A 62,522-nucleotide genomic window follows, 5' to 3' on the forward strand; every position below is an offset into this window, starting at 1 on the left:
CCAAAATAAACGGAGGGCCAAATTAGTTAAAATTTTCAAATTCGATGACTTAATTGGGCAAGAAAAATTGTCGAAGACCAAATTGGTAATTTCGCAATAGTCAAGTGACCATTTCAGTAATAAACTCTTGATCTTATTTAAGTATTATATTTTTAAGTCTAACCTTTTTTTTTTAGAATAAAAACTTAATTCATTATATCATGATCCAAACAGTTTACAATAATTTAATCTATGCTGATAAAAAAAATTAGGATTAAATTTTAATATTTCAATTTATTCATATTTTTAATTTTTTAACAATTAAAATTTTAAATTTTGCAAATGACCTTGTGATTTAGTGGCATCCGGTTGCACCCCATATGGAAGGGGTAGGTTCGAGCCTCAGTAGAGGCGATACTGACTTTTTGTGCTTCAGTAAGTTGAGAAATCCAGATACTACATTGTAACAGAGTCAGTGCTCAAAATTTTTCTTTTTAAATTTTATATTAAAATACATGACACCTTTTTTTGAGTACAAAATACATGTGACTTAATTTATTAAAATAAAATAAATTAACATTTACAATATATTTGTGGTTTCCGCCATTGTTTCTGGCAAAAACCTTTAATGGTTTCCGCCGGAAGGTAGAGTGCGTTGTTTTTTTTGTTTTTGTTTTGTTTTTTTTTGGGTTTTGTTGTTTTAATTAAATAAATAATATTATTTTAATATTATTATAATTTTGTTATATTTTAAATAAAATTATTAAAATATTTTTTTTTATACAATTTTATTCATTTTTTGACACACAAAGACAGTTTTTCAAAATACATTTAAACACAGAAAATAAAGTTATTTTCTGGAAAATGACCCCAGAAAATATTTTTCATAAGTTATTTTTCGGGGGTTTCCAAACACATCCTTAGAGTATATTTAATTGGGATAAGGGTCAAATAGGCTCTTAAACTATAAGGTAAAGTGCAAATGTGCAATTAACGCTTAAACTAAGAAAAGCTCCAATTAACGTACCCCTTTATCTCTTCACTTTCATGCAATTTAACCCATAACTTATTAAAATTGTACAATTAACTTATTTTGTAGGTAAACTCCATGTAATAACAGGTAAAATTACAATTTCAAAATAAACTTTAAATAAATAAATATTTTTTGAAAGGAAAAATAAAAATTAATTAATTAATTAAAAAACAAAAAGAATATTGCCGGCTTCTCCTCAAAGGAGAAGCCGGCAATCTGGCCGCCTCTCCGGATGGAGAAGCCTGCCCAGACTTCTCCGTCTGTCTTCTCCGATCTGTCCAACTGTACGGAGAGTTCTGCCAGGCTTCTCCGTCGGAGAAGCTATGGCAGGCTTCTGGAGTTGGTTTTTTTTTTTTTTTTTTAAATTTGTTTATTTGAAATAAATTATGGTTTTTAATTTTTTTTTTAAAAAATTACCGGTTACCTAGAGGCAACCTGTTAATTAACTTAATTGCATAAAAATAGAACTTAAAGGGGCTAATTGGAGCTTTTCTTAGTCTAGGGAGGTTAATTGCACTTTGGCTTATAGTTTAAGGGCCTATTTGACCTTTATCCCTATTTAATTTGAGAGAGCGATTAGAGTACATAGTTCAAGTAATCCATCATTAATTTCAATCGCTCCCTCAGCAATTGTTAAGAAATATTTCAAATTTTCAATTGGGGTGCTTCACCGCTTCACCGCTTCACCGTAACAATTCATTTAGAAATTACAACTAGATGCTTAATTAAAAGGTTAATAATTTTTTTTTTTTGATAATAAAGGGTTAATTATTTTATGAAATTACATAAAGCACCTACATGCTACAGTTTCAAGAAATTTTAGGAATTGAAGTTACCTGACAAGTTTATCCCTACAAGATAAAGCTCTTGAAGAGATGATATGTTGCAGATTTGAGTAGGGAATCTTCCGGTGAGTTGATTCCTAGACAAGGCAAGTATTTCAAGTCTCCCGCACCTAGATAGAGATTGAGGGATCTCTCCATGAATATGGTTTAGGGCAATATCCAGATACTCCAATTCCGGAAGGAGATAACAGAGGTCATTTGGAAGAATTCCAGAGATTTCATTCCTCTCAATGTCGAGTACTACTAAAGATGACATATTGAAAATTGTCCAAGGCAAATCTCCTGTGCGTATTGAAAGGCAATAGTATAACGACACCATATAATAAGTAGTAGCATTTGAATTTAATTTATTGATCCAAGATAGATATATAGTCAAATCATGAAAGGCATTATTCGTATGCTACTATCAAAATTTGTATCCATGTATATATGCCACTAAATTTAGACCAAAAACAACAGAATGATTGAAAATCTAACCTGTCAAATTGTTACCATATAGCAGTAACCGCTCAAGTTTCGAAAAGTTGCCAATTTCAGTTGGTATGCTTCCATGAAATTCATTCTCTTCTAAATTCAAAACTCTTAGTTCCATACATTTGTGTAGACTTGATGGAATCTCACCACTCAATCGATTTGATCTAAGAAACAAGCCTTGTAGCTGCCTGTAGTTATCACAAATGCCCGCCGGAAGCATCCCTGAGAGACTATTGTAGTTCATGACTACAAATCGCAAGGAAGAAATGTTGTATATAGTTGCGGGGATGTTTCCAGTGAGATGATTGTAGGACAGATCCAAAGTCTGGAGTTTGGACAAGAATCCAATGCTTTCTGGGATATGGCCATGGAAGTTATTAGTGCTGATGTTGAAAGTTGAAAGGAATGAGAGGCCACCAATCTCCTGAGGAATGGTGCCGTTGAGACCCATATTGAAGAGATTCAATTGGGTCACTCTTTGGTGCCTACGGCTACAAGTGACACCAATCCAATCACAATATGGAGTGTGATGAGACCAGTTGTTGGACAAGATGCCAAAGGGATCAGGCGTAATTGCTGCTTTCAATGCCAATAGAGCAGCCTCATCGGCTGAGATATTTGATGCCCCCGAGGCCACACCCATGCAAAGGGCAATGACCAAAACCAAACACCGACTCATTGATACCAAGTCCTCTTTGAAGAAGCTCATAGTATATGCAAACTAAGGAATTTCTTTTTTTAGTGAATTACTGGGGAGTTGCAAGATTCACTCATGTCTGAAGACCCAAAGTTATGATATGCCTACATTTATGAAGTGGAAATACTTGACTTTTGGAGAGCTATGCGTTGATTTTTTTTTTTTTTCTTTTTTTTGCGGTCTTAATGGTTTAGAAAATAGCAAGGTGGCTGAGGACAAATTATTGCATGGACCATGGTCCACATAGCTGTGTGGACCAAAAATAAAAGGTACATTTTTATTATACTAAAAGTATATTATTTTTGTATTGAAGGTACATTATTTGATAGTATATATAAAATAATGTAACTTCAGTATTTAAATAATGTACTCTAAAATAATATAGTTTATGTATAAAAATAATATACTTTCAGTATATTAAAAATATACATTTTATTTATGATATTCCACACAGCTGTGTGAACTATGTTCCATGCAATAATACATGTAGAAATATTCTTGTTGTTTGCTTGTGGGTTAGGGGTTGAAGTCTTCTCCCAACCTACCTTTCTTCCTTTTCTCAAGTACAATTGCATTTTCTTAATTAGCTCCTTGTGGACCTACATTCTCCCTTCTCCGAAGCTTAATTGCGGCAAATTATGCTATGGACGTGTAAGGTGGACTCAAGTTCTATATTCATAATTTTAGAACTTTATATATTCACAATTTTAGAATTCTATATTCACAATTTTAAATCTTAATATACAAAATTACATTACTCAATATATATTCACAATTCTTAAACTCTATATTTACAATTTTATTTTATTATATATACAGAGTATTATATAGATTAGAAAATTGTGTTATACTATTGAATATAAAGTTCTGAAATTGTGAACATAGAGTTTTGTAATTATTAACATAGAGTTCAAAAATTATGAATATAGAGTTCAAAATTTGTAAAAATAGAATTCAAAAATAGTGAACATAAAATTCTAGAATTGTGAACATGGACTTGGGTTCACCTTGCAAGGTGGACCCGGGTTCATAACATAACAACCACTTAATTGCATTCCCTCTTTTTTTTGTTTTTTCTCTTCTAACTTTAGGCCCTTAGCCCAATTGTCTTTTGTCTTAGGTCTCATAGCTCCATAATTTCATTTTCTTAAAAACATATATAGGATGACCAAATAAAAATCAATCTTACTTGCTTACCCTCACATGAGAGAGGTGAGTTCGAGCCTTAGTAGAGACGATATTGGCTCTTTGTGCTTCATTTGATTGAGAAAGTAGCTATGAATAGGTACTATATTGTAACAGAGTCATTAATGTGATGGAAGCATTCAATTGTTTTTTCCAAGCTCTCAACCACCTCTTATTTTCTAAACCATTAAGACCGCAAAATAATAATAATAATAATAATAATAATAATAATAATAATAATAATCAACGCATACCTCTCCAAAAGTCATTGGTATTTCCATTTCATTAATGTAGGCATCCAAAGCCACCATAACATTGGACCCCTTTAACATCTTGTCTAGCAACTGGTCTCATTAAACTCCATATTGAGACTGGATTGGTGTTACTTGCAATGAAACGTTTTTTCAAAATGGTTTCTGGACTATTGTCATTCTTAATTTTACATTTTGACTTTCAATTGCATCAAATATGGTCTATCGACTTTCAAAAATTCACCCAATTCAATCCTTCGTTAGGTATTCCGTTTACTCAGTGTTATAATGGATGACATTTTGATCTATTCACCTATTTTGTGCCTATTACACTCAGTACTAGTCGAGGGACCATTTTCAAAAAAAAATTATTTTATTTATTTCATTTTTATTTTTGGACCACTTATATTTGTTTTATATTTCAATAGCACCAAATAGAGTATGTTAAAATTTATACTATTCAATAATAGTAGTGGATTTTGGTCTAACCCAACCCAAAAAAGGATAGTGATTTTTTTCCTTTTGAATTTCCATGTAAAATGTCTTCGTTTCATTTTTCCTTTCTCTACTATTCATATCGTTTCATTTTTCCTTTCTCTACTATTCATTCTTGTTACATAAGTTGACCCGGTCAATTAACACTATCAGTTGGAATGAGTTGGTGTAGCTACATTATTGTTATAAGAAAAATACTACTTGAACTCTAAAACCTACTCTCAACTTTTACTCTTATTAAGTGTTTAAATTTTATTGGAGAAAAAAAAATAATGAACAAAAATTATGATCTACACTCTTATATTAAGAAAACAGAGCATGCCACATTATAAAGAGTAGAAAATGGGAGTAGAGATCGGAGGTAATTAAATGTAGGAGTATTCTTGTTATTTGCTTGTGAGTTAGGGTTCAAGTCTTCTCCCAAGTCTTGTGGGCCTACCTTTCTTCCTTTTCTCAAGTCCAATCGCGTTCCCTTAACTCCTTGTGGACCTACATTCTCCCTTCTCCCAAGACTAATTACATTCCCTCCTTTTGTTTTTCCTCCTCTAACTTTAGGCCCTTAGCCCAATTGTCTTTTGTCTTAGCTATCATAGGATTCATAGCTCCATAATTTCATTTTCTTAAAAGCATATATATAAGATGACCAAAGAAAAATCGGTTGAAATTATTACAATTGGCCAATAATGTGGTGGAAGCTGTCAATTGTTTTTTCCAAGCTCTCAGCCACCAATCGTTATGGATCATGGTTCATACAGCTGTGTGGATCATAAATAAAATGTACATTTTTAATATATTGAAAGTACATTATTTTTGTACATAAACTACATTATTTTAGAGTACATTATTTAAGTACTGAAGTTACATTATTTTATATATACTATCACATAATGTACCTTCAATACAAAAATAATGTACTTTTAGTATAATAAAAATGTACCTTTTATTTTTGGTCCGCACAGCTATGCGGACCATGGTCCATGCAATAATTTGCCAGTCTACATAGTTGTGTGGACCAAAAATAAAAGGTACATTTTTATTATACTAAAAGTAGATTATTTTTGTATTGAAGGTACATTATTTGATAATATATATAAAATAATGTAACTTCAGTACTTAAATAATGTAGTTTATGTACAAAATAATGTACTTTCAGTATATTCAAAATGTACTTTTTATTTATGGTCCACATAGCCGTATGAACCATGGTCCATGCAATAATGATTGGTGTGGACCATGGTCCATGCAATAATTTGTCAATGTAAACTGATTGGGTCAACTTATGTAACAAGAATGAATAGTAGAGAAAGGAAAAACAAATATTGAATTGGGCTACACCACGAAGACATTTTACGTGGAAATTCAAAAAGAAAATAAAAATCACAATCGTTTTTTGAGTTGGGCTAGACCAAAATTCATTATTATTATTGAATAGTATAAATTCTGGCATACTCTACTTGGTGCTATTGAAATATAAAACAAATATAAGTGGTTCAAAAACAAAAATGAAATAAATAAAATAGTTTTTTTTTTTCAAAATAATCCCTTGACTATTAGTGAGTGTATTAGGCACAAAATATGTGAATACACGAAAATTAAACGGAATACCTAACAAATGACTGAATTAGGTGAGTTTTTGAAAGTCGAGGAACCACATTGGTGCAATTAAAAGTCGAAATGCAAAATTGAGAATGGGATCGAGAGACGATTTTGGAAAAAAGCTCCATTGCAGGTATAACACCAATCTAGTCACAATATGGAGTTTAATGAGACCAAGTTGCTAGACAAGATATCAAAGGGGTCCAATGTTATGGTGGCTTTGGATGCGAATGGAGCAGCCTCATCAGCCCCACCCTGAATTCCACAACCAAAACCACATACCTTTCCATTGAAACCAAGTGTTCTGTTAACAAGTTTATCATATATACATGCAAGCTAAAGGAAATGTTTTTTTTTTTTTTTAATGAATTAGTTGGAGTTGCAAGATTGACTCATATCTGAGGACACCAAATGAGCTCTTTGAGTGATCTGAGCTCACACTTAGGAGCTTGTCAAGATGCAGAATGCATGTATGGGCATTCTTAGCCAGAGGAGAATTACTATGATAGATGCACCAACAATAACAATTTGGAGTTTGGGTTGACCCTTTAATTTACACTTGATAAAAAACATGGCCTGAATGGTTAAACGCATTGGAATTCGCCGAGTACTGCTCAAAATCACATAGAGCAAGAGAGAATTTGAAGCAGCACAGACAATGCAAGAAGGAATAAGGAAAGCTTCTGCATCAATATCAATGCCTCTCTATAGCCATCTCAACTACACTAGAGCTCATCTTTAATATATTCCATTTTAGTGGTTTTATGAAGTAGTCACTTCACTTGATCATGAGATTACAAAAAACAAAAATAGCACCACATACTGTCCTTCATTAACAGTGAAAACATGAGCAACATTATTTCAAATTCAAAGAATGCAAACTAGTTTATTACTACTAAACTTATAGAGACATTTTGGTTGAACTTTTGTTGTGTATGCTTGAGTCTTACTATCACATCTTCCATGCTGATTCTCTCCTCTGGAAAATCAGCTGTGCATTCCAAAGCTAATCCCATCACCATCAAGAAGCACTCCTCTATTTCTTGCCAGCTTTGTTCTTCTGTCAGTAAATTGGAATCAACAATTTGCATTATTGCATCAGGCAATAAATCAGACACCCATCTCCTCATGGTGAAGTCTCCTTGGAACATCTCATCTGTGGGTTTCTTTCTCGTGAACACTTCCATTAGTAAAATCCCATAACTATATACATCTCCCATGGTAGATATAATTCCTGCAGAACCATACTCTGCAATTGTGACAAAAAATATGAACATACAATTAATTACTTTCATATATCTTAAACTTTTAACTACAAATTAAATTAGAGAGTGATCTGTGTTCACCTGGAGCCATGTATCCAACTGTGCCCATGGTTTTTGTCTGTTTAGTGGCCTTATCTTTTTCCAGTAGCTTAGCTATACCAAAGTCACCAACATGTGCAACCATGTTTTCATCTAAAAGAATGTTGCCAGGCTTCAAATCACAATGAACCACTGGGAAAGAATGGCCACGATGCAAGTATTCGAGCGCATTCGCAACGTCCATCATTATTCCTAGCCTCTGATAGATATCTAGGAAATAATTATGTGAATAGAGCCATTTGTCTAGGCTCCCATTGGGCATATACTCTAAAATCAAAGCTCTGAAGTCGAGGTTGGAACAACTGGTTATTACTTTGACAAGATTTCTATGGCGAATATCCTTTAGCACTTGACACTCTACATCAAAGCTCCTGACTGAATCTTGCACATCCAAATTGAAGACTTTTACAGCAGCAATCACCCCATCAGCAAAAGTGCCCTTGAACACTGAGCTAAAACTCCCCCTCCCAATCAAGTTGCTCTCATCAAAGTCTTCTGTAGCACCAAGAATTTCATAGTATGAAATCCTCTTGAGGGTAACATCAAGTACACTTTCAGCCTGAGGTTCTCTTCGATTATTCCTCTTCCAAAACGTAAGCAACAAAACCAGTAGAACAACAACAACAACCACAGATACAAGAGATGGCAGAACATACTTGTGAAATATGGCAGTGTTTCTCGGTCTTTCTTTACCTTCTTTGCATTCCATGACATGGAACCGGGAAGCTCCACATAATTCCTTGTTACCCTTGAATGATTCCATGCTGAATTTTGCAAAAGGTCCATCATTTGGAATTCTACCACTGAGATCATTGAAAGACAGATTTATGTACACAAGATATTTGAGTTTCTGCAATGACATTGGAATACCACCAGAGAGGGTGTTGTTAGACAAATCTAGTTGTTGCAAGTTTATCAAACTATCAAATGATTGAGGGATAGAACCACCAAGCCTATTTGATGATAGATCGAGATTCAACAAATTCTGAAGTTGCCCAATAATGTCAGGAATTTCTCCAGAAAATTGGTTACCTGACAAATATAACTGTACCATGTTGTGCATACTTCCAATTTCAGAAGACAGAGAACCACTAAGAGAATTGTAGGACAAGTCTAGCTCCAATACATCCTTGTTGTTCCACAAGTCATGTGGTATAGTAGATGTAAGTAAATTGGAACCCAAATATAGTTTTCTCAAAGAAGTTATTTTGCCAAAACAACTTGGTATTTTTCCCATGAGCTTATTGTCTCCAAGATCCAATTCAGACAAGTCCTTCAAATAACACAAGGTTTTTGGTATTGATCCCTCAATTTCATTATTATGTAGGTATAAACCCTGTAACCTCAGCAAATGCCCCAATGTTTCAGGAAACGAGCCCGAGAGCTTGTCGTCGTTTAACTCCAAGGAAACCAAGTTGCTAAAGTTGCTAATTCCACTTGGAATGCTGCCTTTTAAGTGACACTCACTTGCATATAAGTATTCCAAAGGCAAAGATTTATTGCCTAGATCTAAAAAGCTGGGAAGAAATGTGTTGAATGGATTGCCATTCAAAACAATCTGTTTTAAATTTTTGCATTTGGACAATGATGTGAGTAGGCTTAGTTCATGGGCAGAGGGATCATTTGTGATTTGGTTGTATTCTATAGAAAAATATTCAAGTTGGTGTAAATTTGCAACCACTAAAGGTATATGGCCACTAAACATGTTAAGTCCAAGATCAAGTTCTATGAGTTGGGTGGCATTTGATATTGTGCTAGGAATGGTTCCACTGAATTGGTTTGCTCCAAGATAAAGCTTTGAAAGGCTTGGGGACATCCAATGTCTTAGCCCTGGTTGAAGATTGCCAGAAAGGTTATTTAATGACATCGCAATCAATTGTAATCCAGAGTTGTTGAAAATTGTGGATGGTATTTCGCCACTGAAATTATTTGATCCAAGTGCCAATCCTTTAAGACTTGATAGTTTTCCTAGCTCTGGAGGAATATTACCATCCATATTGTTGTCATGGACATCAAAATTCTCCAAAGTTGATATATTACCAATTGAAGGGGGTATTGTACCGGTCAAGTGGTTTTTAAAAACTCCGAAATCTTGAAGGATTGACAACTTCCCAATTTCATTTGGTAGATTTCCTGTAATTATGTAAAAATTTATGAGCCAACCTACACATATGTCAACCTGTTAAAATACTTATTTTCAAATATAGCATTAGCCTGTAATAAAGTTGCATAAAATCTTTCTTTCTATTAATCCATTATGTTTATAAGGAAAATTCAAATAGACCAAAAACTTTAACCAAATAATTTACTCTATGACTTATCTATAAATATAGTTAACTCATGGTAGGATAAGTAAAATTTATGATAGACAATGGATATAGAACAATTATCATACTAGATGCCATTTGAAAGAACAGAATCGCAGAGATATTTTTGAAGTTACCTGTCAAGTTCATTCTTGCAAGATAAAGCTCCTGAAGAGATGATATGTTGCAGATTTGAGTAGGGAATCTTCCGGAGAGTTGATTGTGAGACATGGAAAGTACTTCAAGTCTCCTGCAACTGGATAGAGCTTGAGGGATTTCTCCATGAATTTTGTTTATGGCAATATCCAGATACTCCAATTCCGGAAGGAGATAACAGAGGTCATTTGGAAGAGTTCCAGAGATTTCATTAGCATGAAGGTCAAGTACTGCTAAAGATGAAGTATTGAAGATTGTCCAAGGCAAATCTCCTGTTAATACGAAAATTATATTGGCATTCATATTCATATATGCCACTAAATTTAGATAAGAAAAACAATAATCTCACCTGTCAAATTGTTACCATATAGCAGTAACCACTCAAGTTTCGAAGAGTTGCCAATTTCAGGTGGTATGCTTCCTTGAAATTCATTATCTCCTAAGAGCAAAAATCTAAGCTCCATACATTTGTGTAGACCTGATGGAATGTGACCACTGAATCGATTTGCTGAAAGAGACAGGCCTTGTAGCTGCCTGAAGTGATCACAAACGCCCTCGGGGAGCGTCCCCGAGAGAAGATTGTTTCTCAAGTCTACAAAACGCAAGGAAGAAACGTTGTACATAGTTGCAGGAATATTTCCAGAGAGATGGTTGTAGGACATATCCAAAGTCTGGAGTTTGGTCAAGAATCCAATGCTTTCTGGGATATGGCCATGGAAATTATTAGCGCTGATGTTGAAAGTTGCAAGGAATGAGAGGCCACCAATCTCCTGAGGAATGGTGCCGTTGAGACCCATATTGAAGAGATTCAATTGGGTCACTCTTTGGTGCTTGGCGTTGCAGGTAACACCAATCCAATCACAATATGGAGTTTGATGAGACCAGTTTTTGGACAAGATGTCAAAGGGATCGGAAGTTATGGTGGCTTTGAATGCCAATAAAGCAGCCTTATCAGCCCCAGCCTGAGTTACCCTGCAAAGGGCTAGCATTAGATTTAGAACAACCAAAACCACACACCTTTCCATTGAAACCAAGTGCTCTGTGAATAAGTTCATCATACATGCAAACTAGCTAAAGGGAATGTTTTTCTTTTTGAATGAATTAGTTGGAGTTGCAAGATTGACTCATATCTGAAGACCCAAGGATATGCTGCATTAATAAAGTGGAAATGTCTCATATAGCTTAGCTCAATGACTCAAGATTTACCTTGAAAGTCTTGCTCTAACAGTTGGGTGGGGTTGTTGGGAGACCCAAAGCATAAATAAATAAATAAATCAAGTGATAAAGGCTTTTTGTGTATAAAGTGTATAGACAAAGGACTTACTAAACAACTCGCTATATATCTCCTCTAACATTTTTGGGCAAGAATTTTAAAGAGTTATGATTAGTTTATCCTAAGTTGAAAATATAATGTATCAAAAAAAAGTAAAATAGTGGAAATACCAATGACTTATGCGTTGACTTTCTTTACCATCTTAAATGGTTAAGAAAATGAGACTTTAAAATGTAAAAATATGTCCGCCATGTTGCGGTCTTTCACTCTTTCCACCCCATTGTAATAATTTTCAACCGCTTAATAATTAACATTGACTATTCCACTAATCTTAATTATATGCTTTAAAATATGAAAGCTTTCACCTTGTTGCCACCACCACGCACTGACGCACGAGCATTACCAATAGAGTTTTTTCTTGGCAACGACCAACTGTTTTTTATATATATATATTTCTTTAAGAAAAGGTAAATGTTATTTTAACGTAATTAAATGTTTTTTCATTTCTTTAACGTAATATATCATTTTAACAACATGATTTTAATAGCGTCAATAGTACTAAAAATACATATTATTTTAATTAAAATTTTATAATTATCAATTAAATGATATTTTGACCGACTTAATTTAATTATAAATATAATATATAAATAAAATATAATTGATATACATTGGTGGGTTCATAAAAATTTTTGAAGAAACCTAAAACTATTGAAGAAAAAAAAAGAATTTTTAAGATTGGGTGAGATAATGAACATTGAGGCCCACAAAAACCTGGAGTAGAACTCCTGCCAATTGTTATACAATATTGCCATGGACCAGGGGCTAACTTGGTCCTAAATTGTATATTTTTAATATTGGAATTGTGAAATTCTAGAGTAAAAATTGTTTTCGAATTTTAACGTTTTAGAGCAATAAGCTGTTACAAAAAGCTAATTAATTAAATATTCATATTGCTGGTTATTTAACTTAATAGTGGTCAAACAAACCAAAATTGGTTGACATGCTAACTATGCTACCAAACATGATCATTATTGATGGCAAATTATTGTGTTGACATGACCCATATAGCCGTGTGGACTATGAATGCAATATATATTTTTAATATATTAAAAATACATTATTTGTGTACTAAATGTACATTATTTCATAATATATAAAAAAACATGTATTTTTAAATAATGTACTTTACGTATACAAATAACCTATATTAAGTATATTAAAAATGTATTTTTTTATTTTTATTATTTTTATTTTTATTTTTTTTTGCGAAGAAGTTAACATTATGCATTAATCAAACGGGGGGCAGAAAAACCCCTAAAGTCATACATGAAGGCTTCTTGCACTGGAGTCGGCAAGGAGAAAAAATCACGATACAACAAAGGGGAAGGGCGGTTTAAGCCAAAAGAAGCTAAAGCGTCGGCCACTTTGTTCGCCTCTCGGTAAGTATGAGACAAAGAAGGTGACCAAGTAGCAAGCATGTTCCGAATATTATGAATCGCATTGCGTAGTTTCCACGGAACTTGGTGTAAATTAGAGGAAACAAAGCTAATCAAAGAAGAGGAATCAACCTCAATAGCTTTAGGGAAAATGGCAGGCGATTCACACCAAATGAGTGCGGATTCAAGGGCAAGAACTTCAGCTTCCTGAGCGGATGATGCCTTTAGCGGGAACGAGAGCGCAGCCACAAGGTTACCAGTTGAATCTCTAAGACAGGCACCACCTGCGGTTCCAGAGCTTGTGAAAGATGCATCCGTGTTTAGCTTAAGCCTTCCCGAATGAGGCTTAGTCCATTTGATCCAAAGTGTTTTGCGCCTTTTCGGGGGAGTAAAAGATGCTGCAAAGCCTTCCCGGATGAGGATCATATCGGAGGTTCCATTTGAGCGCAATGGTGATGCTATAGAGAGCATCAGAAAATCACGTTTCACCATATTAATTATTGAACAGGTGGAGAAAGTAGTTCCGTTATAGATTGCTGCATTGTATGAAATCCATAGATTCCAAAGAATTGTTGAAGGCATAAGAAGAATTACTATGCCAGCAGCAGATGTTGGTGATGCTGCCAACCACCAAGAGTGGCAGGCTGCACGAATGGAAGAAGCATTTGAGAAGTTGATGTTGAAAGTTGCTGCAAAGTAGGACCAGACTGAGGTAACCCCAGACTGAGGTAACCCTGCTACATCCAAACAGGCAATGCTCCATGGTTGCTTCTTCCTTCCAACAAAATGTATTTTTTTATTTATGGTTCATTGTGTGGACTTAGACAAAATCAGACTGGGACAATGAGGAGCAAAATCAGAAAAACACGTAGCCGTTCAGACTTAGACCTCTAACCCACAAGCAAACAACAATAGTATAGCTGCACATCATTCCAACTTATAATGTAAATCGACAAAAATGAAAGAAGACTAATTGCAGTACTAAACGAAGAACAAATGCCTGGCTATTCCGAAATATCGATACATAGAGAAGTGGTTATCGATCAATAGGGAAGTGGGTGTATTAGGCAATAACTACTAAGGTATATATATATATATTTTTATCCTAAACAGATGGAACATTATAGCAGACAAAAACTCTGTGTGGTAAACATTTCATTTACATAGAAATTCGTTGGAAAAAAAAAAAACAAAGAAAAGAAAAGCAAACGTAGTAGAGTATAACTACATTTAGTCATCCCGGCGCACTATGATAATAATTATATATACATATCACAACCACAATAGGATAAAATAGGCCAATATTTAAACCTTAGAAATCCATAAAAGCAACCCTTTTACATCCCGGCACACAAGTCCTTTTATTGTACGATATCCAAGTAACAATTCAAAGCGTGCATACTATTTTATTTCTAAATCTATAGAGACATTTTGGTTGAACTTGTGCAATGCATGCTTGAGTCTTACTATGGCATCTTTCATGGTGATCCTCTCCTCTGGGAAATCAGCCGTGCATTCCAGAGCTAATCCCATGACCATTAGGAAGCACTGCTCTATTTCTTCCTCACTTTCTTCTGTTGTTAATAAGTTGGGATCAACAATTTGCATTATTGCATCAGGTAATGAATCAGACACCCATCTCCTCATGGTGAAGTCTCCTTGGAACATCTCATCCGTGGGCTTCTTTCTCGTCAACACTTCCATTAGTATAATACCATAACTGTACACATCTCCCATGGTAGATACTATTCCTGTAGAACCATACTCTGCAATTGTGACAAAAGTATAATTAAACAATTATTTCCATCTTAAATTACAAATTACAAATATAGTTAGAGAGTGACTTCACCTGGAGCCATGTATCCAACTGTGCCCATGGTTTTTGTCTGTTTAGTGGCCTTATCTTTGTCTAGTAGCTTAGATATACCAAAGTCACCAACATGCGCAACCATGCTTTGATCTAAAAGAATGTTGCCTGGCTTCAAATCACAATGAACCACTGGAAAAGAATGATCACAATGCAAGTATTGGAGGGCATTCGCAACATCCATCATTATTCCTAGCCTTTGATAGATATCTAGGAAATAATTGTGCGAATAGAGCCATTTGTCTAGGCTCCCATTGGGCATATACTCTAAAATCAGAGCTTTGAAGTCGAGGTTGGAGCAACTGGTTATTACTTTGACAAGATTTCTGTGTCGAATACTCCTTAGCACTTGACACTCTACTTCAAAGCTTCTCATTGAATCTTGCACGCCCAAATTGACGACCTTTATAGCAACAACCAGCCCAGCAGCAAAAGTCCCCTTGAACACTGAGCTAAAACTCCCCCTGCCTATCAAGTTGCTCTCATCAAAGTCTTCTGTAGCACGAAGAATTTCATAGTATGAAATCCTCTTGAGTGCAACATCATGTGAATCTTCAGCCCGAGGTTCCCTTTGTTTGTTTCTCTTCCAGAACGTAAGCAACCAAACCAATAGAATAGCAACAACAACCACAGACACAAGAGATGGCAAAACATACTTGAGAAATATTGCAATGTTTCTCGGCTTTCCTTTTCCTTCTTTGCATTCCATGACATGGAATCGAGAAGCTCCACATAGTTCCTTGTTACCCATGAATGATTCCATGCTAAATTTTGCAAAAGGCCCACCACCATTTGGAATTTTACCACTCAGATCATTGAAAGACAGGTTCAGATACACTAGATCTTTGAGCTTCTCCATTGACTTTGGAATCACACCTGAGAGGCTGTTATTAGATAAATCTAATTCTTGCAAGCTTATCAAACTATCAAATGACTGAGGAATAGGACCATGAAGCCTATTTGACGATAGAGAGAGAATAAGCAAATTCTGAAGTTGCCCAATGGTGTTAGGAATTTCTCCAGAAAATATGTTACCTGACAGATATAACTTTACCATGCTGTGCATACTTCCAATTTCAGGAGACAAGGAATCACCAAGAAAATTGGATGACAAGTCCAACTCCAAGACATCCTTGTTATTCCAGAAGCCAATCGGTACAGTAGATGTAAATAAATTGGAGCCTAAATATATTTTTCTCAAAGAAGATATATTCCCAAAACAACTTGGTATGCTCCCTGAGAGCTTATTGTCTCTGAGATAGAATTCAGATAAGTCCTTCAGATAACATAAGGTGTTTGGTATTGATCCCTCAATTTTATTATTATGTAGGAATAAACCCTGTAACCTCAGCAAATGTCCCAATGTTCCAGGAAGCGAACCTGAGAGGTTGTTTTGGGCCAACTCCAAAGAAATCATGTTGCTAAAGTTGCTGATTCCACTAGGTATGCTGCCTTTAAAGTGACAATCAGCTGCATACAAGGTTTTCAACGACGATGACATATTGCCAACATCTAATAAGTTAGGAAGAATTGTGTTGAATGGATTGCCTTCCAAAATAACCATTTTCAAATTCTTACATTTCGACAATGAAGTGAGTAGGCTCAGTTCATTGGCTGATGGGTCATTTGTGATATGGTTGTACTGTAAGAATAAAACTGAAGTATATGAAATATATAGGATCTAACCTCCAGCCATAGTTGTTTGTTTGATTGCCTGACTGAACTGTGAACTGTGCTGCTTGCTGCCTTTGCTTGAGCTTCCTAATTATTTTTCTCTCACTTGACTCAACTCTCTCAGATGGTGTATAAGACTGTATGTCAAGCAGTGAGGGGGATTTTGATGGCCTTTATATAGTTGCATTCCATCAATGCACTAAACATGAAAATTTTCCTATTCTTAATTATTTGCACCACTTTCTGAATAAGAACAAAACATAAATTAGTGGATCCCTAATTTAGGTGTTAGTGTATCCCTGATTTAAGGTCATAGTGGAGTTAGTGGACTCATACTTTTGACCTTTTATTATTTGTTCTTACATTCTCCCACTTGGTGCAAATATCAAACTCAAAGTACAAGATAACACTAATCCATAATGATATGTCCTCATTAGTGCGAGTAATATCTATTATGATTAAATGTAAACTGCCTTTAAGTACTTAATTAGGAAACAAGAAAAACTTAATGAAAATAAACCTTATGTTTATTTCAAATCCGACTGAAATATTTTCTCAATGAATTTAGAGTGTACACACTTTATGAGAAAATTTCTGAATGCGAAAGAATTTCATTCATTAAANGTGCAACATCATGTGAATCTTCAGCCCGAGGTTCCCTTTGTTTGTTTCTCTTCCAGAACGTAAGCAACCAAACCAATAGAATAGCAACAACAACCACAGACACAAGAGATGGCAAAACATACTTGAGAAATATTGCAATGTTTCTCGGCTTTCCTTTTCCTTCTTTGCATTCCATGACATGGAATCGAGAAGCTCCACATAGTTCCTTGTTACCCATGAATGATTCCATGCTAAATTTTGCAAAAGGCCCACCACCATTTGGAATTTTACCACTCAGATCATTGAAAGACAGGTTCAGATACACTAGATCTTTGAGCTTCTCCATTGACTTTGGAATCACACCTGAGAGGCTGTTATTAGATAAATCTAATTCTTGCAAGCTTATCAAACTATCAAATGACTGAGGAATAGGACCATGAAGCCTATTTGACGATAGAGAGAGAATAAGCAAATTCTGAAGTTGCCCAATGGTGTTAGGAATTTCTCCAGAAAATATGTTACCTGACAGATATAACTTTACCATGCTGTGCATACTTCCAATTTCAGGAGACAAGGAATCACCAAGAAAATTGGATGACAAGTCCAACTCCAAGACATCCTTGTTATTCCAGAAGCCAATCGGTACAGTAGATGTAAATAAATTGGAGCCTAAATATATTTTTCTCAAAGAAGATATATTCCCAAAACAACTTGGTATGCTCCCTGAGAGCTTATTGTCTCTGAGATAGAATTCAGATAAGTCCTTCAGATAACATAAGGTGTTTGGTATTGATCCCTCAATTTTATTATTATGTAGGAATAAACCCTGTAACCTCAGCAAATGTCCCAATGTTCCAGGAAGCGAACCTGAGAGGTTGTTTTGGGCCAACTCCAAAGAAATCATGTTGCTAAAGTTGCTGATTCCACTAGGTATGCTGCCTTTAAAGTGACAATCAGCTGCATACAAGGTTTTCAACGACGATGACATATTGCCAACATCTAATAAGTTAGGAAGAATTGTGTTGAATGGATTGCCTTCCAAAATAACCATTTTCAAATTCTTACATTTCGACAATGAAGTGAGTAGGCTCAGTTCATTGGCTGATGGGTCATTTGTGATATGGTTGTACTGTAAGAATAAAACTGAAGTATATGAAATATATAGGATCTAACCTCCAGCCATAGTTGTTTGTTTGATTGCCTGACTGAACTGTGAACTGTGCTGCTTGCTGCCTTTGCTTGAGCTTCCTAATTATTTTTCTCTCACTTGACTCAACTCTCTCAGATGGTGTATAAGACTGTATGTCAAGCAGTGAGGGGGATTTTGATGGCCTTTATATAGTTGCATTCCATCAATGCACTAAACATGAAAATTTTCCTATTCTTAATTATTTGCACCACTTTCTGAATAAGAACAAAACATAAATTAGTGGATCCCTAATTTAGGTGTTAGTGTATCCCTGATTTAAGGTCATAGTGGAGTTAGTGGACTCATACTTTTGACCTTTTATTATTTGTTCTTACATTCTCCCACTTGGTGCAAATATCAAACTCAAAGTACAAGATAACACTAATCCATAATGATATGTCCTCATTAGTGCGAGTAATATCTATTATGATTAAATGTAAACTGCCTTTAAGTACTTAATTAGGAAACAAGAAAAACTTAATGAAAATAAACCTTATGTTTATTTCAAATCCGACTGAAATATTTTCTCAATGAATTTAAAGTGTACATACTAGAATGAGAAAATTTCTGAATGCAAAAGAATTTCATTAAAACTGAATGTATATATACAAATTACAAATTGGGTGAAAGTCCCATCTTTTCAGCAAGATCCTTGAATTTAAATGGAGGCATGCCTTTAGTCAAGGGATCTGCTATCATCAACTCAGTACTAATGTGCTCAATGACCACAATTTCTCTTTTAACACGCTTCCTTATAGCTAAGAACTTTATGTCGATGTGCTTAATTCGACTCTCACTTTTGTCGTTCTTAGTTAGGAAAACTGTAGTTGAGTTGTCGCAGTAGATTCTTAATGGCTTAGATACAAAATCCAAAAATTCTAAGCCTAGAGAAGAAATTCTTAAGCCATACACCTTATGAAGTGGCCTCGAACTTGGCTTTCATGGTAGAAGTAGTTATTAAAGACTGCTTAACACTTTGTTTAACACTTTTCCATGATATAGCCTTACCAGCCATAATAAATATGTACCCTGAAGTTGATTTTTGAGAATCAATATAGCCAGCAAAGTTCGCATGATAATATCCAATGACATCTAAGATATTTTCTTAAACCCAAGCTTATAGTTTTTAGTATCTTTGAGATACGTTAAAACTCTTTTACAGCTTTCTAGTGGTCTTTGCCTGGATTATGCAGGTATCGTCATAGCATTCCAAAAACAATGTTTGGTCTTGTACATACTTAAATGTATCCAAGACACCCAACTGCTTCAGCATATGGAATGTCCTTCATGGACTTCTCCAGGTCAATTTTAGAACATTTATTCAAACTTAATTTATCTTCTTTTGTTATGGGAGCTAGAGTTGGTGAACAATTCTAAATCTGAATCTTTCCCAAACTTTGTCTATATGGGTTTCTTGCGATAGATCAGTATGTCCCGGGATCTATCCTTATGAATTTTCATGCAAATGACATAAAATGCATTACCCATATCATTCATATCAAAGTTCTTAGAAAGAAATTGTTTCACGTCATGAAGTATTCCCTATCTCCAGTAGTAGGTAAGATATTATCCACGTATAAAACAAGGAACCAAATTTTACTCCCACTGACCTTTTGGTATATATAATGATTAAAGGGATCTTCAACAAAACCAAATGAAGAAATAGCCCTATTAAACTCAACAATGTACCATTGGCGGGAGGTTTGTTTTAAGCCATATATGGATTTCTTAAGCTTACATACTAAATTCTCACTACCCCTATAAGAGAAACCTATAGGTTGTTTCATAAAACTTCCTCTTCTAGATATAATTTTCACATCTATTTGTTGCAACTCAAAATGTGCAACTAAAGCCAAAATAATTCGAAGAGAATCTTTCTTTGATAAAGGAGAAAAAGTCTCCTTGTAATCGATACCTTCATTATGTGTGAATCCCTTAGCAACAAGCTTGGTCTTGTATCTCTTAATTTAGCTAATGAATAGCCTTAGCCCCATTAGGTAACTTAACAAGATCCCAAACTTCGTTACTCTTTATGGAATTCATTTCATCTTTCATGGCTTCTTATCACAAATTGGATTATGAATCACAAATTGGATTATGAATAAAACATGATTGGTGAAAATATTTCAGGATCATTTTCGGCTCTAATGTCAAATTATTGTAGATACGATACATAGTAACTAGGTAATGTTGAAAGTCATACCCGATTAGATTATTTTTAATGTTGAACCACTGAAACCTTGAAAAAGTTCGCGGGGCAACTACCTCTTCAGGAACTGAGGACAGTTCTTGAATTGGTTAAATCTACATCGGTTCAGGAACTTACTATAAATCCTGAATTGATTGAGTTTCAACAACTTGTGGAATATCAATAGTGAGTTTTATGACCGCAGGAGATAATGAAGGAATACTGCGCATAAGTACAACTCTATTGGATGGCATAAAGGGTGAGAGGCGAAATGATCGAAAGTAGGGACTAAGTTCTTAAATTGATCTCTCCCACTAATTAAGTCATCTTCAAGAAACTTAAGCACTTCTTAATTGATTCCACAATTCTAGTAGTATGTGATGGACAATAAAACTTATAACCCTTAGAAGATTGTGCTTATCCAAAAAGAAAGCACTAATTGTCTTTGGGTTAAGTTTCTTTTCATGTGTATCTACCATAATATTTACATCCCTCATCAGATCTAACTATTTGTATTTGCTTCTCGCATTGGTTTTCAATTTAAGCTTTAAACAATTTAAAGACATCCAATGCTTCATACTTATTATGAAGTAAATACACATAAGTAATTCTTGAAAAGTTTATCAATAAAGTAGATGAAATATTTCTGACTATGAATATCCATATCATAACAATATATGTCAGTATGTATAATTTCCAACAATGTTGAACTTCTATTGGCACATTTCTTTGACTTGTTTGTCTGCTTACGCTTAATGTAGTCAATACAAGTCTCAAAATTAGTATAGTCTAGAGTAGAAAGTACTCCATCCTTTACTAATCTTTTAATAAGCTCAAGGGAGATATATCATAATCTCCGATGCCATAACATTGAGGAATTTTTGTTAATACTACAACGTTTGGTACTAGTTTCAACATTTAAGGAATTGTAAAATAGATTGTTTTGTAAGTGAATATGATAAAGACCATTAAACAATGTACCTTTTCCAATACAAGTAGAATTGTTAAACAATTGAAAATACTTGCTGTGAAACTCAAATTGGAATCAAAATGGTACAAGGCTTGAAACTGAAACCAAGTTTCTAGATAAACTAGATATATAAAAGGTCTAATCAAACCATTTACAAAACAAATCCATTTTCTTAATACTAAAGTACAAGTCCTAATTGCTTCTACTGGTGAGCCCATCTTGTTTCCATATAAGATGGTTCACTTACTTCCCATTGGTTGTTTCAAATTTTGCATATCTTGTAAAGAATTTGCAATGTGGATAGTTTAACCAGAATCAATCCACCAATGAATTAGTATTAACATTTGACATACTAGATTCATGACATACGAATGAGGATAGATTACCTTTCTTCTTGATCCACTTGATGCAATTTTTCTTTATGTGTCCATTCCTTTTACAGAATAAGCACTTATGCACCTTCTTTATGCTATCTTGAGAAGGAATTTTGTTTTTCCTCTTAGCTTTTGAAGTGGAACCCAAAGATTTGCCAGATTTAGATTTCTTGTGTGCTGTAGCCAGCATGGTACTATCACCCATTTCATTCACCAATCTTATTTCTTCTTGAGCACACATGGTCATTAAATCAGAAATAGACCATTTTCCCTTATGTGTGTGATAAGAAATTTTAAAGGGTTGATATGGTGATGGTAGGGTATTCAAAGCATACTACACCACGAAATCATTTGCCATGTCTACCCCAAGAGTTTTGAGTTGAGCCACGATGTCCTGTAATTCTATGATGTGCTCACGCACACCTTTAACGGAAGTGAGGCGGAGAGAAGAAAATCTCATAATAAGGGTGCTAGCGAAAAACTTTTCTAAAGTGACGAACTGGTCGTCAATAGTTTTAAGTAATGCTCGGACATATTTATGCTTTTCACTAATAAAACCTCGAATCCCATCAGATATTTTCGCCTTGATATACATTGTATTGAGCGAATTGGACCTATCACATCGCTCATATAACGCAATGTCATCTTGGGTACTGTCTTTAGTGGGGACCGGTGGTTTCTCATTATGTATAGCATAGTCTAAGTCATTCCACCCTAAATTAAGGAGAAAATTCTTTCTTTCCATATTTTATAATTGTAACCCCTAAGTTTTGGAACTTCAATGTTCAGATTTGTATGATTAAGAGATTGAGATGCTGTAAGGAAATAAAGGCTTAGTTAAAATTTTCGAGGCAAAATATAGAGAGAGAGAGAGACTGAAGTGCATATTGTTACCAATGTAAGTTATGCAAAAGATAGATTCGTATGCCATAAAAATTGCCTGTGGGCGAAATTTTTACGCACAATGAATCCATCAGGCTGAATGGTGGAAACAGAATGGGTACGATTTTGATTTAATTTTTCCACCCTTAATAACAAAACTATCAAACTATATGCCGATACATAATTGCCTGTGGGCGAAATTATGATCATAACTTGATATTTTATCCTGATTAACCATATAAATATAACAAAATTGCCTGTGGGCTAAATTTCATTATATTACATATAATTAATCACAATTGATATGTCTAAAACTTTATGTGATCTAACAACTTAATATATAAATTTAATTGATCAAGGATGCTGTGGCTACTCCTCAATTAATTAAAATTATAAGATCACTAGACATATTATTGCCGATCTTTATGTGATTAAACTTAATAATTTTTAGTCAATTAAAGATGCTGTGGCTACTCTTTAATTAATCAAAATTAAATATTATCACATTGGCAAGAAAATCCTAACAAACAAATTGAACCAAATCATGATAGACAATTCTTAGGTATACTCNTGTAAAGAATTTGCAATGTGGATAGTTTAACCATAATCAATCCACCAATGAATTAGTATTAACATTTGACATACTAGATTCATGACATACGAATGAGGATAGATTACCTTTCTTCTTGATCCACTTGATGCAATTTTTCTTTATGTGTCCATTCCTTTTACAGAATAAGCACTTATGCACCTTCTTTATGCTATCTTGAGAAGGAATTTTGTTTTTCCTCTTAGCTTTTGAAGTGGAACCCAAAGATTTGCCAGATTTAGATTTCTTGTGTGCTGTAGCCAGCATGGTACTATCACCCATTTCATTCACCAATCTTATTTCTTCTTGAGCACACATGGTCATTAAATCAGAAATAGACCATTTTCCCTTATGTGTGTGATAAGAAATTTTAAAGGGTTGATATGGTGATGGTAGGGTATTCAAAGCATACTACACCACGAAATCATTTGCCATGTCTACCCCAAGAGTTTTGAGTTGAGCCACGATGTCCTGTAATTCTATGATGTGCTCACGCACACCTTTAACGGAAGTGAGGCGGAGAGAAGAAAATCTCATAATAAGGGTGCTAGCGAAAAACTTTTCTAAAGTGACGAACTGGTCGTCAATAGTTTTAAGTAATGCTCGGACATATTTATGCTTTTCACTAATAAAACCTCGAATCCCATCAGATATTTTCGCCTTGATATACATTGTATTGAGCGAATTGGACCTATCACATCGCTCATATAACGCAATGTCATCTTGGGTACTGTCTTTAGTGGGGACCGGTGGTTTCTCATTATGTATAGCATAGTCTAAGTCATTCCACCCTAAATTAAGGAGAAAATTCTTTCTTTCCATATTTTATAATTGTAACCCCTAAGTTTTGGAACTTCAATGTTCAGATTTGTATGATTAAGAGATTGAGATGCTGTAAGGAAATAAAGGCTTAGTTAAAATTTTCGAGGCAAAATATAGAGAGAGAGAGAGACTGAAGTGCATATTGTTACCAATGTAAGTTATGCAAAAGATAGATTCGTATGCCATAAAAATTGCCTGTGGGCGAAATTTTTACGCACAATGAATCCATCAGGCTGAATGGTGGAAACAGAATGGGTACGATTTTGATTTAATTTTTCCACCCTTAATAACAAAACTATCAAACTATATGCCGATACATAATTGCCTGTGGGCGAAATTATGATCATAACTTGATATTTTATCCTGATTAACCATATAAATATAACAAAATTGCCTGTGGGCTAAATTTCATTATATTACATATAATTAATCACAATTGATATGTCTAAAACTTTATGTGATCTAACAACTTAATATATAAATTTAATTGATCAAGGATGCTGTGGCTACTCCTCAATTAATTAAAATTATAAGATCACTAGACATATTATTGCCGATCTTTATGTGATTAAACTTAATAATTTTTAGTCAATTAAAGATGCTGTGGCTACTCTTTAATTAATCAAAATTAAATATTATCACATTGGCAAGAAAATCCTAACAAACAAATTGAACCAAATCATGATAGACAATTCTTAGGTATACTCTCAGGAAAGTTGGTAGGTGCTAAGGCTCCTTTAAAAACCAACTCCTTAGACAGAGTAGCGTCGCAAGGGGACTAGTAGCAATATGGCTGAAGGCACTATGGCAGTTTCAACCAGCAAGGCGTTTTAAGCCAGGGCCATATAACTAGTATTCCTCCCCAAGAAACTTCCCTAATTCATGTGTTTTCATATTTGAAGTAAAATCGTTTGAGAGATCTATAAGATTGTGAGTTCACCTATGGATAAGGCTTTTAAAAGGGTGAACTATCTTTGGTTCTTTAATGTGCCCTTAAATAGACACAACTGAAGAGTAATAATATGCTTAATCTATCCTTAAAGGCACTAAATTCACCTAAAAGGCACTATATCATGCATAATAAACATTTAATTCAGACCTAGAAGGCTCTAAATTCATCCTTAAAGAACATGCTTTTCTAAAGGAATAATTATAACAGTCAAACAATCATTGCAAATAAAGATACATAGCATGCTCAGATTATGCATATTATTAACTCATACTTCATAATTAAATTGCAATACTTAAGGCAATTTAATATAATCCTGAATATTAAATTAAAATTCAAATCACAAATGTAAACTTAATATTTGTTCAAAATTGAATATAATTTAATAGTAAATCAATGAGGAATTAAATTGAACAATTAAATATAGAAGAAGCTCAAATATGATGTAGGAAAATACTATAGCAAGCCCATATATAATTATAGTGAGCCCAAAAGTTAAAGCATGTCCAAATGACTTAAACAATCTAAATGGGCCCAATTATAATTTTTTTTTTATAAGTATAATAGGCTTGGCCGAATTGGGCCAAACCCAAACTAATACAATTTCCCATTATCATTCTTCTTCCACTAGTTCAATAATAAATAGGCCCAAGCCTATAAACCATAATATAGGCCATTATAATATTGGCCCAAGCCCATAAACCTTACACCATTATGATGTTCATTAATAAACTTATCTAAGTCTATAATCCATAGTATATTAGTATACTCCATCTGCCAAACTAAACCTAACAGCCACAATATTTCATCCACAGCCGCACAAGAGGGAGAGTAACGGACAGAAGAGAGAGAAAAAGAGAATCGCGGAGAGGAGAGAGAGTCGGCCTTAGCCAAGCCAGCGTCGCATGAAGGGGAAGAGGAAAGCAGTGGCATCGCAATCGCTGCGTCTCCGTCCGCCCGGTCGCCGGCGAAGCCAATAAGCAGCAGTGGCGAGCTGGGATGGCCAGCCGCGTCAGTGCCATCGTCCGCGACCACCAACACTGGTGTACTCCACCGTCGCGTTGCGCCGCCGTCACTCCGCCGTCGCCGTCCACCGAAGGATGCCGGCGTCGATTCCATCCAAAGGCAGTAGGTTTATTTTATAACATTTATTTCGAAATTGGTTCATTCATATTTCGAAAAACACATAACAATATTTTCTAAAAAAATTTTTCGAGTAAATTTTTCATGTATGTATATACACATATGAAAACTAGATATAAATGCATATGTGGATACGGAAAATATTACTACTTAATATGCAAATATTGAGCAGAAATTTGCTTCTATATGTGTACATATATTAAATCCAAATATATATGTACTGTAAAAGCAAAGCACAAATATATATGTATGCTTTTAATATAATAAATATATTCATATTGCATACACATTCAAACTAATAACTAGGCGGAGATTATATTTTGCTCTGATACCAACTGTAAGAATAAAACTGAAGTATATGAAATATATAGGATCTAACCTCCAGCCATAGTTGTTTGTTTGATTGCCTGACTGAACTGTGAACTGTGCTGCTTGCTGCCTTTGCTTGAGCTTCCTAATTATTTTTCTCTCACTTGACTCAACTCTCTCAGATGGTGTATAAGACTGTATGTCAAGCAGTGAGGGGGATTTTGATGGCCTTTATATAGTTGCATTCCATCAATGCACTAAACATGAAAATTTTCCTATTCTTAATTATTTGCACCACTTTCTGAATAAGAACAAAACATAAATTAGTGGATCCCTAATTTAGGTGTTAGTGTATCCCTGATTTAAGGTCATAGTGGAGTTAGTGGACTCATACTTTTGACCTTTTATTATTTGTTCTTACATGTACTCTATGGCAAAAAATTGAAGTTGGTGTAAATTTTCAACCACCAGAGGTACATGGCCACTGAACATGTTATGCCCAATATCAAACATTATGAGTTGGGAGGCATTTGATATAGTGCTAGGAATGGTTCCACTGAATTGGTTGTCGGCTAGAAGAAGTGCTTCAAGACTTGGTGAAATCCAATGTCTTAGGCCTGGTTGAAGATTGCCAAAAAGTTTATTTGATGACAACTCAATCACTTGTAATCCAGAGATGTTGAAAATGGAGGATGGTACTTCACCATTAAAATTATTTGAACTAAGTGACAATCCTTTAAGGCTTGATAGCTTTCCTAACTCTGGAGGAATATTACCACCTAAATTTTTTTGATTAACAACAAAATTCTCCAAAGTCGATATATTGCCAATAGAATGGGGTATTGTACCAGTCAAGTGGTTTACAAAAACTCTAAACTCTCGAAGGATTGACAACTTCCCAATCTCCTTTGGCAAGTGCCCTGCAAAATTTCAGTTAGGATGTTTCAGTGCTCCAATTACACCAATTGTGATACCATGGACTCCTTATATTATAGACTCTAGTTTTTTTTTGAAAGGATAGACTCTAGTTCAAAATAACATTTAGATTATGTGCTTGTAAGTTAATATATTATGTATAGGTGCATAATTTGTTAATTGAATATACATAATATGTTAACTGCAATATATAATATTTCATATTGCTTTGGACCAGTTCCACAATGCAAGGTGATGGAACATGGTATGATTTGTCCAATTGCACCACTCTAACCATCCCTTCCAAAATTTCTACTGGAGTCCAAAGGGCCTAGTTGGGGCGTTTCACTGCCCATGGACCATTATGACCTCACTATTTTATAAAATTCTTTAAATTACAATTTCATGAAATTTTCTGAAGTTACCTGTCAAGTAAGATAAAGCTCCTGAAGAGATGATATGTTGCAGATTTGAGTAGGGAATCTTCCGGAGAGTTGATTGTTAGACATGGAAAGCACTTGAAGTCTCCTGCAACTAGATAGAGCTTGAGGGATTTCTCCATGAATTTGGTTTTTGGAAATATCCAGATACTCCAATTCCGGAATTTGATAACAGAGGTCGTTTGGAAGGATTCCAGAGATTTCATTCATGCGAATATTAAGCCTTACTAATGATGATATATTGAAGATTGTCCAAGGTAAATCTCCTGTATTGAAATGCACCAGTCAATCAGACAGTCAATATAAGGAAGGAATCAGATTAATTTAACATAGGGATCAAATATACATACATACATAAATAAATAAATTATATATATATATATATATATATATATATATATATATATATAGGATCGCGTTCAAATGCGTACTGGCCGCCCAGGAGAGAAACGGACGAATCACAGCGCGCCACGTGTCCGGAATGTAGTTGCAGCTAACGTTATAACTAGGTGCACGTAATGTTATAACTAGATACACCTAGGTGCACCCAGGTGCATAAATGTTAACAAGGTTAATTACCTGCATTTGTAAGTGAAAATAGGTGCACACGTGTAAGTAAAATGTATTACAAGTGCAAGTAAATTTTACACTGAGCATCAATACTAAGTGCACCTAATGTTATAACTAGGTGCACCTAGGTGCATGAATATTAACAAGGTAAATTACTTGCATTTGTAAGTGAAAGTATTTGCGAAAATAGGTGCATGAATATTAACAAGGTAAATTACTTGCAATTGTAAGTGAAAATAGGTACAAAAATATGTGCACTTGTAAGTGAAACTAGGTGCACCAAAGTTTCAGATATTTACGAAAATGCCACCGCGTCATTTTTTAAAAATTGCATCTGATTCGTTGATCTGGCCACGTGGACGGCTGTGAAGCGTTCTCATTTCTTACTTGGGCGGCAGTTCGCATGGGAGTGCATCCCTATATATATATATATATATATATATATATATATATATATAATTCACTTCGCGTGCGATTGTGCGGTGAGAGGAAAGCCATTGATCTTGCCAAAATCATCGTTCATAATTAACAAAAAATGCGGTGTCAATTTGATCATTTTTCATATGGGTCAAAATTTAAGGTCCATAGGGTTTATACTTAAGGTGTGCAAGTCTTGTGCTTAAGGTGCGTCGTGTTCCTTCTTTAGGTGTGTGGTTTCTGTGCTTAAGGTGCGTCAGTTCTTCATTTGATAACTTAAGGTGCGTATTTTTTTGAAACTTAAGATGCATCGGTCTAAAGTTTTAGGTGCGTTATTTTACTTCTTAAGGTGCGTGGTTTGCCTTCTTAAGGTGAGTGGTTTGTGTGCTTAAGGTGCGTCAGTTGTGAAAACTTAAGTGCGTAGGTCTAAAGCTTTATGTGCGTGGTTTTCTTTCTTAAGGTGTGTGATTTGTATGCTTAAGGTGTATCAGTTGTTGAAGGAAGGTGAAAGAAAGTAACACCAGAAAGAGTACAAGATTGAGTATAGAATTGAGTACAAGATTGAGTATAGAATTGAGTATAGGATTGAGTACAAGATTAAGTATGGGTTTGAGTACTAGTTGTTATACGCGTGTTTTTTTCTTTAAAAAAATGTAATGAATTGAGCTGCTGATATAGATTTGATAAGCGACTCAAATTTAACTGCACCTTCACACCTGAGCAAGTTTTTGCACCAGAACTTATTCCTATATATATATATATATATATATATATATATATATATATATAATAGGTGCACAAGTGCAAGTAAAATGTATTACACGTGCAAGTAAAATGTACGCTGAGTTCAATACTAAGTGTATCTGATGTTATAACTAGTTGCACATAACGTTATAAGTGGGTGCACCTAGGTGCATGAATGTTAACAAGGTAAATTACTTGCACTTGTAAGTGAAAACAAGTGCAAAATTAGATGCACTTGTAACTGAAACTAGGTGCACTTATAACACAATTACTTGCACCAAAGTTGGAGTTATTTACGGAAATGTCACCGCGTCTTTTTTTTTTTTTTTTTAAATTACATCTGATTCATTGATCTGGATACGTGGACGGTTGCAAAGCGTTCTCATTTCCTTCCTAGGCGACAGTATGCACCTGAGCGCGCCCCTATATATATATAGGGAAGGGTTCCCGTGCAAAGACAAGTTACCGTGCGGTTAACACACAAAGGACACACCTTAAGTGTAGAAATGACAAACCTAACCTTAAACATTAAAATGACGCACCTTAAGTACACGAAAAACGCACCTTAAGCACACAAACAGAGCACTTTAAGAAGTAAACCACTCACCTTAAGTTTTAAATGGCGCACCTTAAGTTTCACAATTGACGCACTTTAAGCACACAATTCACGCACTTTAAAAATGAAAACCACACACCTTAAGAAGGAAAATCACGCACTTTAAATTTGACCTAGATGCAAAAAGACTGAATTGCCTCTGCATTTTTTTTAATCACTATTGATTGGAACGTTTATTTAGGTCAAATGAATGGTTTTCATTTAACCGCACAAACTGCACAGGAGCCACCCAACCGCATTCGAAAACACACACACATATATATATATATATATATAAACTTGGTAGCCGTATGTATATATGTACTAGTATAAACTGAGACAAAAAATTAAAGGACTGGAAATCTGACCTGTCAAGTTGTTGCCATATAGCATTAACCACTCGAGCTTGGAAAAGTTGCCAATTTCAGGTGGTATGCTTCCATGAAATTCATTGTCTCCTAAATTAAAAAATCTAAGGTCCATACATTTGGGTAGACTTGATGGAATCTCACCACTGAATCGATTTGCTGAAAGATACAAGCCTTGTAGCTGCCTGAAGTTATCACAAATGCCACGGGGGAGCGTCCCTGATAGATCATTGTTTCTCAAGTCTACAAATTGCAAGGAAGAAATGTTGTATATTGTTGCAGGAATGTTTGCAGTGAGATTGTTGTAGGACAGATCCAAACTTTGGAGTTTGGTCAATATTCCAATGCTTTGTGGGATATGGCCATGGAAACTATTAGTGCTGATGTTGAAAGTTGAAAGGAATGAGAGGCCACCAATCTCCTCAGGAATGGTGCCGTTGAGACCCATATTGAAGAGATTCAATTGGGTCACTCTTTGGTGCCAACCGCTACAAGTAACACCAATCCAATCACAATATGGAGTGTGATGAGACCAGTTGTTGGACAAGATGCCAAAGGGATCGGATGTAATTGCTGTTTTGAAGGCCAATAAAGCAGCCTCATCAGCAGCAGCTGAGCTATTCGATTTTGGTTTTGATTTTGATACCCCTGAGGCCACAGCCCCCCGAGTTGTCATGCAAAGGGATACCAATACAACAACCAAAACCAAACACCTGTCCATTGATCTGTGAAGGATATATATGCATGCAAACTAAAGGAGCTGAGGAAAGAGTGAATTACTACTGGGAATTGCAGGATTGACTCATATGTGAAGACCCAAGCATATGCCTTCATACATATATAAAGTGTAAACACCATTATATTCATTTATGAAGTCCAGGCGTTGATTTTTCAGTTGCCATCTTATATGGTTGGAAAAATGAGAGTTTGAAAATATGAAAGCTTCTACCCTCTCGGCAAAGAAAATGTGGTCCTTGTTGCGCGCGTGCTTCTATCCTTTTCGAGAAACATCCATGACGAAGACGCATCATGTTGTAAAATTTATGGTCTCATAGCCATCCTTTTCCTTAATTTCCATACTTTAGGCCCTTAGGATGCATTTGAAAACCCGAAATCATTTTATAGATTTTCAGTGTTTCGCTAGGGGAGAAAATGGAAGCCAATAAAAATAAGGGCGTGGTCAATAGAAAATAGAAGAGACGGTCTAAAAATGACTTTCCTTTGTAGTAGTGGAGTAGCCAATCACCCTGTTGCCGTCGCCACCACCACCACCCACCATCACAACCACCCACCACCACCCTCCTCACCATCATTGTATATTTTAAATATTTAAAACTAAAAATAATTATGCTCATTTTTCAGAAAATGAACGAAACAAAACAAATTTCCAAAATGCAATCAAACACGCTTTTTGAAAAACGACTCATTTTCCAGAAAGCATTTTACAAAAGTCATTTTTCTCTTTTCAAACGGACCTTAATTTCTCTCTCTACTACTAATTCATTTGAAGAGGCATTCTCTACTAACTCACCTAACGTAACATATCTTTCATTTACTTCTATCTGCATTTTATACTTATACATATTATTTGGCCTTACTGAACACATTTGTTGTGTCTTACCGTGATTCTTGTTTGGGCTTACAGTGTACATTGTTTTGCCTTACAGTGCACATTCTTATAGAGTCACAACTTTAATTTTATGCATCCAGTGCACATTGTTGTGCCTTCTAGAGCACAATTTTATCACTTCGTGTGCATTTTTTATGGCTAGTCAAATAAATCTTTATACAATATGTTTATTATACGATTTTTGGCATGTAATATGCGAGCATAGCATATTGTTTAGCCTTACAGAGCATATTGTTTGGCCTTATAGTGCACATTGTTTGTCCTTATAAAATATCATGTAAGTGCACAAGGAAAACAATCAATAATCTCTTCAAAAGGTTACAATGTTCTTCTTTTTTTTTTTGCATAACAGAACACATCTTTCATTCTTATAGTGCACAATATTCAAGCTTATAGTGCACATTATTTAGCCTTAAAGTCCACGTTTTATGCTTCTAGTGCATATTATTGTGCCTTCTAGATCACAGTTTTATCACTTCCAGCGCATCTTTTATGGCAAATCAAATATAGCTGCATAGAGTGCATATTGTCATAACATACTTCTAGTGCATATTTTTATGTCTTACAATACTTGTCGTTGATTCTTCCAGTGCATATTGTTGTGCCTTTGGAGTGCACAAGGCTGTAATTTTCAGTGCACATTATTTTGCTACTTCCAATACCTTCAAGTGCATATTCTCGTGTCTTAATAGTGTGTAATTTTATGCAATCAAGTGTAGATTTATGTGTATTGACAATTAAATAGTTTGAATTCTATGAATTATTAATGGTTTAACAATTTCATGTCTATGAATGATTAAAAAAAATCAAAAAAATGAAATATAAGAATTTTTCCTTCATCCATTATGGCAATCAAAAAGAATTTGCAACTGCTATGCGAAGGAAGGAAATCGAATAATGTTGATTGAATGATGTTTATCAAGAGGAAAGAATGGCGTTAAGTTTCAGTTTGAGTAGAAGGCAGTTAGCGAAACATGTTTTGTTAAATAAGAATAATTACGAAAAAAGTCCTTCTTATGCGCTTTTTTTAAAAGTGAGTTAATCTTGTGTGTTAGATGAAGATAGATCTATAGCTTTCATTCCACCATTTACCTAGGGAACATAATATACAGGAGCTTGAGCATATATATATATTACCAAGGCTATATATGGAGGTGAGGTAGCGAAGGGGGCAACTACCCCTATTGTCCCCACTATACATCCTCCCTTGAGAGAAAATTGCCATTTTAGTCTACTGATTATTGGGGTCCTCTTAATTGCAGTGCACGACTTTTAAAAGTGTTAATTGCATACCCTGACTATTCAATTTCTGTCAATTTTGGACACTCCGGCCAAATTGCCGGCCAAATTCGCCGGAATTTCCTAAACCCTAAAAAATGACGGGTATTTTAGTAATTTCACGTGTCTGTTCTTCTTCTCCGGCGAGCTACCAGGCTGAGAGCAACCGGAATGTTCAGATTTATGGCTTCTCAAATTAGCAACAAAGAAGACAATAATAAAGCTCTTCTTCTTCACCATCACCACTGCAACTCAATACCGGCGTGGCTTCCTCGTCAAGAGAGGTTTTGAAGGGAATGCCCAGATGCCCGGAGGAGCAGGACGATGCCTAGATTCCAGCGTGGCCTCCTCGTCAGTGTGAACCAGCAGCAGCAGAAGGGGAGGAAAGCTAAGGCGGCGGTGAAGGCCGTTCGCCAGAGCATGTCGCCGTCGCCAGCGGAGCCAGAGATGAGCTACGCAATGCGCAGCGGCGGCGGTAGCGCGGAAACAGGGATGAGCCTGAGCTTATAAACGCTAAGTGGAGCAAAGGAGGAAATGGACCTCGCATTCATCGGCATTATTGTCGTCGTGTTCTTAGCAGTGGACCTCGCACTTTGTCAAAATGTAGACGACTCCGGCGGCGTCGATACCGGAAAAATCAATAATCCGGCGGTGCAGGAGTTAATGACTGAGGAAGTCAACCGTCGTCTCGCCAATGTGACCCGCACCGCCGCAGCAGAATGAAATTTGGTCGAAGAAGAACATACATGTGAAATTACTATAATACCCCTCATTATTTTAGGGTTTAGGATTTTCCGGCGAATTTGACCGGTAATTTGGTCGGAGTGACCAAAATTGACAAAAATTAAATAGTCAGGGTATACAATTAATACTTTTGAAAGTCGTGGACTGCAATTTAGAGGACCCCAATAGTCAGTAGACTAAAATCGCAATTTTCTCCTCCCTTGATTATAGAAGGACAGTTTATTAGGGAATTGAAGATACAAATAAAAAGATCTCTGGTAGCAAGAATTGTGTAAGTTAACAATCTTGTGGTTGCCTAGCTTGTTGATAAAAGCAAAGGATTGGTTGACGTTATTGTATTTGTGTGTTAAAATTGCTCAGTGGATATCCTCCTACTAGAAAACGGGATGAAAACAATAGTCTTAAAAATAATCTTATCATTGGTTAATCAATTATGTATAAAAATTATATGAACTGATTAGTCAAGTAGACTCAGACTGTAATACAGACAGAGATAGACTCGAAATATCTTGTAATAATTTACACCAAAAATGAAAATAAATTAAAGTATATGAACTCATGTATTTATAAGAATATAGAGATCAGAGTCCCAATCAGGACTGGAATGGTAAAGGATATATTCTCAATAATATAGGGAGATGAAGAATGAATTTTAGTGTTCCTAGAATACAGAATCCTAATACACCCCTCAAGCTTAAGGTTCTGAAAGAACATTGAGTTTGTTCCTTAGATCATTTAACTTTGTTATGGTTAATGACTTGGTGAATATGTCTGCTAGTTGGCCTTATTCTGTAGATATGTGGTAAGTGTCAAAGATGCTATGTTTGTTTGTTAGTTTTTTGCTTCATTCTTTGTTTTTTTCAGTAGCGTGCTCGGCGGGATTTGTGGCATGTTTGATGGTATTGTCGTAAGTTTGTCGAGATTTTTGGGTGCTTTCTTCATCAAATAATTCTGGGAGGTCATCTTGTTTGTTCAGTATTTCTTTTTAGGCCTATGGAACATAATAAAAGTCTTTGGCCTAGAGTTGTTGTATTTGATGATTTTTTGATGTTTGGCTCGTGTAGCCTGAAACTTTGTACCTAAGATTTGTTAGAGTGGAAACTTTGTTGGTGGTGTTCCCGTGATTTTTCCTACGGTTTTGAGGTTTTCCACGTAAATCGTGTGTTTTATTTTGGGCTATTGGGTATTGTCTCGTATTTGTATACAATAGCGAATCTGTGATTTTCATTGTTATACGAAGTGAGATTTTTTCCAACAATCCTAATAAAGGGAATAGTGGATTAGAGAATTACAACACCAAAATTCTCTCTCATTCGCTTTTAGACATTTATTTCTACTTAACAAATTTTCATGCAAAATAGAATGAGTCAAAGACTACTGCTGTTTTTATAAAACTGCATTCTAAAAATTTTAAGAATAATTAGTAAAGTTTTCAACCTAGCACATCAATATAATGTCTTGTTAAGAAATTAACATTGCCAAGCATCAAATTTTAATTTGTGGGGCTTGTTGATAGACTTGATAATCTGAATGGCTTTAATAATTCAACTACTCCACCTACCCCTCAAATCATACAGTTGTTATATCGTTGACCATGGTTCAAAAACGACATCGTTATTAAAAAAACGGTAGCCGTCACATCTTAATGGAGTTCCGTAAATGAAATTACTGTTCATCTCAAATGATATAGCCTCACATTTAGTTTTATAATATCAACTGAAACTGTAATTATATCATAATGAAGCTGTGTTGTGTTGTATGGAAACTGCAGTGTATATAAAATGAAACTGAATAGTAACTTCACATATTTGAATGTATATTGTCCAATAAAACTGTAGTTATATCAATTCAAAAAGATATTGGTGTTGTGTTGAAAAGGAAACTGCAGTGTATATATAAAATAAAACTGAATAGCAGTTTCACATATTTTAGTGTATAATATTGAATGATACTTTAGTTATATCGAAAAAAAACTTTAGTTGTGTTAAAAGGAAACTGCAGTGTATATAAAAAGAAATTGAATATATTACACTAATATAGAACTACTCTACTCCTAAAGGCGCGAACAGCACAGACAGATCAAAACGATGCCGTTTTGATGCATGGACTACCATACATTGTGAACCGTGGTCCACAGTAAAATTTGCGTCAAATCATACGACCAATTCAGCAATTCTTCATTTATTTGTTCAGATTTGGCGTCGACTTAAGACCTCATAGAATGACCATTATTTCTTCATCCACAGTTGACTGCAAGGTAGTGTGCTGTAATTGACCAATTCTCTAATATTCGCAAATTATACCATGCACCATGGCCCATATTATATTGTGGACCTTGTTCCAAAAAACATTATATTCAAATTATGTATCTAAAATATTTGTCAGCAATAATAGATTATGTGCTTATAAATAAATTGAATGCAAATTATTTCAAAGAAAAAAAATTGAATGCACATAATATGTTAAGTACAAGTACATAATATATTAATTACATGTACATTAGAGTGAGCGCGGAGCAATACAGATTGGAGCGAATTTGGAGTGAATCCGCATCCAATCCGCTAAAGTCTGGAGTTTGGCCAAGAATCCAATTCTATATGGCCATGGAAATTATTAGAGCTAATGTTGAAAGTTGCAAGGAATGAGAGGTCAGCAATCTGCTTAGGGATGGTGCCGTCTAGACCGATATTGAAGAGATTCAATTGGGTCACTCTTTGGTGCTTGGCATTGCAGATAACACCAATACAGTCACAATATGGAGTTTGATGAGACCAGTTGCGGGACAAGATGTCAAAGGGGTCCAATGTTATGGTGGCTTTGAATGCCACTGGAGCAGCCTCATCTGCCCCACCCTGAATTCCACAACCAAAACCACATACCTTTCCATTGAAACCAAGTGCTCTGTTAACAAGTTTATAATACATGCAAGCTAAAGGAAATGTTTTTTTTTGAATGAATTAGTTGGAGTTGCAAGATTGACTCATATCTGAGGACCAAGGTTACGCCTACATTAATAAATTGAAAATGTCCAGGGGCTTAGTTCAATGATTCGAGGGACATCCTGAAAGTTTTATTTCAACAGTTGGGTGAGCGTGAGAAATCCAACGCTCAAAAAATGTGGAGTCACTAGGAGATTCAAAATCCAAGAAAATGTTCACAAGTGATGAAGACTCATTATATATGTGCAGAGGTGACTCGCGATTCACCTACTCCAAATTCTTGGGTAAAAATTTTTGAGACTTAAGATTAGTCTAACATAAGGTAGAAACCTAATGTATAAATAAAAAATTGCCAATACCGTTGACTTATGCATGAACATTCTGTTGCCAATTAAATGGTTAAGAAAATGAGAGTTTAAAATGTAAAAAACATGACCGCCATGTTGCGGTCTTTCACTCATGTAAGCAGACGTAGATTCAAATGGAAACCGAATCTCTCTCTGAAACGTCGTCCTTGCCGGCAGCGACCTATCGGTCACCAGAAGATCAAGACTTACTGAAACACAGTACCAAAAAAACAAAGCGAGGTTATACGCCATTGGCGGTGAAGAATGTTACGTTTCATATTTATTTTAAATCTCATGCCAACAATTGATCAATTTGATGTTTTGGCCATTATTAGGACTACTTTATCTTTAGGAAACAAAATGTGTTAAAGATATCATGACTGGTTTGGTGATTCAACAAATGAGCTCCTGGAGTGATCTAAATACAAAACTGTGTTACAGATATCATCAAAAAGAAAAGAAAAGCAAAAGCAAAAGCAAAAGCAATAAAGAGTATAACTACATTTAATCATCAGACCTCTCAAATGTGCACACTATGACAATAATTATATATACTTATCACAATCACAATAGGATAAAATAGGCCAATATTTAAACCTTAGAAATCCATAAAAGCAACCCTTTTACACCGCGGCACACAAGTCCTTTTATTGTACGATATCCAAGTAACAATTCAAAGCGTGCATACTATTTTATTTCTAAATCTATAGAGACATTTTGGTTGAACTTGTGCAATGCATGCTTGAGTCTTACTATGGTATCTTTCATGGTGATCCTCTCCTCTGGGAAATCAGCCGTGCATTCCAGAGCTAATCCCATGACCATTAGGAAACACTGCCCTATTTCTTCCCCACTTTCTTCTGTTGTTAATAAGTTGGGATCAACAATTTGCATTATTGTATCAGGTAATGAATCAGACACCCATCTCCTCATGGTGAAGTCTCCTTGGAACATCTCATCTGTGGGCTTCTTTCTCGTCAACACTTCCATTAGTATAATACCATAACTGTACACATCTCCCATGGTAGATACTATTCCTGTAGAACCATACTCTGCAATTGTGACAAAAGTATAAACAATTATTTCCATCTTAAATTACAAATTACAAATTTATTTAGAGAGTGAGTTCACCTGGAGCCATGTATCCAACTGTGCCCATGGTTTTTGTCTGTTTAGTGGCCATATCTTTGTCTAGTAGCTTAGATATACCAAAGTCACCAACATGTGCAACCATGCTTTGATCTAAAAGAATGTTTCCAGGCTTCAAATCACAATGAACCACTGGAAAAGAATGGCCATGATGCAAGTATTCGAGGGCATTCGCAACATCCATCATTATTCCTAGCCTCTGATAGATGTCTAGGAAATAATTATGCGAATAGAGCCATTTGTCTAGGCTCCCATTGGGCATATACTCTAAAATCAGAGCTTTGAAGTCGAGGTTGGAGCAACTGGTTATTACTTTGACAAGATTTCTGTGTCGAATATTCCGTAGCACTTGACACTCTACTTCAAAGCTTCTGATTGAATCTTGCACGCCCAAATTGAAGACCTTTATAGCAGCAACCAGCCCAGCAGCAAAATTTCCCTTGAACACTGAGCTAAAACTCCCCCTGCCTATCAAGTTGCTCTCATCAAAGTCTTCCGTAGCACGAATAATTTCATAGTATGAAATCCTCTTGAGTGCAACATCAAGTGAATCTTCAGCTCGAGGTTCCCTTCGTTTATTTCTCTTCCAGAACGTAAGCAACCAAACCAGTAGAATAGCAACAACAACCACTGATACAAGAGATGGCAAAACATACTTAAAAAATATGGCAATGTTTCTCGGTTTTCCTTTACCTTCTTTGCATTCCATGACATGGAATCGAGATGCTCCACATAGTTCCTCGTTACCCATGAATGATTCCATGCTAAAATTTGCAAAAGGTCCACCATTTGGAATTTTACCACTTAGATCATTGAAAGACAGGTTTAGATACACTAGATCTTTGAGCTTCTCCATCGACTTTGGAATACCACCAGAGAGGCTGTTATTAGATAAATCTAATGCTTGCAAGCTTATCAGACTATCAAATGACTGAGGAATAGGACCATGAAGCCTATTTGATGATAGAGATAAATTAAGCAAATTCTGAAGTTGCCCAATCGTGTCGGGAATTTCTCCAGAAAATTGGTTGCCTGACAGATTGAGGTATACCATGTTGTGCATATTTCCAATTTCAGAAGACAAGGTACCATTGAGTAAATTGGAGGACAAGTCCAGCTCCAAAACATCCTTGTTATTCCAGAAGCCAAGCGGTACAGTAGATGTAAATAAATTGGAACCTAAATATATTTTTCTGAAAGAAGATATATTTCCAAAACAGCTTGGTATGCTCCCTGAGAGCTTATTGTCTCCGAGATTCAATTCAGATAAGTCCTTCAAATAACATAAGGTGTTTGGTATTGATCCCTCAATTTTATTATTATCTAGGGATAAACCCTGTAACCTCAACAAACCTTGTCCTAATGTTTCAGGAAATGAACCTGATAGCATATTGTCGCTCAAATCCAAAGAAATTAAGTTGATAAAGCTACTAATCCCACTTGGAATGCTGCCTTTCAAGTGATACTCACTAGCATCTAAGGATTCAAAAGACACAGATTTATTGCCGCCTATATCTATCAAGCTAGGTAGAACTGTGTTGAATGGATTGCCACTTAAACCAACCATTTTCAAATTCTTGCATTTTGACAGGGAAGTGAGTAGGCTTAGCTCATTAGCCGATGGCTCATTTGTGATTTGGTTGTATTGTATGTTAAAGTATTCAAGTTGTTGTAAATTCTCAAACACCAACGGTACATGGCCGCTAAACATGTTTTCCCCGAGCTCAAGGTCTATGAGTTGGGTGGCATTTGATATAGAGCTAGGAATGGTCCCAGTGAATTGGTTTTGGTTAAGAATAAGGACTACAAGACTTGGGGACATCCAATGTCTTAGACCTGGTTCAAGATTGCCAGAAAGGCTATTTGATGCCAACTCAATCTTTTGTAATGTGGAGATGTTGAAAATGGTGAATGGTATTTTGCCACTAAAAGTATTATGGCGAAGTGATAATCCTTCAAGTCTTGAAAGCTTTCCTAGCTCCGGAGGAACATTACCTTGCAAATTGTTGTCCGCAACAACAAAATATTCCAAAGTAGATATATTGCCAACTGATGGGGGTATCGTACCAGTCAAGCTGTTTTTCAAAACTATTAAAGTTCGAAAGATAGACATCTTCCCAATTTCGTTTGGCAAATTTCCTGTAAATATTTTGAATTATTAAATAAATATAAGTTAATAGTATAAATTAGTGGGAAAAATGCAAAATAATCTTTTGAACAAAATAAATGCAATATATTATCTACTAAACCAAAAAGTTACTATTTTTAGAATTTTAAATTTCAACATTTTGGTCATAGTTTGCTTCAAGTAATGTTACCTACCTCTCTTTTACTTATGTATTTATTTTTAAATTAATTATATATATGATCAGCACAATTCATAAATATCCAATGAATGAATGCACATTAGGATGGGAAATTGAAGAAGGATAAGAAGTATTTTCATGCTATTTATCAAACACTAATAGCATCAGATGAAATCAATTAGCCAAAAGGCCTATCTTCCATTTACAAACTAACTATAATTTCTCCCTAAATTATAATATCATGGGAAAATTATAATTTATGCCTCTAAAAAATACGTCAATTATCAATATTACTCCCTGAATTATTAGTGGTGTAAATGTTACATCTCAATTTTCGCAATATAACATATACTGCACCACCCCTAATATGAAGAAGGAGCAACAATGTTGTTAGCGGAAGGAGAATAAATGAAGAAAGAAAAATGGAGGAAAAAAACATGGTCTTTGAACAGGGAAAATGTCGAGTAACCACATTAATAATTCAGGGGAGGGGAAATATATGTCACCTTTTAAAAATTGAGAGGCAATATTACACTGCTAATAATTCATGGGTGTCATTGATAATTGACATATTTGCATAAATTACCATTTTCCCTAATATCATTTTAAATATAAGTCTAATAATCTATTCATTTTAATTTTTAACCCCCTAAACATAGAGTGTGTTTAATTTGAGAGAGCGATTAGAGTACATATACTTCAACTATTCAAGTACTCCATCATTAATTCCAATCGCTCCCTAGCTCAGCAATTGTTAGGAAATATTTCAATTGGTGTGCTTCACCGCCGGTTGTTATGCCATGGACCTGGGTCCACCTTGCAACGTGGACCCGGGTCTATATTCACAATTTTGTAATTTTATGTTCATAATTTCATAACTCTATATTCACAATTTTATAATTTCATGTACACAGTTTTATAATTTCATGTTCACAATTTCATAATTTTATGTTCACAATTTCATAACTCTATGTTTAACAGTATCAAAACTCTATGTTCAATAGTATAACACAATTTTTGAATCTATATAACAAAATTGTAAATATAGAGTTTAAAAGTTGTGAATATTGAGTAGTGTAATTTTATATATTGAGATTTAAAATTGTGGACGAGTTCTAAACTTGTGAATATAGAGTTCTAAATTTGTAAACATAGATCCGGGTCCACAGCATAATTTGTCGCTTCAAGGTAAGAATTCCTTTAGAAATTACAACTAGATGCCAAATTAAAGGGTAAATTATTTTATGAAATTACATATATAAAGCACGTACAGTTCCAAGAAATTTTAGGAATTGATCGAAGTTACCTGTCAAGTTCATCCCTACAAGATAAAGCTCCTGAAGAGATGACATGTTGCATATTTGAGTAGGGAATCTTCCGGAGAGTTGATTGTTAGACATAGAAAGCACTTGAAGTCTCCTGCAACTGGATAGAGCTTCAGGCATTTCTCCATTAATTTGGTTTTTGGAAATATCCAGATACTCCAATTTCGGAATTTGATAACAAAAGTCATTTGGAAGAGTTCCAGAGATTTCATTCCTCGCAATGTCGAGTACTACTAAAGATGAAATATTGAAAATTGTCCGAGGCAAATCTCCTGTAGACAATATTATAAGGACACCATATAAGTAATGCCACAAAATTTAGACCAAAAACAACAGAATGACTGAAAACCTAACCTGTCAAATTGTTACCATATAGCAGTAACCACTCAAGCTTGGAAAAGTTGCCAATTTCAGGTGGTATGCTTCCATGAAATTCATTCTCTACTAAATTTAAAAATCTTAGTTCCGTACATTTGTGTAGACTTGATGGAATCTCACCACTCAATCGATTTGCTCTAAGAAACAAGCTTTGTAGCTGCCTGCAGTTATCACAAATGCTCTCTGGGAGCGTCCCCGAGAGAACATTATTTCTCAAGTCTACAAACCGCAAGGAAGAAATGTTGTATATAGTTGCGGGGATATTTCCAGTGAGATGGTTGTAGGACAGATCCAAACTCTGGAGTTTGGTCAAGAATCCAATGCTTTCTGGGATATGGCCATGGAAACTATTAGTGCTGATGTTGAAAGTTGAAAGGAATGAGAGGCCACCAATCTCCTCAGGAATGGTGCCGTTGAGACCCATATTGATGAGATTCAATTGGGTCACTCTTTGGTGCCTACCGCTACAAGTAACACCAATCCAATCACAATGTGGAGTGTGATGAGACCAATTGTTGGACAAGATGTCAAAAGGGTCGAATGTAATTGCTGCTTTCAATGACAATAGAGCAGCCTTATCATTTGATGAGCTAATTGTATTTGATGCCCCGGAGGCCATAGCCATGCAAAGGGCAATGAACAAAACCAGACACCGAGCCATTGAGACCATGTGCGCTAGCTGTGAAGATGCTCATAGTATATATATATATATATATGCAAACTAAGGAATTTTTTAGTGAATTAACTGGGAGTTGCAAGATTCACTCAGGTATGAAGTGTCAGCAAAGTCAAGCTGTGGAGCATGGAGCAGCGAATTTTGACAAGCCACAATTGTTGAAATTTGAAAGTGAAATCTCGCAGCCACAATTGTTGAAAGGGAAAATTATTGTTTGGTCCCTAAGTTTTGGGTTAGTTATAGAATGACCCTAAATCCTTCGACTATAAATACGGAGGTCATTTTCATTTGCATTCATCCCTGATCATTCCAATCTTCCTCCTGCACTAGAGTTATTAAAGAGTATATATATTCAGTGTATTTTCTCCTTTCTATCAGGAGAGAATTTATCATTGTTTTCTCCTTGTTAAATAGAGAGAAGTTGTAACTACTGTGACAAATTATTATGTAGACCCGAGTCCACCTTGCAAGGTGGACTTAAGTCCAAAAATACACAATTTATATAATGTTCACTAGCTGTTAGCCATCTCAACTATACTAGAGCTTATCTTTAATACTAGTTTTATAGGCACATTGCGCGAATGAGTTAATGCCCAATGTTTATATTTAAATAAATATTTGAAAGTATATCAATGAAAGATTATATAGGATAAGTTTATACATGGGTAATTGAATGTAAAGATTATATAGGATAAGTTTATACATGGGTAATTGAATGTCGAATTTTTTTATTTAAATATCTAACTCAAAGTATATGAATCCAAAATAATATAGAAAATTCATTATAATTATTACTAAAATAAATGTTTGCAACCTTGTAAAATCGATAGTCTAAATATTTGGTCTAAAAATGATAGTCTAAATAAATACTACTTTTAATTTGAATTTTTCTAAGTGTTCTTAATTCTCTTTTGAGTAACATTGTCATTGTCTTCATCTTTACTATTTGTTCTCTTCCTTTTTGTTGGTAGTGTGTTATTTGTAATTCGGATATTATTGATAGCATAGATGACAACGTCATGCAATGAGATTATGATATAGGAGCTATGGACTTTTCTTTAGGTGTTCTGCTTGGGATTCATTTGGTTCAACCATTATTGTTGAATGAGTTATTGTGGATAAAGAAATTCCTAATTTAAGAAAAACGATTAAATAAATTAATAAAAATTTGAAAATTTAAAATATTATGTATTCCAATGATATTAAAAGGTAGTTTTTCGCTTCAATTTGCTGGGTAATAGGTTATTTGAGTACTTTCATTGTCAACAAATCCCCCAAGTAATTAATATGATTGGTTTCAAACTATTCTTTTTTATTTTTTTCATGGTATTAAAGAAATACATATGTATCATTTTTTGTGTAACTAATTTATTTAATTCAATAAGAGTAAAATAGAGTGATTCCCTTCAATTTGTTGGGTTATTATTTGAGTACTCTCTTTGTCAACCAATTCCCAAGTAGTTAATATATTAGCTTCAAACTTTTTTAAATTTTTTTCATAGTATTAATAAAATACTTGGTAAATAAATATATAACATATTTGTATATAACTTTGATATTTAATTACAAGATATTGTAAAAATAAGATAATGGACAATGTAATGAATATCAATTGATAAATTTGAATGTAAAGAATCTTTGCATGAGAGAAAATAAAGACAATATAACTAATGAAATTATTTCTCTTATTTAATTTAATTTTTTTGATAATGAATAATTTTTTCAAATAAAGGTATTGTAGACACATAATTCTAAATTAAAGAAATACATATGTATCATTTTTTGTTGTAGCTACTAATTTATTTAATTTAATAAGTGTAAAATAGAGTGAGAAACTTAATTATGTCAAATTTGATTGAGATGAGGTTCGAACCTAAGATCTTTCTTATAGAAATTAATGGTAAGTTAAAAGTTAACGGAATATTAACGGAGAAGAGAATATTTAACGGAAAACTTAACGGATAATCATAAAAGTAAGGTTAAATTAGGTAATCTCTATTAATAATATTAATTTGAATTATCTTAACCATCTATTTGATTAAATAATTCATCTGAACCATCCATTTGATTAAATAATTTGACCGCCATTTTTTCTACCCATTTTAGGTCTAACTCTCTTTGGCTCTTATTAGTATAGTAGATATTCCATTTTAGTGGTATTATGAAATAGTCACTTCACTTAATCATGAGATTACAAAAAAAAAAAAAAAAAATAGCACCACATACTGTCCTTCATTAACAGTGAAAACATGAGCAACATTATTTCAAAACATGCAAACTAGTTTATTACTAAACTTATAGAGACATTTTGGTTGAACTTTTGTTGTGTATGCTTGAGTCTTACTATCACATCTTCCATGCTGATTCTCTCCTCTGGAAAATCAGCTGTGCATTCCAGAGCTAATCCCATCATCATCAAGAAGCACTCCTCTATTTCTTGGCAGCTTTGTTCTTCTGTTAGTAAATTGGAATCAACAATATGCATTATTGCATCAGGTAATGAATCAGACACCCATTTCCTCATCGTGAAGTCTCCTTGGAACATCTCATCTGTGGGCTTCTTTCTTGTGAAAACTTCCATTAGTAGAATCCCAAAACTGTATACATCTCCCATGGTCGATATAATTCCTGCAGAACCATACTCTGCAATTGTGCAAAAAATATGAACATACAATTACTTCCATATATCCTAAACTTCCAACTACAAATTAAATTAGAGGAATAGAGGGTGAGTTCACCTGGAGCCATGTATCCAATTGTGCCAATGGTCTTTGTCTGTTTAGTGAGGTTGTTTTTATCCAGCAACTTAGCTATACCAAAGTCACCAACATGTGCAACCATGTTTTCATCTAAAAGAATGTTGCTAGGCTTCAAATCACAATGAACCACTGAAAAGGAATGACCTTGATGCAAATACTCGACAGCATTCGCAACGTCCAACATTATTCCAAATCTTTGAAAGAAATCTAGGAAGTAATTATGTGAATAGAGCCATTTGTCCAAGCTCCAGTTGGGCATGTACTCCAAAATCAAAGCTCTAAAGTCAAGGTTGGAACAACTGCTTATTACTTTGACAAGATTTCTATGTCGGATATTCCTTAGCACCTCGCACTCTGCATCAAAGCTCCTGATTGAATCTTGCACATCCAAATTGAAGACTTTTATAGCAACAACCTCCCCAGCATCCAAAATGCCCTTATACACTTTGCCAAAACTCCCCTTGCCAATCAAGTTGCTCTCATCAAAGTCGTCTGTAGCACGAAGAATTTCATAGTATGAAATCCTCTTGAGGGTAACACCAACTAAAGTTTTAGCCTCAGGCCCCCTTTGTGTGTTTCTCTTCCGTAATGTAACCAACAAAACTAGTAGAATGGCAACAACAACAACAACAACGACGACAGATACAAGAGATGGCAAAACATACTTGTGAAATATGGAAGTGTTTCTCGATTTTTCTTTATCTTCTTTGCATTCCATGACATGGAACCGAGAAGCCCCACATAATTCCTTGTTGCCCATGAATGATTCCCTGCTAAATTTGGCAAACGGTCCATCATCTGGAATTTTACCACTAAGTTCATTGAAAGACATATTCAAGTACACGAGATCTTTGAGCTTCTCCATCGACTTTGGAATACCACCCGAGAGGCTGTTGTTAGATAAATCCAACTGTTGCAAGCTTATCAGACCACCAAATGATTGAGGAATAGGACCACGAAGCCTATTTGATGATAGAGAAAGAGTAATCAAATTCTGAAGGTTGCCAATGGCGTCGGGAATTTCTCCTGAAAATTTGTTGCCTGACAAATGTAATGTCACAATGCTGTGCAAACTACCAATTTCAGGAGACAGGGGAGCACTAAGAGAATTGTAGGACAAGTCTAGCTCCAAGACATCCTTGTTGTTCCAGAACCCAAGTGGTATTGCAGATGTAAATAAATTGTAACCTAAATATATTTTTCTCAAAGAAGATACATTACCTAAACAGCTTGGAATTTCCCCCGAGAACTCATTCATTTCAAGATCCATTTCAGATAAGTCATTCAAATAACACAAAGTTTTTGGTATTGAACCCTCAAGTCCATTATTACCAAGCTTTAAACCTTGTAACCTCTGCATACGTCCCAATGTTTTAGGAAAAGAACCTAGGAGCAAGTTGTTATTACCCAAATCCAAATCATACAAGTTACTAAAGTTGCTGATTCCACTTGGAATCCTGCCTTTAAATTGACAATAATTGCCATACAAGATTTTCAGTGGCAAAGATGTAGCATTGCCTACGTCTAACAAGTTGGGAAGAACTGTGTTGAATGGATTACCAGACAAAACAATTGTATGCAAATCCTTGCATTTCAACAATGAAGTGAGTAGGCTAAGATCATTGGCTGATGGATCATTTGTGATTTGGTTGTTTTGTATGGCAAAATATTGAAGTTGGTGTAAATTTTCAATCTCCAAAGGTACATGGCCACTAAATATGTTCTGCCCAAGATCAAGGCGGACGAGTTGGGAGGCATTTGATATAGAGCTTGGAATGCTTCCCGTGAATAGGTTAAATTGGATATAAATTGCTATGAGACTTGGGGACATCCAATTTCTTAGGCTTTGGTGAAGATTACCAGAAAGTTTATTGAATGACATCTCAACAAATTGTAATCCAGAGATATTGTTGAAAATTGAGGATGGTATATTGCCACTAAAATTATTTCCTCGAAGTGACAATTGTTGAAGACTTGAAAGCTTTCCAAACTCTAGGGGAATATTACCATCCAATTTGTTGTCTGCAACAATAAACATCTCCAAAGCTGAAAGATTTCCAATTGAAGGAGGTATCATACCTGTCAAGCGGTTATCAAAAAGTTTCAAATCTTGAAGCATTGCCAACTTCCCAATTTCATTTGGTAGGTTTCCTGTACAATTATGTAAATCTTTATAAGTCAATCTTAAGTAATTGTTGTGTGAGACTGACTTATGAGTAATAAACTAATACATTTAAAGACTGCTTATTATTTTTCGGGAAAAATTAATAAACATGTTATATTGTTATTTATCCTAGGAACATAAAAGTTATTGAAACATTTTATTTATTTATTCTTTTTTAGATTTTTTAATATAAATTTTAAATATACCCTCGACAAGTGGAAACACAAATTTATTTTAACCAATAATCGTAAATATAGCATCTTGCCACTACTACAAACCAGCTTTGGTAGACCTAACAATTTGTGTATATGGGTTCGTTAATGGGTAAACACGATAAAGATAGGATTATAGGAACACAATAAGACAGAATGGATATTTTTATTTGACTGTATCTTCTTTGAGTAGCCAAACACTGAAAAATGCAAAAAATGACTAACAAAATTGAATCATGCTCCATCCAACTAAAAGCCTAAGTTGATCATGTGCTCCATCCAACTAAAAGCCTAAGCTAATAGTTGGACTGCACATTTATGTTTATATATTATATGCTCAACAAACAAAAGTCTTTTTCTGATTTTTCAAACGAACCTCAAAATATACCAAAAAAAAAAATTTGTCAAGCACCTTGTACTTAGATGACACACGGTATATTTTTTCTATAACTGGAGTGCAAATCACATTTAACATTTTGACAACAATCTTATTATATTGTAAATCATTTGACATCAAAATATTTTCTAACAATCTAATATCAGCACAAATACTCATAATTATATAGACATACATGACATAACGGAGTAGCTTTTTAACACCTGACACCATATTTTCTAAGAAATTAACAATCCAACATTATGAAGCTACTGTTGGGTGATGTGATTTTTGAGTCCCAAAGGGCCTTTATTTTTGATAGACTTATCACTGAGAATATTTTAGTAGCAACAGAAGTTTGTCATTATCTTAACAGGAATGTGTGAAAAAATTTGGTTGGGATGCTCTCAAACTTGACATGGCTAAAGCATATGACATGATGAAGTAGTCTTTTCTATAGGGTATATATGTTGTTGGCGCTGGTTTTGCAGAAGCATGGGTTAAGTTGATTATGATTTGTGTTACGACTATTTCCTACAATATTTTGATAAATGGGGTCAATAGTGGCCATGGTGTTCCTTCTCGTCGTCTCAAACAAGGTGATCCCCTATCTCCCTATTTGTTTATCATTTATGTAGAAGGCCTCTCACTTCTGCTACAACAGGCTCAGCCCAATGGTTCCATACATGGGTGTAAGGTGGCAAGAGGGGCTCCCTCGATTTCACATTTATTCTTTGCTAATGATAGTTGTTGTTCTTTTAAGGCAAATGTGCAAGAAGCAGGAGTGGTCAAACAATGTTTGCATACTTATGAGATTGTTTCTAGCCAGGCTGTCAACTTTCATAAATCTAATGTGTGCCGCTTTAGCAGGAATACATTTGTTGAGGACAGAGAGGAGGTGGCAACAATTTTGGGAGTTGTGCAAATTTTGCGAAGTACCTGGTTTGCTTTCTTTTCATATATTAAGGATAAAATTAAACAAAGTATTGGTATTTAGAATAAGAGGCTTTTATCACGGGTTGGTAAAGAGATTCTTTTAAAAAGTGTGGCTCAAGTCATGCTTACTTTTTTTATGAGTGTATTTTTGCTCCCAGACTCTTTATGTGTGGCAATTGAGAGAACCATGAATCGTTTCTGGTAGGTACGGTTCTAGTGGCGTAAATGGGAGAGGCATCTATTGGACAGCCTGGGATCGGTTATGTGTACCTAAGAAGTTTGGGGCTTAAATTTCAAGGATGTACATGCTTTTAATTCGGAATGTTAGATAAACAAGCCTGGCGTTTTCTAACGAAGTCACAGTCACTAGTGGCACGTATCTATAAGACAAAGTATTTTCCTAAATCATTCTTTTATTAATGCTTTTGTGGGTAACTGCCCAAGCTTTTGTTGGTGCAGCATTATGGCTGCCCATGGGTTAATCTATAATGGTGTTAGAGGCAGAATTGGTAATAGGAACATCTCTAATCTGGGGGCACCCATGGCTCTACAATGCCCTTAGAGATGAGTGGGTCAAGAGTTTCTGGCCTAATTAATTTATCAAGATACTGAATCATGGGACCTTTCTATTTTAAGAATATTTTTCTGCTTCTGGCCTAATTAATTTATCAAGATACTGAATCATGGGACCTTTCTATTTTAAGAATATTTTTCTACTTAGTGATGCGAAACGTATAATCAGGATCCCCATAAGTCCTGCCTATGAAGACTCATGGTTCTAGTTTGGAGACCAGGGGTTGCTATACGATAAGAGGGCAAGAAATCTAGCCGTCTGAGAAGTTCTTCTTCCACGGTTGAGATCTGTTTGGATATATGGCGGCACGGGCTGTTGTTCATTCTTGGCGACAGGTTCATGCAGCAGCGTCGGCTCCTCGTCAACTTACATCATTACCTAACAACTCTGCATATTGATCTCCTTTCTTATATCGACTTTATTATTGATGCTTGTAGAGTTGTTATGTCCTCATTTTTTTATTATTCGATTGGTTTAGTACCTAGATACTCTAATATGATAGCTCACACTCTAGCTTCTGTAGCTTATAGTCAGATTCACTCTTTCTACTAGGACTCCGTCCCTCCTGACTTATCTCAGCATTTATGCAGTCATCTATATCAATTTTATTGCTTTCAAAAAAAAAAAAATCTAACATATATATCACCCAAAAAAAAAAATCTAACATCATATTTTTAAGTTTCCAACCTAATAAGTTGAAACTTGAAAGCATGATGATATTTATATTCTGGAAGCAAGTATAAATAAACATATATAAAATCTCCAATAATACAGTAAATAACAAAAACATATTAGAAATTCGTATATCTCGAAACAATAATGGAAAGAAAAAAAAAATCAAAATTCACTATATGTTTCGACAAGTAAGTTTCGTAAGTAAAAGCAAAATCAAAATTCATTTCAACAATTTGGCATATTAAAAAATTTAATATTAGCAATCACATATTTAGAAGCAACTTCTAATAAATAAATAAATTAAAATTGTCCGTATCAAATTTTAAAAATAAATAACTAACAATCAAAATATGTTGGGTGTTGGCTGGGTTAGACGAGTTCAACCATTGCTCGATTTCAGATGTGGCGTTGTGACTTAGGGATGGAGGGATGTGCTTAAATGATTAATGTCCATATATTAGTTTTAATTTTTAAGTAGGATATGACAACCAAGATAATTAAAAAACTCTATGATTAGTGACTCATCACTGGGAAGTGAGCATAGTGCAGTGCTCAAATTCATCAAAATATTTCAGGAAAGAAATTCAAGGGTAGGTGTAAGTTACCTAATAATTCCATTTTTGCAAGATGAAGCGCCTCAAGAGATGACATGTTGTAGATGCCGCTAGGTATTCTTCCAGAGAGGTGATTCGCAGACAAGGAAAGTACTGTAAGTCTCCTGCAACTGGGTAGACCTGGAGGGATTTCTCCATGAATTTGGTTTATGGCAACACGCAGAACCTCCAATTTTGGAAGGGAATAACACGGATCATTTGGAAGAAGCCCAGAGATTTCATTCGCCTGAAGGTTAAGTATTACCAAAGATGAAATATTGAAGATTGTCCATGGCAAATCTCCTGCATGTATAATATTCAAAATTAAAGCACTATATATAAGCACTATGTAAATTGGTATGTAGCCATATATGCAAATCTGCTACTCACCTGTCAAATTGTTACGAAGTGGAGCTTCGAGAAGTTTCCAATTTGAGGTGGTATGCTTCCATGAAATTCATTATCTGACAAGTCCAAAATTCTAAGTTCCATACATTTATGCAGACTTGATGGAATCTGACCACTCAATCCATTTCGTGAAAGAGACAAGGCTTGTAACAGACTGAAGTTATCACAAAAAGCGCCTGGAAGCGTCCCTGAGAAATGATTGTTTCCCAAGTCTACTAAACGCAAGGAAGAAACGTTGTACAAAGTTGCAGGAATGTTCCCGGTGAGACTGTTGTAGGACAAATCCAAAGTCTGGAGTTTGGTCAAGAATCCAATGGTGTCTGGGATATGGCCATGGAAACTATTAGCGCTGATGTTGAAAGTTGAGAGGAATGAGAGGTGAGCAATCTCCTTAGGAATGGTGCCGATGAGGCCCATATCGAAGAGATTCAATTGGGTCACTCTTTGGTGCTTATCATTGCAAGTAACACCAATCCAATCACAGTAGGGAGTTTGGTGAGACCAGTTAGACAAGACGCCAAAAGGATCGGATGTTATTGTTGCTTTCAACGCCAAAAGAGCTGCCTTATCATCAGCAGAGCTATTGGATGCCACAGGCTGAGTTGCCATGCAAAGGGATAGCATTAGGGCAACCAAAACCAAACACCTTTCCATTGATACCAACTGCTCTGTCAAGAAGAAGCTCATCATCATATATGCAAGCTAAAGAACATTTTATTTTTAGTGAATGTCTGTAAACCCAAAGATATGCCTTCATGCATATATATAACCTACAATTGTTATACCATTGACTAGGTCCACATTGCAGTGTGGACACTAGTGGCTTTTAATTATACATGTTAACTAACTGCAAGCACATAATTTGAATTATAAAGCTAGCGCCCCACTGGGAAAATCAAACTTGTGACCACTTGTGATCTCTCGCTTAAGAGGGTCACAGCTATGTCACTTGACCACAACGTCTTTGGCACCTTGTCAATAGTATAATTTGCCCATATATAGTCTTAATAACATTGACTTATAGAGAGCTATGCTTTGATTGCCATTGACTTATGGAGAACTATGCGTTGATTTTTTCTTTTGGTTGCAGTCTTGAATGGTTTGGAAAATATATAATTAAGAGGTGGCTGAGAGCTTGGACAAAACAATTGAAAGCTTCCACCAAATTGGCCAATTGTAATAATTTTAACCGTTTATGATAATTTGAGTTCTACTGATAATTAATATTGATTTTTCTTTGGTCATCTCATATATGATTTTAAAAAATGACTTCACTTTGTTGTCAGATTTCGATTGAGCATTTTTCTGGAAAATCATTCTTTCCAGAAAAATAATTGAGGTTAGTGAATAACTAGTAAGGATGACAATTTTAATTCATTTTGTGGATATCCACCTAAATCCGCCTCGAATGTGTAGAATTTTTTTGGGTAATAGTAGGTGGTGAGTGGTGGGTGTGTCGAGTCTCCTAGTCTACACCTTTAATTTAATTGATTTTTTGTGATGGTGGTGGATCATGCATACCGTTAAATGGATATGAAAATAAAATCGACAGGAAAAAATATAATATAAGCTGAGAAATCTAAATATCAACCAAAAAAGAAAAAGAAGAGATCCTGATCAAAAATATGTAAGCTTAGCTTCCACGCCATTTTGGCCATCACATTTACTTCTTGAAGATTCATCATTAAAACATTCTAATTTCGTTTTAAAATAGGCTAACACAAGATTACTCAATAAGATATTGAATTAACAAAACTTTTAGAAAGTTTCTCATTTCTTTTAATTAATACATTGACTTAGGTCTATGCATTAGTTTTTCTTTGGTCCTCTTATACAATTGACGGGGCTGGCGAAGTCTCCGTGGCCTGTGGGCATTGTGTGACTAGTCTGAACTCTGGATTCCAATTTCAAACACGGTAGCAAGTTCCATTGAAACTCTATCGTCACGTTTGGATTTTGGAATAAATTTAGAATAAAATATTATTTATGAGAATAATGTTATTTTTTGTCGTAAATAAGTATATGTGGATCGGACATTATTAGAGAACTATTATTATGATCATATATTTTATCCTTTACAAAATTATAAGTTTATTGGATCCCTATATATGCGTGTGTGACTATATATATATATATATATATATATATATATATATTCCATTAATTTATGCTCTCCTCCCATAAAGTCACAATTGCAAAGCCAGCTCTAAAGACTATAACCCTATGTTCAAAAGCCCCCCACCCCTTAGTTGTTATGTCGTGGACCCGAGTCCACCTTGTAAGGTGGACCAAGGTGGACCCGGGTCTATGTTCACAATTTCACAACTCTATATTCATAATTTCATAATTCCATGTTCACAATTTCATAACTCCATATTCACACTTTCATATTTTCATATTCATTATTAACTTTATTTGTGATCAAACGGCATAGCTGTGACCCTCCCAAGTGCGAGATCACAGGTTCGATCGTTGGCTCATTGTGCTTTAGTAGGTCTAGAAAGTAGACAGAGTCAATCTATTTTGTGAATGTTTGTTCGGAGCTCTACCTTAATAAACTAACATAAATGAACAAGTTATTTTGTTGTACAATATCCAAGTAATGAGCAACATTTAAAACGATGCAAAGTGCAAACTAGTTTATTACTAAACTTACAGAGACATTTTGGTTCAACTTTTGTTGTGTATGCTTGAGTCTTACTATGACATCTTTCATGGTGATCCTCTCCTCTGCAAAATCAGCTGTGCATTCTACAGCTAATCCCATGATCTGTAGGAAGCACTCTTCTATTTCTTGGTCGCTTTGTTCTGCTGTAAGTAAATTGGAATCAACAATCTGCATTATTGCATCAGGTAATGAATCAGACACCCATCTCCTCATGCTGAAATCTCCTTGGAACATATCATCTGTGGGCTTCTTTCTTGTGAATACTTCCATTAGTAGAATCCCAAAACTGTATACATCTCCCATGGTGGATATAATTCCTGCAGAACCATACTCTGCAATTGTGAAAAAAATATGAACATACAATTAATTACTTCCATATATCTTAAACTTCTAACTACAAATTAAATTAGAGAGCGAGTGATCTGTGTTCACCTGGAGCCATGTATCCAACTGTGCCCATGGTTTTTGTCTGTTTAGTGGCCATATCTTTGTCTAGTAGCTTAGCTATACCAAAGTCACCAACATGTGCAACCATGTTTTGGTCTAAAAGAATGTTGCCAGGCTTCAAATCACAATGAACCACTAGAAAAGAATGACCATGATGCAAGTACCCGAGGGCATTCGCAACATCCATCATTATTCCTAGCCTCTGATAGATATCTAGGAAATAATTATGTGAATAAAGCCATTTGTCTAGGCTCCCATTGGGCATATACTCTAAAACCAGAGCTTTGAAGTCAAGGTTGGAACAACTGGTTATTACTTTGACAAGATTTCTATGTCGAATATTCCTTAGCACTTCGCACTCTACTTCAAAGCTTCTGATTGAATCTTGCACATCCAAATTGAAGACCTTTATAGCAGCAACCAGCCCAGCAGCAAAAGTCCCCTTGAACACTGAGCTAAAACTCCCCTTGCCTATCAAGTTGCTCTCATCAAAGTCTTCTGTAGCACGAAGAATTTCATAGCATGAAATCCTCTTGAGTGCAACATCATGTGAATCTTCAGCCCGAGGATCCCTTTGTTTGTTTCTCTTCCAGAACGTAAGCAACCAAACCAATAGAACAGCAACAACAACCACAGACACAAAAGATGGCAAAACATACTTGAGAAATATTGCAATGCTTCTCGGCTTTCCTTTTCCTTCTTTGCATTCCATGACATGGAATCGAGAAGCTCCACATAGTTCCATGTTACCCATGAATGATTCCATGCTAAAATTTTCAAAAGGTCCACCATTTGGAATTTCACCACTCAGATCATTGAAAGACAGGTTCAGATGCACTAAATCTTTGAGCTTCTCCATCGACTTTGGAATTCCACCTGAGAGGCTGTTATTATATAAATATAATGCTTGCAAGCTTATCAAACTACCAAATGACTGAGGGATAGGACCATGAAGCCTATTTGATGATAGAGTAAGAATAAGCAAATTCTGAAGTTTCCCAATGGTGTTAGGAATTTCTCCAGAAAATTGGTTACATGACAGATATAACTTTATCATGTTGTGCATACTTCCAATTTCAGGAGACAAGGAACCACCAAGAAAATTGGATGACAGTTCCAGCACCAAGACATCCTTGTTATTCCAAAAGCCAATCGGTACAGTAGATGTCAATAAATTGTAACCTAAATATATTTTTCTCAAAGAAGATATATTCCCAAAACAACTTGGTATGCTCCCTGAAAGCTTATTGTCTCTGAGATACAATTGAGATAAATCCTTCAGATAACATAAGGTGTTTGGTATTGATCCCTCAATTTTATTATTTTGTAGGTGTAAACCCTGTAACCTCAGCAAATTTCCCAATGTTCCAGGAAGCGAACCTGAGAGGTTGTTTTCGGCCAACTCAAAATAAATCAAGTTGCTAAAGTTGCTGAATCGACTAGGAATGCTGCCTTTTAAGTGACTATTAGACACAGACAAGATTTTCAACGACGAAGACATATTCCCAACATCTAATGAGTTGGGAAGAACTGTGTTGAATGGGTTGCCTCCCATAATAACCATTGTCAAATTCTTGCATTTCGACAATGAAGTGAGTAGGCTCAGTTCATTGGCCGATGGATCATTTGTGATATGGTTGTGCTCTATGGCAAAAACTTGAAGTTGGTGTAAATTTTCAACCCCCAGAGGTACATGGCCACTGAACATGTTATGCCCAATATCAAGAATTATGAGTTGTGAAGCATTTGATATAGTGCTAGGAATGGTTCCACTGAATTGGTTGCCGTGGAGAAGGAGTGCTTCAAGACTTGGTGAAATCCAATGTCTTAGGCCTGGTTGAAGATTGCCAGAAAGTTTATTTAATGACATCTCAATCGATTCTAATCCAGAGATGTTGAAAATGGAGGATGGTACTTCACCACTAAAATTATTTGAACTAAGTACCAATCCTTTAAGACTTGATAGCTTTCCTAGCTCCAGAGGAATATTACCACCCAAATTGTTTTCAGAAACAATAAAATCCTCCAAAGTCGATATATTGCCAATAGAAGGGGGTATTGTACCAGTCAAGTGGTTTACAGAAACTGTAAACTCTCGAAGGATTGACAATTTCCCAATCTCCTTTGGCAAGTTCCCTGCAAAATTTTAGTTAGGATGTTTCAGTGCTCCAATTGCATTATAGACCCTGGTCCAAAACTACATTTAGATTATGAGCCTGTAAGTTAATATATTATGTATGATAAATTATGTGTCTACTACAATTATCATATTATATATCTGCCGTTAATGTAATATATACTTTCAATTTATGTATAAATGCATAATTTGGTAATTGAAAATACATAAGATATTACTTGCAGATAGAGTTAATTACCGATTTAGTCATTCGACTATTGAGATTTCACCACTTTGGTCCTCGATAATTTTTCTTGCTCAATTAAGTTCTCGACTTTGAAAAAATTAACCAATTTGGTCCTTCGTTTATTTTGGTGTTAAACAAACGTCAAATCGGGACCAAATTGATAATTTTGCTATAGTCAAGGGACCATTTCGATCAAAAATTAAATACCGAAATGGTCACTTGACTATAGCAAAATTACCAAACTGGTCCCAATTTAACGGTTGTTTAACACCAAAATAAACGGAGGACCAAATTAGTTAATTTTTCAAAGTCGAGGACTTAATTGTGCAAGAAAAATTGTCGAGACCCAAAATGGTGAAATCCCAATAGTCAAGGGACCAAATCGGTAATTAACTCCCTGCAGATATATAATCTTCATATTGTTTTGAACTAGGTCCACAATGCAAGGTGATAGAACCCAGTCGTTATACTGTGGACCATGCACCATGGTTGATACTGCAGTTGTGTTGAATGGAAACTGCAGTTGTGTTGAAAGGGAACTGCAGTTGCACGGAACAGAGGCCGTTTGATTCGTCTGGAACTGCAATTGTATTGAACTGATATTGCAGTTGTGTTGAACTGATAGAGCAGTGTTTTGAACGGATGAAACAACTTCTGTTCTGCGCAACTGCAGTTTCCTTTTAACACAACTACAGTATCAGTTCAACACAACTGCAGTATTCGTTCAACACAACTGTAGTATCAGTCATGACCATGGTCCATAATGCACTGTGGACCATGGTCCACATGATAATTTGCGGATAGAACCTGGTCCATGGACCACTCTAATTGCACCACTCTAACCATTGACAAATTATTGCATGGACCAAAAATAAAAGTTACATTATTTTTGTATTGAAGGTACATTATTTGATAGTATATATCAAATAATGTACCTTCAATACAAAAATAATGTACCCTAAAATAATGTATCTTGAATATAAAAATAATGTATCTTCAATACAAAAATAATGTACCTTTTATTTATAGTCCAGCTGTGTGAACCATGGTCCATGCAATAATGATTGGTAACCATTCCTTCCAAAATTTCTACTGGAGTCCAAAGGGCCTAGTTGGGGCGTTTCACTGCCCATGGACCATCACTATTTTATAAAATTCTTTAAATTACAATTTCATAAAAATTTTCGAAGTTACCTGACAAGTTCATTCTCGAAAGATAAAGCTCCTGAAGAGATGATATGTTGCAGATTTGAGTAGGAAATCTTCCGGAGAGTTGATTCTTAGACATGGAAAGCACTTGAAGTCTCCAGCAACTCGATAGAGCTTGAGGGATTTCTCCATGAATTTGGTTTTTGGAAATATCCAGATACTCCAATTCCGGAAATTGATAACAGAGGTCGTTTGGAAGGATTCCAGAGATTTCATTCATCGAAATGTCGAGTACTACTAAAGATGAAATATTGAAAATTGTCCAAGGCAAATCTCCTGTAGGTATTGAAATTAAAGGCAACATATATAAGGACACCATATAACTAATTTAATTTATTGATCCAAAGAATAAATATAGGGTCAAATCATGAAACACATCAATCAGTTTAACACAGTGATATGTTACAATCTATATATTAGTAATATGAAAATTGGTATCCATGCATGCCACTAAATTTAGACCAAAAACGTACAGCAAAAGGACTGGAAATCTGACCTGTCAAGTTGTTGCCATATAGCTTTAACCACTCGAGCTTGAAAAAGTTGCCAATTTCAGGTGGTATGCTTCCATGAAATTCATTGTATCCTAAATCCAAAGCTCTAAGGTCCATACATTTGGGTAGACTTGATGGATTCTCACCACTCAATCGATTTGCTGAAAGATACAGGCCTTGTAGTTGCCTGAAGTTATCACAAATTCCCTCTGGGAGCGTCCCTGAAAGAAGATTTTTTCTCAAGTCTACAACTTGCAAGGAAGAAACATTGTACATAGTTGCAGGAATATTTCCAGTGAGATTGTTGCTGGAAAAATCCAAACTATTGAGTTTGGTCAAGAATCCAATGCTTTCTGGGATATGGCCATGGAAACTATTAGCGCTGATGTTGAAAGTTGCAAGGAATGAGAGGCCACCAATCTCCTCAGGAATGGTGCCGTTGAGACCCATATTGAAGAGATTCAATTGAGTCACTCTTTGGTGCAAACCGCTACAAGTAACACCAATCCAATCACAATATGGAGTGTGATGAGACCAGTTATTGGCCAAGATGCCAAAGGGATCGGATATAATTGCTGTTTTGAAGGCCAATAAAGCAGCCTCATCATCATCAGCTGAGCTATTTGATTTTGTCATGCAAAGGGATACCAATACAACAACCAAAACCAAACACCTTTCCATTGATACCATGTGCTCGATCTGTGAAGGATATATATATATATATGCATGCAAACTAAAGGAGCTGAGGAAAATTTTGTTTGAGTGAATTACTACTGGGAGTTGCAGGATTGACTCATATGTGAAGACCCACTCATATGCCTTCGTACATATATACAGTGTAAACACCATTATATTCATTTATGAAGTCTAGGCGTTGAAGAAAGAAAACGCGCGTGGTCCTTGTTGCGCGCGTGCTTCTATCCCTCCGGAGAAACATCCATGACCAAGACATTATACCATGGACCCACACTACATTAACCCAATGGGTAGCTCAAGTGGCAAGTGAGCTCTCTTTGTGGGGAAGAATTTGGGGAGAACCCGAATTCAATTCCCACGAGTGACGATTCCCTCTGGGCCAGCTCTCGTGCCTTCCGGAGCGAATATGGGTGGACACCGGACCGTTAAACGGACGGAGAGAAAGACCCTGTAAATTTACCAAAAAAAATAGACCCACACTACATTGTGGAAACTAATCCAAAACAAACATTTAAATTATGTGTTTACAGTTAACATATTATATATTATCAGTTAATAAATTGTGTATATACTACAATTAGTATAATATTATGAGCCTATAATTAATAAATTATGTACATACAATTAAAATATTTTGTGCTTTTTATTTATTGATAAGTACAAATTTGTCATCTGCGTACCCATACATATTAACTGCAACTCTACAATGCAAGGTATACCTCGTCCATTAGTATAATTTGCCCATATATAAAGTTTTAATACCATTGACGAAGTGGAAATATCATTGACTTATGGTCCTATGGACAGCTATGAGTTGATTTTTATTTTTTTTTTTTTCCTTGGTTGCAGACTTGCAGTCGATCTTGAATAGTTTGGAAAATAATTGAGAGGCGGCTGAGAGCTTGGACAAAACAATTGAAAGCTTCCACCAAATTGGCCAATTGTAATAATTTATCCGTTTATGATAATTATTAACAATGATTTTTCTTTGGTCATCTCATATATGATTTTTAAAAATGACTTCAAGATCACTTTGTTGTCGGATTTCCACTGAGCATTTTTTCAGGAAGGTCGAATATTTTAATCCCTCTTTCCAAAAAAAAAAAAAATAATTGAGATTGGTGGATAACTAGTCATGGTTGAAAAAATCGCTAGAAGCTTCTTTGGCATTCGAGGACGCACAGCGCCTAGGCGGCGATTAATTGGCCTAGGCGCCCATATATTTTTTAATTTTATTTTTTACAAAAAAATTTGTTTAGAGTTTTTAAATTTGTTAAGACTTGATAATTATAAACTATTTAATACTTTAATAATTAATGTTAAAATATTAAATATTAACCTAAAAAATCTAGAGTTTGAAAAATTTTGGGTTATTTCGCTCAAAACGATGTCATTTTGAGTGATATAACACATTTAAAAAAGAAGGAAACAATAGCTAATCGGCCTACTAGGTGACCTAGTCAGTGTCTAGAAGACCTAGGCGGTCAGCGTCTAAGCGGCCTAGGCGGCGCTTAGACAACCTATACCCTAGGCGACTGGCCAGTATGGTGATACGCTAGGCGATCGGCCAGTGACTAGGCAAGATTTTTGCAACACTGAAAATTAGTAGAGATGACAATTTTAATCCGTCTCGCGGATATCCATTCGAATCCGCCTTGTATAAATTGAGTTTTTTTATTAGTGATAGTGACTGGTGAGTCGGGTGGGTCAAGTCTCCTTCCTGTCTACACCTTTAATTTAATTGATTTTTTGTGGCGGCGGTAGATCATGCATGCCCTTAAATGAATAAGAAAATGAAATCCACATGCAAAAATCTAATATAAATTCAGAAATTTAAATATCAAAAAGAAAAAAAAAAAAGATCTTGATCGATAATATGTAAGCTTAGCTTCCACGCCATTTTAGCCATCAGAATTACTTCACGAAGATTCGTCATTATAACATTCTACTTTAAAGTTAATTTCGTTTTAAAATAGGCTAGCACAAGATTACTCAATAAGTCAATAAGATATTGAATTACCTTGTGGTCTAGTGGTACGATGTGACTTTCTCATATGAACCCTTTGTAATTTAACATGCTACTATATTGCAACAGAGTCAGTAATATTCAGAAAAATTGATTTTTAAGGTCTATGCATTAGTTTTTCTTTGGTCATCTTAGCAAGCTCCATTGAAACTCTATCGTCACGTTTGGATTTTGTAATTAATTTAGAATAAAATATTATGTATGAAAATAATGTTATTTTTTACGTAAATAAGTATATGTGAACATTGTTAGAGAACTATTATTATGATTATATATTTTATCCTTTACACAATTATAAGTTTACTAGATCCCTATATATTCAGTGCAGTATATATATATATATATATATATATATATATATATATATATATATATATATATATATATATATATATATATATATATATATATATATATATATATATATATATATATATATATATATATAT

General features: G+C 35.0%; 6 protein-coding genes across 6 annotated transcripts in view; all 6 read right to left on the minus strand.

The window, feature by feature from the left end:
* Window positions 1-3,010, minus strand: part of LOC116025498 (receptor kinase-like protein Xa21) — a 7,126-nt gene extending 4,116 nt beyond the window's left edge. Inside the window, exons 1-2 of the mRNA XM_031266733.1 lie at window positions 2,335-3,010; window positions 1,849-2,139 (exon numbers count right to left, since the gene is read on the minus strand). Coding sequence (XP_031122593.1) covers window positions 1,849-2,139; window positions 2,335-3,010 — 967 coding nt within the window. The remainder of the gene's footprint in view (window positions 1-1,848; window positions 2,140-2,334) is intronic.
* A 3,695-nt stretch (window positions 3,011-6,705) lies between these two features.
* LOC116025499 (putative receptor-like protein kinase At3g47110) lies at window positions 6,706-11,406 on the minus strand. The gene is made up of 5 exons (XM_031266734.1): window positions 10,731-11,406; window positions 10,363-10,653; window positions 7,902-10,052; window positions 7,506-7,804; window positions 6,706-6,810 (listed from the first exon to the last, which is right to left on the minus strand). The coding sequence occupies exons 1-5, from the start codon at window positions 11,404-11,406 to the stop codon at window positions 6,706-6,708; spliced, it is 3,522 nt and encodes a 1,173-aa protein (XP_031122594.1).
* Window positions 11,407-27,437: 16,031 nt separating this feature from the next.
* Window positions 27,438-31,445, minus strand: LOC116025942 (LRR receptor-like serine/threonine-protein kinase EFR). Its single transcript, XM_031267337.1, has 3 exons — window positions 30,702-31,445; window positions 27,993-28,273; window positions 27,438-27,572 (listed from the first exon to the last, which is right to left on the minus strand). Exons 1-2 carry the CDS (start codon window positions 31,420-31,422, stop codon window positions 27,996-27,998), a joined length of 999 nt encoding a protein of 332 aa, XP_031123197.1. The 5' UTR covers window positions 31,423-31,445; the 3' UTR covers window positions 27,438-27,572; window positions 27,993-27,995.
* Window positions 31,446-36,914: 5,469 nt separating this feature from the next.
* On the minus strand, window positions 36,915-43,458 carry LOC116025501 (LRR receptor-like serine/threonine-protein kinase EFR). Its single transcript, XM_031266737.1, has 5 exons — window positions 42,774-43,458; window positions 42,401-42,691; window positions 38,771-40,927; window positions 38,393-38,691; window positions 36,915-37,205 (listed from the first exon to the last, which is right to left on the minus strand). The coding sequence occupies exons 1-5, from the start codon at window positions 43,456-43,458 to the stop codon at window positions 36,915-36,917; spliced, it is 3,723 nt and encodes a 1,240-aa protein (XP_031122597.1).
* Window positions 43,459-45,751: 2,293 nt separating this feature from the next.
* LOC116025502 (LRR receptor-like serine/threonine-protein kinase GSO2) lies at window positions 45,752-52,824 on the minus strand. Its single transcript, XM_031266738.1, has 4 exons — window positions 52,168-52,824; window positions 51,775-52,009; window positions 46,212-48,383; window positions 45,752-46,116 (listed from the first exon to the last, which is right to left on the minus strand). Exons 1-4 carry the CDS (start codon window positions 52,822-52,824, stop codon window positions 45,752-45,754), a joined length of 3,429 nt encoding a protein of 1,142 aa, XP_031122598.1.
* A 1,839-nt stretch (window positions 52,825-54,663) lies between these two features.
* On the minus strand, window positions 54,664-60,108 carry LOC116024673 (probable LRR receptor-like serine/threonine-protein kinase At3g47570). Its single transcript, XM_031265624.1, has 4 exons — window positions 59,354-60,108; window positions 58,843-59,133; window positions 55,271-57,421; window positions 54,664-55,170 (listed from the first exon to the last, which is right to left on the minus strand). The coding sequence occupies exons 1-4, from the start codon at window positions 60,039-60,041 to the stop codon at window positions 54,806-54,808; spliced, it is 3,495 nt and encodes a 1,164-aa protein (XP_031121484.1). The 5' UTR covers window positions 60,042-60,108; the 3' UTR covers window positions 54,664-54,805.
* Window positions 60,109-62,522: the final 2,414 nt, after the last annotated feature.

Source organism: Ipomoea triloba, chromosome 7 (genome assembly GCF_003576645.1).
Source record: "Ipomoea triloba cultivar NCNSP0323 chromosome 7, ASM357664v1".
NCBI lineage: Eukaryota > Viridiplantae > Streptophyta > Magnoliopsida > Solanales > Convolvulaceae > Ipomoea > Ipomoea triloba.

Excerpts from the sequence above, each read along its gene's own strand:
- LOC116024673 (XM_031265624.1), bottom strand. The coding sequence starts at position 60,041 with ATGGTATCAATGGAAAGGTGTTTGGTTTTGGTTGTTGTATTGGTATCC. Across the intron at positions 59,134-59,353 it reads ATATGGCAACAACTTGACAG|GAGATTTGCCTTGGACAATT; the intron begins GTCAGATTTCCA and ends CAATACCTACAG. Across the intron at positions 57,422-58,842 it reads TTCGAGAATGAACTTGTCAG|GGAACTTGCCAAAGGAGATT; the intron begins GTAACTTCGAAA and ends AAAATTTTGCAG.
- LOC116025942 (XM_031267337.1), bottom strand. The coding sequence starts at position 31,422 with ATGGACAGGTGTTTGGTTTTGGTTGTTGTATTGGTATCCCTTTGCATG. Across the intron at positions 28,274-30,701 it reads ATATGGCAACAACTTGACAG|GAGATTTACCTTGGACAATC; the intron begins GTCAGATTTCCA and ends ATTTCAATACAG.
- LOC116025502 (XM_031266738.1), bottom strand. The coding sequence starts at position 52,824 with ATGGAAAGGTGTTTGGTTTTGGTTGCCCTAATGCTATCCCTTTGCATG. Across the intron at positions 52,010-52,167 it reads ACTTCTCGAAGCTCCACTTC|GCGAATGAAATCTCTGGGCT; the intron begins GTAACAATTTGA and ends CTTAACCTTCAG. Across the intron at positions 48,384-51,774 it reads TGCAAAAATGGAATTATTAG|GAAACCTACCAAATGAAATT; the intron begins GTAACTTACACC and ends ATAATTGTACAG.
- LOC116025501 (XM_031266737.1), bottom strand. The coding sequence starts at position 43,458 with ATGGCTCGGTGTCTGGTTTTGTTCATTGCCCTTTGCATGGCTATGGCC. Across the intron at positions 42,692-42,773 it reads ATATGGTAACAATTTGACAG|GAGATTTGCCTCGGACAATT; the intron begins GTTAGGTTTTCA and ends TATTGTCTACAG. Across the intron at positions 40,928-42,400 it reads TGTAGGGATGAACTTGACAG|GAAATTTGCCAAACGAAATT; the intron begins GTAACTTCGATC and ends AAATATTTACAG.
- LOC116025499 (XM_031266734.1), bottom strand. The coding sequence starts at position 11,406 with ATGGAAAGGTGTGTGGTTTTGGTTGTTCTAAATCTAATGCTAGCCCTT. Across the intron at positions 10,053-10,362 it reads TGCAAGAATGAACTTGACAG|GAAATCTACCAAATGAAATT; the intron begins GTAACTTCAAAA and ends ACATAATTACAG. Across the intron at positions 7,805-7,901 it reads AGTTGGATACATGGCTCCAG|AGTATGGTTCTGCAGGAATT; the intron begins GTGAACACAGAT and ends TCACAATTGCAG.